At 36.3% G+C, this 72,089-nt stretch overlaps 1 pseudogene; it reads right to left on the reverse strand.

The window, feature by feature from the left end:
- Positions 1-32,756: 32,756 nt before the first annotated feature.
- Positions 32,757-38,086, reverse strand: LOC117020682 (CWF19-like protein 1; annotated as a pseudogene).
- Between the last annotated feature and the right edge of the window lie 34,003 nt (positions 38,087-72,089).

Below are 72,089 nucleotides of genomic sequence, written 5' to 3' on the forward strand. Positions count from 1 at the left end.
TACATTTCATGATTATAAAATTGATGGACAGAATTAATAAATAAAGCATTCTTACCAAAAATAGCTTATCATCATGCATTCAAAATTGTTCTTCACTTTAAGACTAGAAAACTGGTAGAACTCTGGATCACGAGCTATTTGAAATGAGATACGTGGTATGTTGTCTAAGAATACTTAGGTCACCTCTGACAGCCATAACTTTATCAACTAATTAAAAAGGAAGAATCTTGTTTTACTATGCCTAGGAGGGCAGAAAATAAATATTGAAATACATATTAAATTAGGATCCTTCTATCTGACACAAGTTCCAAGCTACCCAATAATGGACTAACTTTGTATTTAACGATGATACAGTCAATTTACCATCAGCAGAAAAGATATTCTAAGCTAATAAACACTGAACCCTGTGTCCCCTCTTCCTGCTGTTTTACCAGAACTAAAAGGGTCAGACAAAGTCAATCAGACACTATTGCTGAGGGCCTTCTATGAGCGAAGCGCTGTGATTAATTCAGGAGAGCAAATAAAAAATAGTCTTTTAGAAGGATCTTGATAAAATAATTCTGTCATATATTGAAAAAAAAAGTTTATATTCTGATTTCATTTAATCATTATTCACAGACATGCCACACCCAAAAAATTAGGACGTCTCTGAAATTCTTAACCTTGGGCCACTGGGGTCAGGAAAAGGAGACGTGGAGTTTATCTGGAAAGGGGGTGATCACCTGTCACCCACGTGTGTGGAAGAAGTGAAATGAGGCAGATTGCCACATTCTATCCAACATTGAACTTAATAGCTCTTGGATTTGCCATGTGTCACAGGCCGTAGGAGAGCAGGCTACTGTACCTAATTTCCACACTGGAAAAGGAAGCCAAACATGAAGAAGTAGCCTCGTAGACACTGCTACGTAAAGACTCCAGCGTGTCTCGTTTTAAAAGGCACTGTACCTGCTGAGATTCTTTTGAAGTGTGATTATTATTATTCAGTTAAAAAGGCTCTTAGGTTTTTATGAATTTATAAAGTGATTGATCAGCCTTGACTCTGGGTTGCTCCAGACATTGCTTTCCAGGCTGTAACTTTTATGGGCCCATTTTACAGGTCAAAGAGCTGTGAGTCAGGGTGATTAGTTACAGCTTCAAGTCTGCAGAGGTGATACTTCATCATTTAGGGGGCAGGAAAGCAATGAAATGACCATTCGAAAGCTTTGCACTTTAATGAGAGTATGAGATAATCACTGTAAGTGACAACACACCCAGGTCACCTATGAACTGGGAATTTTGCCTTAAGAGAGTTTCATCTTTTCTTACCTTTGTAAAAATAAACCTAAACTCAATGGAGGTGGTATGCAATGTGTTGTGATCAAACGTCAACTTAAGGCTCTACTGCATCCTACTTCCATCCCTGACCTTAGGTCTGCTTCTTCCCTGAGACTCTGATGTCTGGGGAAAGTGAGACTCATGGATTCAGTATTAATCCATTCATTCACTCACTCATTCGTTCATTCATCCAGCAAACATTAAAGGACCACTCACAGGGTGCTGGTGGCATACAAATAAATATTTCTGTGACACTGCCCCTACCCTAAAGACAAAGGGTCAGGAAAGTACTTAAGAGAGGCAGCAGCATTTTGAAAGAGGATCAGGGTAACTGGATTTCACTGTAAAGGAAGCAGAACAGGGTAGAGATGAAGCCATGGATTTTTGGAGTCAGATAGTCTTGGGTTTGAATTCTGTTTTGGTAACTTCCAATATCCATGACCTTGTTCGGGTTATTTAGCTTCTCTAAGCCTGTTTTTGGACATAACAACAATGACTTCATAGAGTTCTTTTGGGGATTGATAACATTATTCTAAAAAACCTTCAAAGATTGGCGCATAAAGAGTCATCACCAAGAAGCAGCTGTCATTTTTACAGTTGTTTTTATCTAAGACAGTTCAGAGGTTTGAACTGCTCTTTGCGTGGGGCAGAGAACTGGAGTCAGGGCGACTTCCCCGGCCAGTGGTGTGACGGATCTGCCCCACCAGCTCATGGGAGCTCATTGTAAAGTCTTCAGGAATTTTACACGCTATTTGTTAAATACAATCATCTTTGAAATCAGCTATGGCGGGAGTATTTACACTACAAAAATCAGCAACTGCCACAAATTAAAGCTCCCCAGTATCCACCTGATGTACCAGCACATCACTGTAAATGAATTTCAATCCAGCAGACCTATGGGGTTGGGGGGGGGGGGGTAGGGAGGGCAGGAGACAGCCTCCACATAATTCAGGTCTTTAAGCCCTGACCTGAGGGAACATAACCAGGGTCAAAGGGGATGCCAGAATGAGAAATAAGACATGGGAGAAGAAACCCTCCCTCATTTAAACATTTTATCTAAGGCTTTGAAAGCACTGTTTCAATGTCATTTTTATTGGCGCATGCTGGAGTTGAAAATCACAGCCCCAAAATGGCCCAAACATTTGTTCCTTGATACCAGCTGTTTTTCATTTAATTGCAAGAAATGGAGCGCGCATGTAGTACATTATTTATAAACACTCCTTGACTCCTAGCCAGATCCCTGCAGTGAATGAGTGCTCGGGGTGCCCAAGTAGCACCTTGGTCACTAGCACTCCTTCTTGTCTGTTTCTTGAACTATAACAGGAAGATCCTTAAACGGTTATGAAGTATTTAAAACACAGCCTGGTCCCTCTTACGGAGAAACTATTTCTTATGCCCTATCCAATCTCTGCGGCTTGAATTTAGTCTCGTGCCTTCTCTCGTTGCCTTCCTCGGAGATGGGGATTAATGGGACAGTACTCTCCTTATTTATTCCATGACGGAAGCTAGTGATGCTATATTTGCTCTCTCAAGTCCAGGCTACTTTTCATCTTTTCAAATTTCTTTAGGGCTGTTTTATAAAATTTTTCAACTATCTAGATTTCCTCTCTATATTCTTCTTTAAATATTTTCCCCTTTCTCTATTTCTTCCCTGAACTTAAAATCTCATTACCTCTCCAAGTGAAAAATCATTCTCTGTTCCATGAAGTCCCTTATCTGGGGCCACAGGTGCTGGACAGTTCAGGTAGTAGAGCTTCATCTGATGAATCACTGGTCCACTGACCGTCTTCGGCTGCCCACAGGTATCTATAGATAGCCATGCCCGTTTCTGAAGGACTTCCATGGACCTCTGTGGTTGGGCAGTTTATTTATAGCTCCGTTATTTAATTGGCCTGCTCAGTTTTGCAACTTGCGGCTATCGGGTTCCAAACCTTAGTGACCAATGAGGTGTAAAGTCATCAAATGTTTCTTAATTTTCTCCCTGAGTAAACCTGGCACTTGAAAGTTTAGAGTTATTAATGGTTGTTCTGTAAACTACTAAATTGTCCTTACTTGGCATAGAAGGCCTTTACAGAACAGGGTAGACATGTTGTTAACATTTCAGGGACTGAGTTTTCAACCAGCTGACAGCTGAGTACCAGTGAAATCAGACATAAGGAAATGTCCAAAAAATGTTTTTTTCAATCCTACAGGGCAAGATCCCTCCTCATTCATCCTCAGATCCCCCTGTCCAATGCTGTGTACTACTTAAGCTTTCTGGAACTTAGGTACAACCCTGGGAAAAGGGATGAAAACTTTGAAGTAATTGACATTGTTTCTGCCATTCAGTGGAATAGGCACTGAAAACTAAAATTAAGTTTAAATAAAGAAAAGAGTAATATTAAATATTCAACAACTGTATAACACTGGTACTAACCAATCAGAATAGGTGTTGGCTGAAAAATTCTGGAGGCCCTGCTGGGTCTGTCATCATCTCTTAAATTGTTGGAACATTCAGAGGACTGGGGGTTTGTGGGGTGCAGCCTCAGTTGCCAGTGGCAGTGGAGGGGGCTGCTCTTGAACTGATCATGAAGCTCTAACATCTTGATCTTGGACTTCTAGCCTCCAGAATTTTGAAACAATGCCTTTCTGTTGGTTAAGCCACCCGGTTTATAATACTTTGTTATGGTATCCCTAGCAGGCTAATACACATATTGACTAAGTAAGTTTTTTTACTTGGTTTAATCTTTACATATAAAAAGCATCCAAATATCACCAATCATTTGAGGAAAACCAATAGCATGGATGAGAAGTGCTAAGATAAGTAAATAGAACAACTAACCTCAGAGAAAACAGATAATTCCAGAAACAGATGAGAATATGAAAAATAATTATTAATCATGAAGGTTCAAGGGGCTTTTACTAAAGCCAAGAAATGCTCAAGAGCTTAGAAAACATGGAAAACTCTCAGCTCCTCAAAAAAGCCCACCAGAAAAGAGTAAAAAAAGAAAAAAACGCAAAACTCAGAAGTGGAAAAAGAAATGAAAAACTCAGAAGACAAGCTATTTGGTCCACAGGCAGAATGTAGCCAGTGGATGTATGTTGTGTGTACAGTGTTCTAAACCATTTAAATGTGAATGAGTTTAGGCATGATATATGTTCTTCAGGTCACCATAGTCCTCACTGTTTAATATCCCACAAAATATTTAACATTCTTTTATTAACAATTTGAATCTTAAAGCAACTTTTATTTGTAATTCTTACAGTAAAATGATTTCACTTATGAATGTGGATACATAGCCCAAATACACTGCTATGATATCTAATCCAAGACCAAACTGAAAGAATTATTATATTAATCAAAGTATACCTAGAAATGTAAGGATCATGTTGGACACACAGCCTTTCAGTATGTGTTTGTTGAATGTGTGAAGTTACTTTTCTAAGTTCATAATGGGAGAATTAGGCCTACAACTCAACTCTTACTCACTGCTCTTCTGGTGTATTCTTTGTTGGAATTAAAAATGGTATCTCACTGGAAAATTTTATGTTCCATTGAGCTTCCTATGAAACGTTTGAAATATGTTGAAATTAACATTGACAATGGTTGTGGTACAGATAGCTTTAATAGAAGTTATAATCCAGGTGAAACCTAGTTTGATTTAGTAAGCACATGTTTGGGGGAAATCCACATGGTGGACTGGTGGTAAGAAATTAAGGAAAAAAAGCATAAAATTAAGTGGATAAATTAAGTGGATAAATTAAGTGGAAAAATTAAGATGGATAAAATTTTAGCATATTGTTAATTAAAAACATTTTAAATAATTTACTTTTAAGAAAACATGAGATTTTTAAGAGAATCAAAAAGACTCAAAAATATATATAAAATGCTATCTTTTGGGTAAGAAAAAGAAACAAATATATTATATATGTATATATATTTTAAAAGAAACACAAAAAAGGTAAATCAGAAACAAATACAATTTATGACCCATGGGTCATGGCGGGTAGGAACACGGTGGAATAATGGGACATATTTTTGATTATACCTATATATATATTTATAATATGTAAATATATATTTATATTTATAGTTTTGACTCAAATTAACCATGTTAATTTTTTATATTAAAAATGATCTTAAATCAATGATAGGAAAAACTCTAAAATTGAATACAAACATAAACATAACTAGACATCAAATAGGTAATATAACCACACAAAATAGAATGAAAAGGAATCCAACTAACTCTTGAACATAATTTCTTGTATATCTTCAGTGGGAATGAAGAAACAAGAGGAGGAATCATTGCAGTGTTGGATTGGAATCAGAGGTGTTAGTGATTTAAAAAAAATCAAAACACAACTTTATAGATTAAAGGGGGTCTAGAAGCAGGACGTCTCTTGGTCAATAAGCACATTTGGTGACCGTATTTTGGTTTATAAATATCATTTCCCAATAAAAAGAACATGGGATCTTTATAGAAACGACCGTTTCCAGAATAAAGACAAGGAAAGGATAAGGTAAGTATAGAAGAAATAAATTGCTCAAAAAACTGACAGGGACATGTCGAAAGGATATAATGATAGCTTAAAGGGGTTCCATTGTTCAAATTTGGGGAAATCTGAGCATCAAAATGATAACCGGGATGAATGTGATGAGTCTACAATGGTACTAAATAAAAATAAAAAAATAAAGTCTATTTTTATAGAAAAATACCAACTAGAAATGTGGAAGGAGTGAATAATATAAACAGAAAAATCGCTATTTTACCACTATACTAATTCTGACAAGAATTACATCGGTAAAAGACTATTAAAGAACGGTATTTTCACACAGTCTCAAAATATCACCCCTCCAATTACTTACTAATTACCTACGGGAAGAGCTACCTTTCCCTTATGTAGACATTTGGCAGGTATCGCCTTCGCCAGGTTATCAAAATATCATCAATGAGGGGAGAAAGACCCGTAATGCAATGTATCAAGTAGAATTCACCTCATAAATTTTAACCTGTATCTAAGCATCAGGACAATTTAGACAAAGCCACGTTGCAGGGTGTGGGCAAAACCACCGCTTGGACTCTCAGAAATATTGATGCCACGAAAGACAATAAAGGCTGAAAAACTCTTCCTGATGAAAGAAAACTAAAGGGACAGGAAAACAAAATGCAGTGTGTGATTTTGGATGGAATCTTGAATCATTATTGGGACAGTGGAGGTAATTGAATATGAATCATATAACATACTATTAGAATACTAATATTTCCTGGTGACAATTGTATTTGGTTGTGTAAGATAATGAATGGCCTTGTTGTTAGTAGATACAATCTGAAATATTTGAAATGAGGGGTAATGATGATTGTTTGCTGGTAATTCTTAAAAGATTCAGCTCATAGTATATGATACATATTATATATGCAAATATATATAAATACACACACATATATATGTAAACATACATATGTACGTATGTTTGTGTATAAACAGAGACTAAAGCAAATATTATGTAATTTTAATAATTGGTAAATCTGGTTTAAGATGTAGTGAAATATCTTGTAGTATTCTTACAACTTTTGCATAGGTTTGAAAATATTTAAAACAACATTGGGGAAAGACTTGAAGCTTAAGCCTTGATAAAAGGAAATAGAAAAAAATACTAGCTTTTTAAATATGGCAAATGTAATAACTTAGTAGTTTTTGTTTAATTAACCAAAATAACAGCACAGGTTTCATAGCAAGGCCAACAAGCTTCTAGTCTTAGCAATATCACTAACACTACTTCCTAGTGGTAGCAAATGCCAGGGCAAGCTGCTTAAATGCTTTATCTATAAAATAGAGATAACAATCGTATTTACCTATGACGGAGGCAGCTGGCTGCCTATCCAATATCTGTTCTACCATTTTTTTCTTATTAAAAGAACTGTGAATTTGATGACATTGGCAAGACTCCCAGCTATAGAAGTACATTTTGCAGATACTTTGCAAGATGGTCATGTCTTGGCACAAGAAATGTAAGTATAAGTCTTTAAATAAGGGCTTTGAAAGGTGGTACAATTAGCTGATTGGCAACTTTGTGCCTTTGCTGCTTTCTGTTCCTCGTTCTGGCCTAGGAAACAGATGCAATGGTTGGAGCTCCAAGCCATTTTGTGAGCATGAGGCTGTGGAAACATCTGCAGCGATGTTTCCACATCGCTGGAAGGAGATAGGCTACGGTGGCCATCTCAGAGCTCCTTCACTAGCCTGGGGTCACCTACTTATGGACTTCCTGCTACATGCAGAAAACACACCACTATTTACTTGAGTCAACATTATTTAGGTTTTCTACTAAATGTAACCAGACACAATTCTTCATTTACATACTATTTTATAGTTATGAAGATTGAATTTGATAAAACATGTAAAGTGCTTAGTATCTTTCTTAACAGAAGAGAAAGCTCGATAGGTGTTCAGCTACTATTACATCAGTGAAATATAAACGAGTGTTCTTTCCCATTGAGCTAGAGAGAGATGTTTTCCTCTCTTTTGAAACTCCTTTTTAAATATTCCTTTTCAGCTCAGAGAATACATATCAATTTAGAATTCTTCAAATAACCAGTCTTTTTAAAACATAATTCCTTGAAGTGATTATTTTAATCAGCCCCATATTTGAAATGAAGACAGTAAATAAATAGTTTTCTTGCACTAATGTAACCAAGTCATGTTTAGTGAATAATTGCTGTTCTGAGTCAGAATGATTTATAAAGTTATAAAAGTGATTATCAAATAAGCTGGGTGAATCTAAATATATAAAGAATGTGTATATATAGGATATGTGGGCTTCATAAATTTTAAAAAGTATAAATAAATAGCAGTGTTTGCAAAACCTGGGAAGCTGGGTGAATAAATAATTGGATATAAAAAGAGTAATTCTATATGTTTCTTTTGTTATACAATGGTAAATCGATATATATATATATGCTTAACTTGATTTGAAATAAAATAGGTCTAGCATGGTTGGATTCCAAAAGCAGAAATTGTCTTTAAAAATCCATATCATATTTCTTGATTATAAGGAATAGCCAAAGTTTTGTTGAATTTACGATCTGTACTAAGATGTTACCCATATCTGGATACAATATATCTCATAGAGTAATTTTTCTTTCTTTCATGTTTCTGTTCATAGGCTGCCTGCATTGATAACAATATACAGATATATATATATATATATATATATATATATATATATATATATATAAAACAGGGTGTTGTGTGACTGGAAAATAAAATGCCTGACTGGTGGTGAAGTAGAATTCCTCTGAGTTCTCAACACTTGATTATTTAAGTCTTTGTAACACATATCATACCAAGTTTTAAACTGAGGAATCTGATGATCTATTCCATAGCGTGTAACACATTCACTTTTGTATGTAATGAAAATTTGTTATTGAACTAAAGAAATATAAGAAGAACAAACATAACTTGAATGTGAAGGAAGTGCGTGGCTCTACACACACTTATCTTTGCAGTTGTACAATAACCCTATGAGGCGGGTGTGATTCTCCTCACTTGTATAGGTTGAAGAACTGCATCAGTAAGGGTTTCAGCAGGAAGCAGATGCGACCCTCAAATTAGAATAAATCAAGGACGGCTTAATAAAGGGACTCTTTATGAAGGTGTCCTCAGGGTGAGGAACCCACAGAGCATAATGCAAACTCCCAGGACTAGTCATAACACAGCTGCTCCCACATCCAAGTTCAAAGGACAAGGGGAAGAAGTGGGAATGGATACTGGACTCTGGAAGGAGACTGGTGGAGCAGGATGGTTCAAAAGATCTTGTGACTTTTAATCAAATGACAGAGCTGACTGGAGGGGACTTTGCAGGAAGAGAGCTGGAGAGTAAATACTGGATTTCACTTCCTTCCCTCCAATCTCACGTCAGGCTCCCTATAGCTAAACCTGAAGGAAAGCCAATACGCAAGGACATCTGATGACATAGTCCTTGCAGGTCAGCCTCCTGTAACAGAGAACAGTGTGGAGGGATGCACAGTGCATCTGGGAAGAAAAGTAGAAGGGATCCAGTTCAGGAACTGAAGCTCAAAGATGTTAAGCTCTTTGTTAGAAGTCATCCAGCTAGGAAGTTGAGGAGCTTCAACTAGAACTCAGGTCTGACTTTCCAAAGGCTTTATTCTTTCTATTATGCCAAGTGATGGCTCCTATCATTTTGGAGTTGAGGAGTTTAATTATATTGGCCATATCTTATATAATTATTGTGTTTCTCAATAAAAACTGATACAGAGCCTTGATATGTCTATGTGGATTCATCCATTTTTCCATAAAATATCACAAGAAGAACACAATGCAAATGTCATGGTTTATACTGTGATGGAAATACTCCATACAAACAAGGAGTAGATGCATTTTCTGTGGACATAAGTTCTATAAGTCCAGATAATTGACAAACAGAACAATTTCATCCTTTCAATCATGTATTTGATTATCCTTTATTACATAAGTACCTAGAATCGTTAAAATTCAGGTAGGGTTACAAATCAATGTCTCCAGAAGAAGGTGATTATTATTAGTTTGTTAAGGTCCTAACCAAAAACAGAAAATCTACTATCTATATATTTTGAAAAAAATTTCAAATTGCCCTCCAAAAATAATTTTTTTGAAAAACAATGAAATTGTAAGTCAGAGGATAATTTTCCCTCTCTATGAGCATCAGTCATTGATTGTTACCAATAACTGTTCAGTAAAACCAAAATGATATGCTTGCCGTTCGCTGGAACTGTTGAAAAACTAATCTCATTTTTATAAGCTTTCATCAAATGTAAAGGACTTTTCCTTAAAAACCACCAGAGCCATAGTCTAGAAATATGAGAACACAATCACGGTTCTGTTCTTCTAGGACATTGTAGGTTTTATTCTAATTAATAGAGTGAAGGTATAGAGGACTGTTTTGCTGGATAATTCCCTCACTGAATCATTTAACATCTCAATGGAATGACCTAATTAAAAAAAAATTGGGATGAGTTCCCAGAGTTTATAATCCATAATTAATTATTTTTAAGGAGTTAGTTAATACTGTGATAGGATATGGAAACAATACTCTTCCAAATGAGAAAAACAACTATGTAGCTTATAGCCAAAATGTCATTCAAGCTAATGCTGAATTCTGTATGTTATTCAACAGAGTGAATGAGAATCAGTTTAACAAAGACTGAGAATGACTTTTGAAAAGATTTGTGAAATGCTAAAAACACGAAACTGCTGATATCTCTGCAATTTCTTCTATTTTATTCAAGGAATTCAGCTAAAGTGCATTCAAGGATGTTAGCTAACATTGACTCTAGCCATGGTTCAAAATCAAGTGTTAATTTTATTTCCATTTTAAATGCTTATGAGATGTAAATTATAGACAGAATTTAAATAGGTAGAGATTCAGAAAGTATCTGATATATAGTACAGTATTTTATACCTTTATCTTACTTAGTAGCATTTTTTTGGTTGGATTGAAAGAGAAGAAAATGTATTTGTTTCTCTGGGCAAGGGACATTGGTGTTTAATTTTATTTACCAAATATTAAAAATCTGCATCAAGCAGAATACTTAATATGCAAACTTGGGCATTGGCCTACTTGGGTTCAAATATAAAATCAGGATGATAATAGTACATACACCACTGGAGTCTGGGAAGAGTGAGCGAGTTAGTGTATGTGGAGCCCTTAAAACAGCTCTTGTCACATAGGAAGCTTTCAGTAACTTTCACAATGACATAATTTGTGGTTAAAGGCACTTCACTGGCCACATTCTGGGGTGGGTTGTATTTCCATTGGCACGCCAATGTAGCTGTTCATATCGTACATATAGTAAGCACTTCTCACCAAAGCTACACAAAAAAAATATCACAAAGAAGTTAAGGTGATTTTAAATTTACAAATTTCAGAATTAAAGAATAGAGAAATTGGAAAAGTTTTAAAAGAGTGATGGAAAGGTAAAGAAGATGAAAGAATCTAGTCTTACAGCTAGAAAACCCGTGTTTTATTCTGAGCCCATGAATAAACTGGATCACCTTTGGGAAAATCACTTAATAGCTCAGTCTCAGTACCGTTAGCTGTGGAATGGGCATAATGATACCCTGGAGATAACGCATAACCTCCTTACTCAGTGTGTTCTGATCATTGAAGACCATCCACATCCACATTTTGTATCTCCAAATGCTGGGAAAACTTTGATCCCTTTCTCAAATTTTGGGATGTCTAGAGAGCGGCCAACTTCCTATTACATGCCCATGTTTTAGGTCACGTGAGTTGAGAACTAGGAAAGGAGCTCAGAGGAGGAGGCCTGGAGAATCACTTTCACTGCAACTAGAAAAGCCTTTGGTCATTTAGATGTGCGACACTAAGGGGCCCTCTAGCCAGGCACAGCCACCTAGGGGCAGAAACTGCTCCGTTAACCTTGCTGTACACAGTCATTTCTCACTTCATTAGTCCAAAGCTCATTCTGATCCGGGAATCCCACGCCAGGAACACAGTTCATTCCCCTTCTAATTCAAAACACCTGGCCTCCTTTGGCCAGAGGCCACATCCTGGAGCTGGCTCATCTCTGTGTGGAGACCTGGGTCTTGCCTCAGCCTTCACTACAGCAGCAAAGACACTACAAGGAAAGATTACTTTTAGTGGGACAAGGCCAAGAAAAACAAACACAACCAAGAAGTTAAAATATTAAAAACCTACCGTGTTTCCCCAAAAATAAGACCTAGCCGGACAATCAGCTCTAATGCATCTTTCGGAGCAAACATTAATATAATTTTTGCTGGTCTTATATTCTGGTCTAATATAATTCTGGTCTTATATTATATTGTATTACATAAGACCCCATCTTGTATTATAGTAAAATAAGACTGGGTCTAATATTAATGTTTGCTCCAAAAGACGCATTAGAGCTGATCGTCCGGCTAGGTCTTATTTTCGGGGAGACATGGTAGTAGCTGAGACAGTGGGAAGCTCACATCGGCCCCAGAGTTAGAAACGTGCCTCATTAGAAAAGCAAGACGATTAGAAGCTGCCTATGAGTTGGTGGGCATGAGAGCAGGACACCTTGCGAGGCTAAAGTGATTGTCATAGAAGTGTTTCCACAGCTCAGTTAGAAGAACAAAAGCACCTATTTTGTTTCCGTGCTGAATGTTTGCTATTGACGCTGTTCCAGTGACCATAATGATGAATGCAGCTACCCTGTCCTGAGAGTTTCAGGGGCGTCTGTAGGACTGGGTTGTGTGTACTGATTTAACTTTGTGGAGACACAGACAGAGAAAGGGGGGGGGGTGCGAACATAGATTTGTTAGTGCCAGTAGGTTTTCAACTGGACATCTGCCTTCATAGGTTGTGATGTCCATAGCACTTGCAGTGCAGTGTGATGATTTCCTAGTTTGTGTTTTGTTAGTTTATCCCTGACTCATTACTGTTCTTTTCAGCCTGTCTCTGATTCTAGTTTTTCTTGGCCCTTTCATATAGCAGAAAGAAACAGCCAGACAGGAGATGGCATTCCAAGTAGGAAATTTGCTCTACCGGGGTTCAGTTACAAGTTCATTTCAGTTCAGCAAGACTTTTCTTTCTTCTGTCAGGCATGGTGGTGGGAGCTGCAGAGATCAATGGGTCTCCATTTTAAATGGACCTTCTTCACACCTTGGGACTGGCCATCCCGCTTGTGGTCGCTGCTGTTCCTCACTTACACAAGGACATAGTGTACTCACACTAGCCTTAATAGAAGGCCCCAATGCAATTGTTCATTAATAGTACTAATGATAGAAATTGAGGAACATCATGGCTCAAATACGATTGCTTTAGCATGGGGAATAGATTGACAGCTGTCTGTAAAAACTGACAACTGTTCATGACATTTCCATCAAAAAGGTATTAGAATACTTTCCATGAAGATGCTGTTCTCCTACATTGGAAGTACAACAAACCAAAATTTTGTGTCTAGGACACAGAAGAACTAATGAAAGAAGTATACAAGAAGTGAGTTTCATAACATACAGGAAAGAAATAAATGTTTGTTAAACTCCTACCAAACTTCAGGTACAATGCTCTGCGCTGATGTTCTTCTTTATCTGGATATGAGTCAGTCTGTAGTGGGTGTTAAACTATTATTGTGTACCAGTTGGAAATACCTGCTGCCCCGAGCTCCTTGAGTATATCCTTCCATCCAGTCTCCTAAGAACTTTTCAAGAGTATACCCCAAGTTTCCAGGATCTGGTAAGGACAAATGCCTAACTCAACAGAAGCTTCCAGTATTTGTTCCAGTACTAAAGTTAACATCTCTTGTGATTGTTCTGTACCCAGGCAATGATGGATGTTCTGTATGTTTTGTATGTGAATATTGTCCCTATTATCTCACTGACAGCAGGGAAGGCAAATCTCAGAGTATTACAGTGACTTGCTCAAGGGGCAAAGATAATTAGAGCCTGGGATAAATTGTAAACCCAGAGCTGACTCCAAGCCTTTCGCATGAAGCCACACTGCCTCTTGTGGAAGTAGAGAGAGACGTGGCCGCAGAAAGTCAGGGCATGCCAGAGAACACTCACTCCCCCATGGCCCACTGCCTTTTCTCCTCACAATGTGACATGTTAGTCTTCAATTCTGAAGATTTAACTGGTGTCTCTTTATATGTGGGAAACATGCATGGAATGAGAGGCTGGAAAAGCATAACTGAGAAGGAAGTGCTCTATAAAAAATGCAGCAATGGTACCAGAAACAAATGTGCAGTGCTTTTCTAGTGGGAATTTAAATATACATCAAAAATGCACAAGTGAGATTCGTCTAATAGCAAAAATATGGGAACTATTGAAATGTCCATCAATAGGGAGTGGTGAATCCCTAAAGAACTTTCATAGAATGAAATATTATGCAGGTCTTAGAAAAGGTGGGGTGTGTTTGTATGTGCTGATATGGAAACGTGCCCAAGATATATTGAAGAGCAAAACAATAATAACATTTTCCCCATTAGGGAGATAGTAAAAATGGAGGAGTAAAGGGATTAGCGGCTAAGAGGCAGGGGTAAGGGCAGTGTGAAAAGAGAAGTTTTCAGGAGGCCTCCCAGCAAAGGAAGCAAATGCTCTGAAGGTACCATGTACCCATGGGGAGCTGGATTTATGCTCTGAGACCTTGAATCGTTGATATTGCCCAAACTCAATGATTGCACAAAGTTCTGGTAGAGTAAGATATTCATACTTCCCCGTAATGAGACACCAGTACACACTTATTAAAATGGCTAGACTTAAAAATACTGACCATACCAAGTGTGGATGAGGATGTGGAGGAACTGGAACTCTACTGGCGAGAATATAAAATGTTGCAATCACTTTGGTAAACAGCTTGACAGTGAGTGTCTTAAAAATCAAATCCTATCCCTATCATATGATTCAGCCATTTCACTCTTGGATCATTAACCAAGAAAAAGGAAAGCATATGTCTATACAAAGACTTGTATACAGATATTTATAGCAGTTTTCTTTCAAATTGTCAAAAATTGACAAGAACCCAAATTCTAGAAATAGGTGAATGGATAAATTGTCAATATCCACATAATAGAATATTACCCAGCAATAAAAAAGAATGAACTATGCAACATGAATGCTGTGAATGTGATAATTATGCTGTGTGAAAGAATCCAGACAAAAATAAATTATATACTGCATTATTCTATTTACATAAAATTCTAGAAATTGCAACCTAATCTATAGTGACAGAGATCAGATAAGTGGTTGCCTGGGGAGGGAAGGGGGGCAGAGTAAGAAGGAAGAGAGAAATTGAAAAGAGGCACATGATAACTTTTGGAGCTGATGAAAATTTTCAATATCTTGATTTTGGTGATAGTTTTATTTAGGTATACATACTTGAAAACATCAAATTGTATACTTTGTGTACAGTTGATTGTATACCAACTATATCTCAAAAAAAACACAACATTTTTTAAAAAGTAAAAAGTAAAGAGCAGAATTTAAGAGGACTCTAGATTCTTTTTTGGCAGAGATTGAACCACTGTATACTTCTCCATAAATTTATACATGTAAAGTGGGGGTGAAAGGTGGGGCGGGGTAGCTAGAGAATGTTTTCATAGTGTTTAGTGATCTGAATGTGTATATGTCGCTGAAACAAGAAGGGTCTAAATGGATATTAAAGACCCCAATTATTGCATTAAAATCCTGCCATTGTTCTTACTGACATGCCTTCAAATAAATGCCTGACAGTGTTCCACTTGTTATCGGACAATTAAAAGCACAATTGGACTTTGTAGTAGAGGAAGGACGCCTTTGGCGGCTAGTGATGAGGTTGGCAATTGAATCTCTGAGGGACATTTTAATGATTATTTATGATTTGGCTCCTTTAATTTTCAGACATACAGAAAAGAGACTTATATGTGTTTAGCAGTCTACTTTTCTCTTTATAAGATTGCATTCTATCCCACTTGGCTTTTTTGTAGGATTCTTTAATGTCTCACCACCAGCTGAGCCAGATGGTGTCTTAAAGCTTTGGTGGGGATAATTGGATCATTTGTTTTTCTCAAACACACTGTTTGGGAGCTTTTCTGATAGAAGAGCCCCTCAACATATTAGCCTGCTTCAAAGCACCATCAGCAGGAAACAGAGCTCTATTTTTTTTCCCCCAACAAATTTCAGAGAGAAAAAGATCTGTTTCTTTCCTGTGTTATCTCTGCTATCCCTCTGGATTGTTCTCATAGAAATGCTTGACTTTGTTTCAACTGTTGTGATACCAATGAGATCGAAAAGTGCTCCTGGCAAAGGTGATGGCTTCATCTCATCTAGAATACAGCCTTGGAAAATACCAAAAGCTGATGGTGGCTTCAATAGCAGTGACACTGTATCCTTCATGTCCACATCTGAGAATTTCCCTAATGGGAAATTTACATACAGAAACATAATGCAGAATTCAGGGTCACGGTCTAAGATTGGGACAATGGGCAATATTTATACAGGTCTCAAGATGGATAAATACGAAGGCTAAGTAATCTTGGTTGCTTTGCACATTTAGCTCCAGAAATTTCATCCCATGCTAATCTTGTAAAAAATGAATTAATTTTTGTCCAAGGAGAGAATGAAAGTTTAGTAATTGGATATCAGTCTACATCAGTTTCACAGCCTTTAACCTAGGAGAGTTGCCTCTACATGTTCCTAGTTGAACAGCTCAGCCCTCAATGGGAGGAAATTATTGCTCCCAGCTCACACCTTAAAGCAAATGTCCTTTTCCATACAGCTTTCTCAATGACCTTGTAACTAGTTCAAATTTTAGGTGGAATTTTCAAGGAAGAAGAAATTCCTTGATGCACAAAACCAGACTTATAAAGATTACTAAAATGTCAAGGAGCTCTTTTTCACAGTTCCACTTTCTCAAAAATAAGCGTGCACTTGCTACCTTGGAAGAATTTAATAATGTTATTTATTTCATAGAGTTGCAGTGAGAGTTAATAAGTTAATAAGCATAAAGCCTTAGAACACTGCCTGGTACCTTTCAAAGGCTGGCTATTAGCTCCAATCACAGCAGCAAACACCATTGTCACCATAATTAGTGCTTATTATAATAGTAACGGAAAGCATTTATTACATTTCTTCCAGCTCTGTGGGAATAAAGATTAGGTCTGAATGACATGCTTTCATGTTGATTTGAATCCTGCTAGGAATACATTAGGCCCTGGGGAGCTGCGTTACTCTAGTAAGTTCTTGTTTCTATTCCCAGCCAATACTTTAAGAACCAGGAAACACATGTTCAGTTTTCTAAGGTGTTTTATTTACATCTCCTAACTCTATATCTAGGAATTACTGGACTTATTCATGCTCTTTTGAGTCCTATACTACTTGAGTGAATATTCAATTCCAGGGATACACAGTTGTACTTTCCCTATCAGATGGCTTTGATGGTAAATCTCTGAGCTGGAACCTGTTTGTTGTTGTATCTTCTTTCTAAGGGTTCAATCCTTGTTCGTCTCTTCTAGCTACATCTATTTACTTATAGTTTTCATTCAGTCACATGGCTTTAAATGCCAATGGTTTGCTAATAATCCTCAAATTTATATCTAGGCTGGATTTCTCTTCTGAACCCCAGACTTGTCTGCCCACCTGCCTATTCCACATCACCTCTTGGAAGTCCAACAGATGTCTTGAACTTAACATAAGCGAAACCACTTCCAACTGTCCTCTCCAAACTTGCTGTACCTTTATAGTCTCATTTTAGATGTGACATCTCCATCCTTCCAATTGTTTAGGTCCCAAATTTTGGAATCACTTGTGACTTCACTCTCTCTCTCTCTTTCTCATATATTCATCCAATTTGTTAAGAAACCCTGTTGTTCAAAATCTATCCAGAATCTGACACTTTTTACCATCTCCATTACAACCATCCTAGTCTGAACCACCATTCCATATCAATTATTGCACTACCCTCCGAATCGGTCTCCATGATTCTACCCTTATTTTCCTATAGCTTATTTTCAACACAGCAGCTGAAATGATACTTTTAAAATATGTTATATATGTCACTTCTCTACTCAAAACCTGATGTGGCTTAGTGATTTTACATGATTTGACTGCCTACCACTCTTCTGATCTTTTCTACTCTTCTCCTTCCTTGTTCATGTGTCTGTTTCCTCCTAGTTCCTCAGATGTCCCAGGTGTTCTCCTGCGTCCTGGGACTTTGCTCTCCTGTTTCTGCTGCCTGAAACAATCTTGCCCTGGATGTCTGCTCGGCTGACTCCCTCTGTGAGTGAAGTTGCTTAATCTCACTTTTCCAGTGAGGACTATCCTGACCACCCCATTTAATACCAGGCCAGCTCCTCTCCATGCCTCTCTGTCCTGTACATTCCCCTTACCCTTCTCCACAGTTTCTTTTGCCCATGGCTTCATTCCTAACAAGACACTTAGATCCACAATTCCTGTCCAAAACCCTTGGGCCCAGATGCATTTCAGAATTTAGCCTTTTTCAGATTTCAGAAGGGAAGTAGTGCACATACTATATACTACATCTTTTTATAGCGCACACAGTCCTGCAATCAAACACACTAATATTTATAAAGTAATACACAGAAATATGCATATTAACTAGAATAAGGTCAATGCATAACCGTTCAGTTCAGATCAGCTTTACTGACAAATAAATTCAGGAAAAACTTTCAAGTTTTAGACTATTTTAGATTTTGTTTTGCAGTTAAGGAATTGTGGACCTGTATGTAATTGTCATGTTTATCCCTCCATGAAGGTAGTGTTTATTGTCTTTAGTTCACTGACATACCTGAGTGCTGAGGACAGTCCCTGGCATATAATGTGCAATCAATGTATATTGCTTGAATTAATGAATTGTCCCACAAAGCCCTTCTATTCCTTCTTTCCCAGTTTAACCAACCAGTTATTGCTTGTTGAACATATCTTATATGTATGCCTTTCCATCTGGACCTTTCCGTTCTTTGATCCTTCAATTCTGTCCTTGTTCTCTTTTTATTTCAGAAAGTCCAATCTTTCACTACTTAGGCTTAATCTCAACCCAACATGAACCCCTCTGGCTATACATTTCATGATTCCCTTTTCCTATCCACAAGTATAGCATTTTTTATTAAGATAGAAATTGTGTCCAATACTCACTTTTTCCTTGGTGATTTTTTTAAAGGTGAATTATCATTACTCCAACTAAATTGCAAGCTCCTTGAGAGTAAGGGCTATGTTACCATCACCACTAGCAAGGCATTAAGTAAAGCTTGTATTTCACAGTGGTAGGTTCATCTTTTTACAAATTATTACATTTTGCCATTTTTGTATGAGACTCTGTACGAGATACTGAGATGACAACAATTAACAGATTCACTTCTTATGTGGAAGAAATTTACTCACTGACTACTGAGGGGGAAAAAAGAAAAAAGACCATTGCAAGTGAATTGACTGGCGCAACTGAATTGATTAAGGATATGGGTATTTTGTCCCAGGATACCTTGGAGTACTGGGTATCCTCCCAAGGGCAATGGCAACTAAGATGAGACATCAAACTAAGGACTCACCCAAAGGAGGAGGAGCAAGGGGAAAGAATATTAAAAGTAGAGGGGACTGCATGTGCAAAGACCTGGAGATGACAGTGAGAAGGGCATGTCGTTATATAAGGAAGTCTTGGATGGACTTAAGGCACTTTGATATGGTTAGTATGTAGGTTGCTAGGGAAGTGGGGTAGTGCATTGAAAGATAAAACTGATCTTGGAGGAAAGCAGAAGCCAAATCATAAAGAGCATGATATATCTTGCTAAGGAATTTAGGGTTATGAGAGCAGTGGCGAATTATTTACGGATTTTAAGCCGAGATCTATGATGTGTTCAGATTTGCATTTTTGAAAGATGACTATAGCTGCATTGTGAAGAATGGATTGGAGAGGGCAAGGCTGGAAATAGAGAGAGTGGTCCAATTATTTGTCTAGTATTTGTGGCAATGCCTTCTTGAAGAGTTTCTTTAAATGGATGTGTTTGCTGTTCATCTCTGGAAAATAAATCTAAATGATTTATTATGCTGAGGGGAAATATGAGAACACATTTATTGATTAAAATGTATTGGCTTTTGTTTAATGATATTTGGGAAATGGATTTCCCCAAAATAAAAGAAAAATGTATCTGTGAAATATTTGAGTGGCAGCTCTGTGTTCTGTAAAACAGGATGTGATGGGGGTTGTGCTGTCCCTCTGCGAGCAGATACTCCAGAGGGCAGGGAAAGAACAGAGTAGAGACGCGATGCCAAGATTGACGGTGACATATAGGGTGTGAGCTCTGGGAGAATGAAGAGCCTGGTGCACCCCACACTCTAGTCTAATGAAAGCAGCCTTTACAAACCCTTAAAGAAATGAATCTGTGAAACAGATGCCTCCAGCATGTCACTCGCAGACAAAGCTTCCTTTGCTAAAACCCCTCTCAGGAAGGTTGATAATGGATAAGTCTGGTGAGAGGAATAATTTGTCAAACTAATTTATTATAGTCCAAGGAGGTCTCTGAATAATACAAGACTCTAGGGACTAGAAAGCTGTCATCTAGTGCTATTACTGAGTCTCCTCCCACAGACTGAGGCCTCTGTTGGCTTATTTGTTTTTGGTTTTATTACATGGCTGTGGCTACCATTGTTCTCGGTTCTTTGGTTCTGTTAATAATAGTCCATTCTTTGTTCATTTTGAAAATGAGAAAATGTGAGTGCATGTGTGGGAATGCTGGATTTCAAACAGGATTCACCAGGGAAAATTGGATGTAGGAGTTGAAGCTATCCATAAAACAGGAACTGGATCAGCCTGCAGCAGTTCTGTTTCTTGGCTGTGAATCTACAGGAAGCTCAGGGAAGGGACAACCCAAACCTAACCTGGGCTGCCTAGGCAGGTGCTTACGCCTCCACGCCTCTCCGGAAGGGCTTATGACCCCACACCCAAATGACTAAGCACTATGGGAGAAATTTTATTTTCTGCCTTTACAAAACCAGAAAGAATAATTATCCAAGCACCTCCCCCCCCCCCACCATATGCTTTAGTAATAGGTAAATGAAAAAAAAAAATCACCATTCTGAGAGCAATGATCATTTCCCAAGAAAAAGGGTAAGAATTCCTATTTCTAATGTAATGGATATCAGGCTGCACATTTCTGGAAGAATTAGTTGTCCTGGTCATGGTAATAACTGTATTTGTCAAACTATTACAAAGAAAAACATAAAGAAAGGAAGAGGGAAAATACTAAGAAAGAGCAAAAGGAACATGTAAGCTGAGTGGATGGAAGACCCCTTAGGAGCACCGTTTTCAGGGCTGGGTCTGTCCACATTGCATCACACCAGTTCTCAGCTGCCCTTTTTGGCCTCCGTCTTCTCACACGATCTCCCCTATTAGTATTTTAGGACTTAAAAAACAAATATCACCCTAAATGCATCGCACAAGAATTGAACCATTTCAGAAATTAATAGAAAGCCTAAACAAAACCATTCCCTAAGCTTCAAGGCAAGAAATACTACGATAATGATTCTAAAGGAATCTTTACAGTGTGGTAAAAAGAGGTAGGGGCTCTGACTCTGTTATTTATTAGTATAGTTTTAGAAAAATATTCCACTTCCTATCACAGTTCCTTACTCTGCCAGATGAGAAGTTTGGACTAGATAATTTATCTATCCTATTTCAGATCTAAAATTCTAATGGGCACATTAAAATTCAGATAGCAAGTATTTTTATTGCTAGGTTCTGAGGATCCCAAGATTACTAGGATGTGATCCTTATTTTGCAGAGTTCACATTATACTCCGTGTGATTCTCACTTGTTCAAAGTGAGTAGCATTTTTGCTATTTGTTTCTGAAACAAATAGCAATATAGTCTATGCAAAGGCTTTGCAGTAAAATATAAATAGATGCAAATCAATGTGGCCCATTGGGGATATAAGGCACATTGATGTGAGGTTATATGTATTATTCAGCCTGTGCTGTCAAATGGCTGGAGGAGGAGTTTTAGAGTAACATGACAGACATTAGTCTGTGGAGGCTTGTTTGTAAATGTTTGCACAAACATCCAAATTCACTTTTCAATTTGGTACGAGCTCTCCCAATGCTGAACTGTGCTCACAACCACTCCTTCCACCAACACACATATTTTCAAAATTTCATTGATCTCAACCCTGGATGGTCAAGTGCTGAAACAGATGATTCAATAAACAATAAGAGAAACATTACGAACTTTCCTCCTGGTTCCCAAGTTGAGCTGCAACACAGGTGGTGAAGAACATTCTTATCCTAGGTGTGACAGCTTTGACCTGTCTGCTCCCTGCCAGGCACAGGTGTGAGTGCATGGTACAAGTGTACCATTGTCAGTACCAGCCTGGCACGGTCACTGTCTAGCTCTATCAGCTGTGGCTGTTAGTAGGTTATATGGCTCTAAGCTGAAGCTCCTATGATGACACATTTCAATGTCCATACCACAATAAACTCATCATACTGAGCAAAGTATTTTTTTCTACCCTTCCATTTTTAGGATGCTCTGACTTTCATGAAATGTCACACAGCATTTTCTCTGCAAGTCCATTTCTAGGAAACTGCTTAATACTCCATGTTACTTTTCTTCAAAAAGTCCACTTCACATAATACCCCAAACCTTTTGGACTTTCTACATTCCTTAGCCAGATGTTCAACAGCAAATATTTTCTCAGCTGGGAAATAGAAGAAAGAAACAGTGAAACTTGTCAGCAGTGGTGGGAATTATCAGTATCAATGAACACTTATTTTTTTGCTTTTGCATGGGAGACTGGCAGAAATATTTGAAATATGAATCTCAGTCCTATCCCTAATATACCTTAATAAATTCCAGCTCTGGAGTAGCAAACGAAAACTGATATTGAAGACTACAGAGCGTGCAAAAATATGGAACATATTCAGAAGTTATTTCTATTCATTCTACTTCCAATCCTAGGTTCACTCAACCTCTATATGATAAATGAACCTTCAGGGTATGTTCACATTGACATTTATGAGTTTCAAGAATAAATGACCTGATTTTTTTGGAGGGGCATTCCCCAGAGGGCTTAAAGGTAACTGAAATATCTTCGGCCCAGCATATTTCTTAAGTAGCTTTGAAGCCAGAAAATTTAATTGAATTTGAAAACCCACTTAGGAATAAAAATCTGAAGGCACTTTGGGCATTGCATTATGGGACTAAGCCAAATATTTCAAAAATACTTAACTTCAAATGAAATTTTCATTCATTTGGCTAGTTAATTAAATATGATTTTTCCCCCTGAATTTCTCCAAATAGGAAAGAACTCTTTGAATGTATGGTATTAAAAAGAATACTAAATAAATTGGAACTCAAGAGGACTTTGGTTTGGGATAACTTTGAAAAGTAACAGCTTTTTATCAAGGAAAGAAACATATTACTTCCTTTGATCTGCCCCTTTTCTCATTTGCCTTGATGCTGTTAGGGCCCCTTTCACAGTCTCTCCCAGCCTGGATGGTCACTTGTCCCCCAGTGAAAGTGACTTGGGAAGTACTTATAATGAATTCTGCTGCTTTCTCCCAAGGTCCTCAGCCTCTAAAGTGTCCTAGAGTAAAATTTAGCAAATCAGAGTCGTTTTAACTCAGTATATCTTTGGATTTAGACTAGAGTGTTTTTCAGTTATTGACTTGGAATCTCTTCAAATCGTGTTCATCTTATGGAAAAACATCTCCTCCTTAGTGACATGGTAAATTATCTTGAAATTGAAACTTTTATCTTGGAAGCACTGTTAAGGTACAACAGTCAAAACTGGCATACAAGGGCATTAGGGATCACCATTCATTCAATTTTCTAAAATAATTCCTTCATTCAAATTGTTGGCATTTTAACTTTGAGAAGGTGGCATTGGAGTGTACACTGACAGGTTACTTAAGAAGCTGAATGTTAAAATTTAAATCTTGAAAAACTTTGGCTTCGTTAAAGAGAGTCTCAACCTATAAAATGATGATATCATCATGGACTTCTCTTTTGGTGGATGACAAAAATCCTTCAAGAATCTTCTCTTTAGTTTATAAATATATATTTTTTTAACATGTGAAAATTGGAAACAAATACCTCATTTAAATCACGAGGGCTGATGATGCTTAAGTTCTAAGGTATAGGGAGAGGCAGTCCAGTGAGTTACCTGCCAGTCAAATCCTTCTTGACGGTAAGAATTGAGTGTGGGAAACTGTTAATTTCTATATCCATCATATCTCTATCCCTTAGTGAAAAAAAAATGCTTTCTTTTTATTTCATAGTTATTTCTCAAGACCCATGGAATTTACATAACTTAAGTGGAAATATCAAAAGGCTTACTTATTTTGAAAGAGAGTGGCAAAGTATTTGGGAATTTCTCATTACTACATTGCCCACTCTTTAAGGAACACTAGCATCTGTAACTTGATTAAAAAGGAAATTTGCTGCCAAAATTGAAGCCCCTAAAATTAGTAAAGTTGGATTAAAATGTACTTTCATAACACTTTGGAATTACAGTTGGACTGGGACGGATAGCCAAACAATTCACATACAAATAACCGAACATTACTTTGCCGTTCACATACACCTGAGGCCTAATGCCTTCTTAGAGAGTCACTTTTCACTCCCCCTGAACCATTTTCAAACACCTTTAACTTCAGAATTGGTCCAAAGGCAAGGAGCCAGAAGTACAGCGTGTCCTGCCAGAAAACCTCTTTGCATTTCTGTAACTGAAAACCAATAGGCTCAAAGCAAAGAAATCTTCTAAGGGAAATTGTAAAGGACTTACCACCCAAAGGCTGGACCAAATAAATGAACTTAAGATAATATTTTGAATGAGGCTTAATTTTGCCTTCCAACAATTATGAACATTCTCAGTTATTCAAAGTGATGAAGAACTCATAATATAGATCTAAAATATGTCAACTATATAGAACATGTACAGACATAGTATATGCATGTTATAGTACATAACATAAAAGATATAAAATAAAGCTGCATACAATTATTAATTTTCAGACTGAAACTTTCTCCTGGCCCCAAACTGTAGTTGTTCGCAAAGTTGCCCAGTTACTAGTATCACTTAGGTGGAAATAAAAAGTGAAGGTGTTTTCCTCTTCTCTTCCTTCTTGAGAGTTTTTGATTCAATAAATTTGGAGAGTGTCCCAAGAGACGATGTTTTTAAAAACATCTCTGGGTGGTACCGAAGAGAAACTACATTTCGTGTCTCCTCATTTAGGCCACTGTTAGTCTGGTACCTCAGTTCTTCAGAGATGGAGTGAACAAAGTGAACACTGGCTGCATACCAAATGCTAATGTGGGCTGCTCAAAGACTAATCTCCAGTATTTGCATTCACATTTGTAGGTATTTTTAACCAGTGTAGAAAAAAGAACAACCCCAAACAGTTACAGGTATACTTAATGGGAAATCCACTCCTGGAACTGTTCTGAATAGACTTTAGTCTTAGAAGTAGCTGGAAATTTCTTCTTAGAAGAATCAAGTTCAGATACACAAATTGAAAGTTGTCCATCAATTAGGGAATAGCAATGAGAGATCAGAGTCCCGCCTGTTAAAGGGGCGTGGCATGAAGGTGTCCCAGAGGACAACTTGTCAAAACTAGTACTTGAACTTATTATCTCTTATTTCCTTATGAAATTCTATTTTCTTATTATGAAAGTAGATTTTGTAAAATTGAAGAAATTATTTTAAAACTTGGAAAAAGGGAAGAATGTCAAAAAGAAAATATTACCATACCCATAAACACTCAATATATTGTGGTATTTCCCTTATGTTTTAAAATATGCACAGCTATATCTCTATGTTGAAATGTACATAGATAGTTACACAATTTTAAGCTCAGTAATTGCGTGAGTTTTTCTAGTTGTTACCATTGCTATACAAATGTTTTAGCTGGTACAATGGCCCAATTAAATTAAATAACACAGTAGCCAACATTTATATGTTGCTTATAGTAGCTACTATGTGGTTGACACATATTGAAGTGTTTAGTCTTCAGAATAGTGAGGTAGATACTATACTATTTCCCACTTTCTGGATGAGGAAAGGAGGTACAGAGGGTTTGAGTGATTTTGCAGCTACTACTATGTATGCCTTCTGGGGAGTTGTTCTTAACAGCCATGGGGGGTCCACTGGGCCATGAATTTAGACTTGCAATTCCTTGACACTCTCCTCTGCTCCTGTGTTTCTGTTTTAACATAAACATGTAGGTGGTAGAAACTTAATTAGGAAATCTTGAGGTTCTTTGGAGACATGCTGTGGTGCTGTGAAAACGGTTTAGGAACGATTGATCTCTTTGTTTCTCTTCGGCTAGGATTTTTGCCTCAGCTTTCATTTCTTAACCACAACAGAGGAGAAAAGAGAATTTTACAAATAACTAAAAACTTTTACCTGAGGCAGATTTCGTTTTCCTTTTCTCAGTAAAATGGTTCTGATATTTTCCTCCAGATCTGAAAAATGACTATGAATGGCCCCTGCAAAATTCTGCAAGGCAAAATTTTAAATCCGTGCAAATGATCCAGGAAAATATCTTACTTTTTTTTCAGCCTAATTTAACAGTTGGATACCTGGCTTTGATAAACAGTGGATTTTAATTTAGGCTGTAAATTAAGACAAGAGGAATCTCAGACCCTTCAAGAGGGTTTGCTATTTTAGGACAGTCTCCTAAGCTTTTGCGCTCCGTCATGCTTAGCTAAGAGAAATCTCTCTCCCTGGGAAATCTGCCATCTTAATTGCTCAAGCTTCTGTTGAGGGATATCTAAAGTGAACCAGAGCCCAGAGAGGAAGAGCCATAATGAAGAATGTTTGTTCCTATTCTTATGTCCACATTGTTCAGTGACACACAGAAGCATCTCTACTTTTTAGTATCATGTAATCAGTATCGAATTATTTTGAATGCCACTTCAGTAAAACCTTGCCCTTATTACTATTAAATCTCATGCATACCGTTAAATGATTTATATGCTGTCCTGCTTAGCTTTGTTTTTTTTACATCTCTCGGTGATTGCCTTTTCATTTTATAACAACAAACTTCTCATAGCTCAAAGAAAGCATTGTCTCAAGGAGGTCAAATTCCCTTTTATTTTGCTTTCAATTTAATGAAATAAGACAGGAAGTCACTGTTTCCGAAGCATCATTCCCTATACTCTGTAATATGGCAGCCCAGCACTCTTAAGTGATGGAAACCTCCAGGCTGACATCTGGTGTTGGGTGATTTCAGACACACAAAGGAAATCCACTTGTTCTGAGGCTGCTGTGGAGGCAGCTGGCCTCCAGTTAAGCCACGACATAAGGATCATGCTTGCCCAACGTCTGAATTTACAAAAAAAGAGAATAGAAAGAAAAAAGGAAAAAAAGGAAAAGGAAACAAAAATAGGCAAGGGGAAACATCTGCCTGGCATCTGTTGTTAGAAATTTTCTCTTATGAAGCTCAGACTGTGTAATCCTAGAAATGCCAGTTCACCAGGTGATACCAGCAAGACAAGTCTAATATGGGATAATGATAATGTGGGAAAATGAAGTAATAACAATGGGAATCTTGTCCTTTTTGATGTAAAATCCTGTCCATCTAAGGTACAGAGATTCAGTTTTATTTTTGGGTATATGTCAAGACATCTGGCTTAATAGGCCCTTCATTTAGTCTCAAGTTCCCCCAAATAATTCTTTTTATACCCCCAAGACATAATTTTCCTTATTTCTAATACCTTGCACGGTTCTTCATACATAGCTGATGTTTAATAAATGACTTTGGGATGACACCTAAAGTTGGTCAGATGCTTTAGAAAAGCTTTGATCTTCTCTTAGATCTCTTTTTTCCTTATGGAAAATTTCCAACAATCTGCAGTTTGTATTGCATTTGAAAAAAAAAAAAAAAACTTTGGTTTTCTTTTACGTATTTTATCATGGAATATTTCAAACATAAAAGGAGATAGAGAATAATATAATGAATATTCATATGCCCACATGCAAACTTTAAAAAAATCTTAATGTTTTGTTATGTTTGTTATAGACATATATTTAAAAATAAACAAAACAGTACAGATACAGTGAAGTCCCTACCCTTCCATGAATCTATTCTCTTCCTTGCTCCCCTTTCACAGAGAGCAACTCCACTCAGAGGTTGGTGTACATCACTCTCCTGCCTGGCTCATCAGTACATACTCACTTTTTACTATATAAGTGGTGCATATTTTACCATTTCATTTTATTACATATATTTTTATGTATATCTTACTATGCGTATATTCATAAAATCATTGGCAACACATTGTACACATAATTTTCCAATTTTCTCTTTACACAATATTATATTTTTCAGAATTATATGCTTATTCACCAAAAGATCACTGCTTTTTAAAAATTTTCAGTCTATCATTAGCCATATGTTGCATTACAATACAACAAAAATGGATTATTAGAAAAATATGATAAAACAAAGATGTACTAACCACAAGTCCCACTTTTATTATTACATTTAACAGATAAAAAATACTTCCTCAAGTTACTCTAGAAGTTTCTAAAAGCTTGCTCTAAGTGGTCGTACTCATCTTGACCCAGATTGGCAGCAAATGGTTTGCCAACTGACAGTGGTCTACACAATGCACTTTGAGTAACATTGGTCTAAATCATTTATTTTCACCACTATAGATTTTCTTTTTTGTCTACAGTTGTACCGTTTATTTATTCATTCCTCTTTGGGTAAATATTTGATTCCAGTTTTTGCTGTCACAGTGCTGTAATGAATATCCTGACCTATCACGTTTCCTTGTGCAGGAGGTATTGTTTGCAATGCAATTGTTTAGTCAAAAGAGATGATCATCTTCTTCCTCAGTGTTTTTTATATATTTTCTTACATTGCTCTAAAAGAATTTTGAAAACCCAAAGAATGTTAAAAAACTAAACTAAAAACTGAACTACCCCCCTCACACATCTTAAGCTGCTATTTAAAATCTTTGTCAAAAGATATGAGTTCTGGTATCTTGCAAACACTGACACTTTAAAATAAAGCTCATACAGTTGTCTTTCAAATGTATTAAATGGAATGTAAACATAAGTAATATCACCCTCCATTATCTTTTTCAAAATTCATGAATAGGATCCCCTAATTCATGAATTGGAAATCTTACACTGTAGTTTTTACTTTGCAAATTCTTTGTATTTCCTTAAGGATTTTAGGGAAATGCAATACATTTCTATGTTTAAAACTATTTTACTGATCATCTGTCATAATTTGTTTCAACAAAAACATACAGGTACAGTGAAACAAAAATTTTTACTTTTGTGTGACAGTAGGCTCTAAAAAAACATCTGTAGTGATATATTGTTATAATTATTATTATTACGTAAGTGATCAAGGCAATGAAATATATTAAAAATTTTAATAAAGGTAAAATTTTATTGGAAATATATTTTAAAATGAGATAGATTTTGCCAATTAGTTCATATAAATGAATATTATTTATTGTTGAATGAAAGAATATTCAGTATCAACTTACTTCTCATTTGTTTGTATAAATGTCTACATGAGAACAGAAGTCTTTTGCTATAACAAAAGACTGAACTTCTGAACTTCTGTGTTTATACCACAATTAAGATAGCGATCTACCATAATAATTATTAACAAGCTTTTTTTAAGCTAAAAATTCTAATGAAGCTGAATTACTTTGCCTTCAGTTTTGTTAAAAGTAAATAATTAGAAGCCATGTCACTCTCAAAAGAATTATTGTTATTAATTTTCTCAATTTGAGGGAAGTATACCAAAAAGGCCTTTCTAGGACTTAATAAATGTTATTTATACTTATTAATTTTTCACTTAAAGGTTGAGTGAAAATTCAAAAGTCTTTATCTTCAGTAAATTTTGTAAATGAACGTAGTCTTGATAAAATATTTCTACTTTATCAGGTGGTTTAAATAATTTTGTCAATATTTTAGAGACGTAGACATAAATCAAGACATAAGGGAATGAGAATACTTATTTTCTCATCACAACCAATGATTAGCATGCAGACAGAATACTCAACGGCAGACTGGTATTTCCCAGCATAATGTTCACTGATGTTGGATATTCTGCTGTGTAAGATAATTGAGGTGCCATGGGGGGCTCTCCTGGATAACCACTAGACACATCAAGGAAGCCATTTACTTATTTACATGAGTAAAGCCATTTTGGACCATACATTCCCAGAAGAAATCTTACTACCAGCAGATGCATGAGTAACTCCATGAGATGAGCAGGAAGACTATGCAATAGAGTGCAACCCAAATTGCAGAATTGCAAACAAATAAATATTCTTTTAAGCCTCAGTTTTATTTCGTTGAAATACCACAGTAGATAATGGATACACAGACTTTAATTTCCCACTTTATTTGAGAGTTCAATAATTACCTCAATGTCACAATAACTAGAATTTCGTATTCTCCCATAATATTTTAACTCTCTCTTCTGCAGAGATTTGTATTTGAATCTATACTTTAGTCGTCATTCTGGCCACATAAATGTCTATGAAGACACAGAAAAAGATGACAACTCAAAATAATGCCTAAAGTAAAAACTGACAAATTATGAATGATCTGTGAATGTTATTTTCTACTAATTAAATAGAGGACAGAGATGTATTTAGAACAAACAATGGCTCACTTGTGTTTCACCTCAGATGTCCTGGTCCCAAAACTAAAAGATATATTCTTTCCTTTTCCCAGTCCTACTGCCAGTCCTTATATCTTTCCAGACCCACTACCTAGAAACCTGGTATCACTATCAAATAATTCATCTTATTCTGTACCGAAATTTGTCAGTTTTTATTTGTAATATAAATTCAGGTTGATTACAAAAGACAAATGCAAACCTCTGCTACTTTAGGAAATACACCAGAATAAAATATGATAATCAGCACTTCCTAATCAGTAGCAATTATTTTCATGTAGCCAAATCTATTTAACTATGTTTCTCTATTATGCATAAAAGATGATCTGAAGTCTAAGATTCTAAGTATATTCACATACAGTTTTCTTCTGGTACTATACCCCTTCCTTGGTATGTGCCATATTTTATTTCAGGATTTAGACAAAAGAATAATTGACAAATTTTGTGCAGTCAAGAGGAAAATTAAGGCCAACACAGAAATGAGTAGATTGGAATTTTCCTTAAAGTATTTCCTGAAACAAAGACTATCAGAAAGGCTGATATATCTGGCATGTCTAAAAAGAAAACAACCTAGAAAACAAGCAAAATTAATATAGATAAAGTTGTTTGTCAACAGCTACAGAAAAGATGGTCCAATAATTCAACCACAGGATATGGCAGTTTAAGCTTTTGCATTGGATAAAAAAGAAAGTAAATTGCTTGGAATTAAATCTCCCAAACGGAAAATTTCAAATTTCTCCAATTTTCAGCAGTAGAATTATCTTGTATAGAGAAATATTAAAATAATAGTGAATACAGTTTTGGTCTTTATGAATTTTTTTGCATTTCTTACTATTTTTCTAGATGTCAATCATAAGAAAATTCTTTTTGTAATCCATCTGAGAAAGTATAATCCCATATTCTTCTAAATCAAGATGATATGGAAATATTTTTTTTCCAGTCTCACTAAGAAAACCCTTTCAGGGAACGCAAAATAATTTGATGACTTAATTTGATTTTTGCCACATATGACTCCCCTAGCAGGGAATGGCACACCACTCCTCTGCCTCTACTATTTGTTTAACATACTTACAGAGATTACCAGTAAGATGGAGGCCAGGGCAATTGCTCCAGTCTTTCAAACCTATGGATTTTCCTTTCCTACCCCTCCAACACCTCTCATGATCTATGTACCTAACATAGAAAAGTGTGCATCACGTATATGCATGGCATCTACTTCTCTGGCGTGTGTGTGTGTGTGTGTGTGTGTGTGTGTGTGTGTGTGTGTGTGAAAGCATTTATAGTGCATATACATCAAGACCAGCACACAAGAACTCAGAAGAGTTTATGGTAACTAAAATTTTTATAGTATTTGCAAAATGCATTAACATCAACCTTTCTTTTTTCACATGTATTTGAGGTAGGAAATAATTGCCTTGCACTATAAAGAAACACTGGTAAAAAAGTGAGGCAAAGTGACATATTCAAGGTGCCAGAGTAAAGATGGAGCCCAGGCGGACACCTGAATCCCTGAGTGCCCTTTACCCAATGCCATGCTGCCTCCATAAATAGAAAATATATTTTCATGATGCCCAGTGGATGCCACTGAAGGATGATACTCCTCTCTTTACTATTTTTTTGAGGTACATTTCTTTGTGAAATATGTCCTGTGTAACCTGGGTAGCATTATGTAGAAATATATAAGCAATAAATTTCATTGGTATATAGCATATATTTTATTATTCTGAGTATCGACACCCATTAAAAATGAGTTTCTAGAATGCCATTGACTTATGAAATCTTGAGAAAGAGTTCTGGAATAGTATGCTGCACACTTCCCTACTAAATACACACACACACACACACACACACACACAACACAACACATACCCACTATATAGTTTATCAGAAGTTAATAATTAATTAATTAGTTATTTAGGCTTAAATATCCAACTGGATACAAGTCTAATTTAGTCTAAAGTAAAAATACCAGAATTCATGTTGCACCCTAGCCATTATACATTTTTTTTTAATGGAAAAACATTTGGGTTTCATGTGATAGTTCAGATATTTTTCAAAATCTTGATAAATTCAAGCTGTACTTGGAGCTGGATGACACACGTGGTTTTAACTAGGATTTTCATTCTAGAATGTAACCTCTTCCAAAAGATCTATCTTAGGCCTCTTATTGCAGGTAGGTCCCATGGGATGCACGAAAAAGAAGCAGGGAAAGAATTTCTATGGAAGACTGCAGTTTTTTAAAAATAGGCTGCTATTGCTTTGCGTGAAGTTCATAAAATGCTCGGCCCTCCCCTTAGTCATCCAGAGCGAAGTCAAAGGACTCAAAGTTCCTCCAGTGTTGCTCCCTTTTCCTTGCTGAGCTGACACTGCCTTCACTCAGGAATATTAAGGATGCTTTCACTGGCCGGGATCTTCCAAAATGCAAAAGAAAAAATTCTTTCTAAGTCTGTGGAAAAGTTCCTCTTCTCTGTCAAGTTCAACATTAAAATGTGCTGCTCCTGGCTGTGCCATCCACTCCATGGCAGAGTGCTTTGGGATTTCCAACAGCTCAATCTATTACCCTGTGCCTGGGTGATGATGGTGTCCTCAATGTCATCAGCACATCAGTGACAGAGTGGACCAGGGCTGACCTGTAGCTGAAGCTGATGGCTCTTAGAATTTCTCTAAAATAGAACGCATCATTTCCCTCAACTCATAAAGAACTGCCTCCGTGGGGCCTCATACTTCTCCACCTCTTCCACCACCTCTGCCGAAAGCTCCACCACTGATTGATAGTGTCCCCATTGGATGAGGACATGGTCCTCCGATAAGCCTCCTTTGGCCAGGGCAAGGTAGCCGTGTGTACCAGTGTTGACCCCCAAATGACTTCCCACTTCAGGGCTAGCAAGGCAAAAACCAGCAAGGTCCTAGAGGCTCTGGGGGGTCTGTGAGGCTGCCTTGAGTGAAGACAAGACTTGCTCTCTGTGCCTGTAAATGAATGTTTCTTCCCTGTCTTGCTGTACCCGTGCCTCTTAGCCATCTTATGGAAGAACAGAGTAATTGCAGGTGATTAAAGAGATGATAAAAAATGTACAGATAGCCTTCAAAAAATCATTGGTCACATAAGCAGGACTCATTTCATCTTTGGTGTGTGGGTTGGATATAAAACACCTATTTAACTTTAACCATCATTGTAGTGAGCCAGTTCTGTGGAAGTGGGAGAGAGCCATCTGCTCCAGAAAGGTGATTACGAATAACCCATAATGACTCCTTATTTGGCCAGCACTCATTGGGGCAGAATTACATGGTGATTAATTACAGAGTTGAGAGATCAGGAAACCCAGGTTTGAATAGGTAGGGACTCTCACACTTAACACCACTATGACCTCAGACAACTGTTAAACCTCTTCAAGTCTTTGTCCCTTCATCTACAAAATGAAGATAATCGTATCCGCTCTTGTGAGGATTAAATAAGAAAATGCATGTAAAGCACTGTGCCTGACACATATTAAGCTTTCAGTATAAGTGGTTGCTGTTACCAAAAAAATGGCAATAGTTTCACAAGCAAGGTTTCCTACTGATTCAAGAGCTCATGCATATTTTAAAATATTCCTGAGACTTTTGTTTTTTGTTATAAAATTAAAAATAAACACTAATAATGTGAATATTCTTGTTTGTTATAATGTTACTAGTATTATCTTTAGAGAAATTTCCAACCCTACATTTCTTACTTCTTTTCTAGTCCAAGATTCTAGATGTTCCACCAAATTCCCCCAAATCATGACTATTTCATGCTGAGAAAAGACGAATTTGCTACTTTTCTGCTCAGTGTCTCAGAGCCTCGATCCCTGAAAACTTGATTTTCTACACTTCTTTTCCCAATTTTTTTCTGGGTAGATATGGCTAATGAAAGATAAAACTGGGAAATTGGAGGACAATGAAAGTGAAGCCAAGTTACTTCTTTATCTCCCCTCTTGGATTTGGGCAATAGTTCTAGCATAGTGAGTCTCAATTCTCTCTCTCTCTGGAAGACCTTCTCTCTTTCATCACAATTTCTGTTGAGCAGATCCCTGCCATGACCCTCGTTCCCAAGTGGACTCTGCTTCCGTGAGTGGCTGCTCATGTGTGGTCTAGTTTCTGTTTGGATGCTCTGTATTCTCAGGCCTCTGCTATAATCATCTCCCCTCTCTCCAGTTCTACAATAAGTTTTGCAGCCAAATCTCTGGGGGTTGTTGTAAAATGCTGGGCATCTTCACCATTCCTTGATTGTCTTTTAGCTCATCTACTCCTTTGTAACTAGTGGCCTATATTAATGTCCTCCATTGAACTGCTTGGTCTGGGTTCCTTTCTGATTCAATCATGATAATCCCACAGCTATTTTCTCAGTAACTGACCTAGTGTAGAAATTTAATTTATAGTGAATTTTAAACTCCAGAAGATATTTTTAAAAGGTAAATATTTAATTATGACTCATTTCTTCTTTTATTCAAGAAAATGAAAAATATCTGCTCTGGATGTTGATAACTCTGGACATTGATAATTTTATTAACAGAGAGCTATATAGTAGAAATTCTGTGCCTAAGACCTATAGGTGAAAAAAATTCCATGAAGTTCAAGACGTGGCTCATCCCTAGAAGAGAAAGAAAAATATTCATCCCTTTCTTCATTCTTACTATTAGTATCATAGCTCCTGATATTTAGGAGTTTAAAGTAGGAAAAATTCAATTAGTTTCAAGTTTATCCTAAATAAAAGAGCTTGGAATTCTAAGCTAAACCTCAAACTTTGTGTATTAAGATAGTTTATTTTCCTTCTGTTCGTCACCCATATAGTTCCCTCCAATTAAATAAACAAAAGAACAATACTAATCAAATACTAAAAAAGTTGGTAACTAATTTCACACCAGAGGCTCACTGGGATGTCCAAGGGAGGAGTCAACCCAGAGCAGCAGTGACCAGGTTCTTGTCTTTGCTCAAGAAAAAATTCAAGAGCAATAGAGATGCAAGAAAGCACTGGAAGTTTGTTGAAATGGAAGTACACACTTGAGAGGGAAATTAGGGTGAAATCAGAGAGTGAGTTGCACCGAGGAAGTCCAGATCAGGGGTATTTATCCCTTAAAAGGCTGGAATTGGTGACATCCATTGACCTGGCTTGTCTTTTTCTTCACAGTAGTTGGGATCCTCAGTTTCCCGCTTTTTCGTTTCTCCGGAACTGTCACGGTGCCAGATGCATGATGGGAGTCATAGTAACCACAATATAAAAGAGATTATAATGACATTATAATAGGCTAAAGGTCAGGTTCCAGGCAAGGGGATTAGCCTTGCTGGATGAAACTGGTTCTTGTTTTTCTCCAGCTGCAGGTGCTGGATACGATCACTTGTTACTTGTTTAACCAGTGAGACACCTCCTGTTGTCTCTTGGAGGGGGTTGTCAATTTTCTGGGCTACTTATCCTGCCTCATAAATAGTAGCAAATGAATGTTCTGCTTAATCATAGGGAATCTCATGAAATAAGCCTGATACATCCAACCTGCTGCTACGTCAATGCAAAACAATTAAACTTATGACTTCCTTCAACTTCGCAGATTATCTGTAATTTGAGGATAAAATTGCTGCCCACAGAAAAAAAGGTGGATTGAATTCTGAAGCTTAGGAAAAATCATACTAAGCTAACATCTCAAATAAAACACAGCCAGATTCTCTTAGGCAATCAGACATAAGCTTTCATCTTTGTGCAAGAGGGTTGTACTCAATGGAGAAAAGCACGGAACAGTCATTGTGTCCTGAGACACATGTCTTTGCTTAATTGCCTGAACTGGTTCTTTTCTGTTTCCCATGATCACTGGGAAAATATCAATCTGTAAGGTTATGGAACTTATCAAAAATTGTGGAATATCTGCTCTGATGAATTTATGTGACCACTCTGTTAATGTTAATAAATTTGTAAAATTGACCATTTCAGGCAATTGTGTACTGAGGTAAGCTAGGAATTATCTATATGAATTGGAGCAGCTGATGCTTAGCACCTATTATTGACCTTGAAAAATATCACAGTTCATCAACAACAATGAAGTTCTAATTTAAAAAGAAATGATTATTCAGTAAGGAAAACTACATTAATGAGAACATTACTCAAAAGTGTCTATTAAAGTAATATACCCATAAAAATGAGTCGATTAGGAAAAAATGAAATGTTTTAATGATACAAAAAGTTGATAAGAAACTGGGTGGAGAACTTACACAGCTTGGGATTCCATCATTATAAAAATGTAATATTGTATTGGAAAAATATGTTTGAAGGTTGATTCAATGATGAAAGGAACTAGGAAACCTCATCTCTCTCTCTCTCTCTCTCTCTCTCTCTCTCTCTCTCTGTGTGTGTGTGTGTGTGTGTGTGTGTGTGTATGTGTTACGTACCACTGAGTTAGCTGACGCTTCGTGACCCTATGAATGAGTGACGTCCACAGTGTCCTGTCCTCGCAGCCCTGCTCAACTCCTGTAGGCTCATGCGTATGGCTTCCTCCATGGAGTCAATCCACCTCAGATTTGTTCTTCCTCTTTTCCTGCTGCCTTCTAGTTTTTCCCAGCATCATTGTCTTTTCCAAAGAACCCTGCCTTCTTCATGATGAGCCCAAAGTAGGGCAACTTTAGTTGTGTCGCTTTTGCGTTGGGAACTCTGGGGAGCAATCAACGGGAATTAGGTAGACGGTCTTTGCTAGTTGATAGAGCAGTCACTCTGGAGCTGCTGTCAGGAGAGCCAGAGCTGCTCTCATGGAAGATTTTGTTGTCAGGAATTGCCTTAGTAAAGGAAGGAACCTATTGTTGAATGTCTCCAGTTCATCCATTGCTGTGGAACAGTTGCTTTTCACCTTACTAAGGATAGTCACAGTTTGCCCCTTATAACTACATATGTGAATTGCTCACACTATCTAATCTTTGTTCTTAGATATAGTGATCCTGTAGCTAGGACAGATGAAACAAAAACACTGCAAGGAGTAGAAATTGTAACAAAACAATATCAGTGCAGTATTTGGGTGATATTTAAAATATCCAAAAAGACCTTAACCAAACATTGCAAATTATTTTCTTAGACATTATTAAAGTCTAAAGATGCTTAAAACATTCTTTGTGAGGTGGGTAAGTCAAGTGTTATTGTATTACAATTTTGCAGGTATGGAAACAGGCTCAGAAGGTCTGGCACCTTTCCATCTTAAGACTAATAGTGAAACTAAGATTCAGAAAAAAATCTTAGGATTCCAAATCCAAATTACTTTCCTCTAGTCAATGTTGTATCCTGAGAGAGAAGCAAAACCACAGTTTGAGAAATAAAGGACACTTGTCCTTAAGTTTAGTTCCAAAGTCTGAGAAGTGTAGTTGTAGGCCAGCAGGGAGAAACTATTTGTGTGAAGATACTTGTGAAACTCAACACTTTATTTGCTAAGTTCCTTTGCAGGAGACGTTCCGGGCAGATACTGAGACATCCAGAAAAATCCTTCACAATTTCTTCTTTACATTTAGCTTAACACATATTTGTAAGAGGGTTTATGCTGAATTTACATGATGAGATTTTGGCTTATATTTAAAAAAATTTTTCTCAACTGAAATATATATTAACCTCTGAGAACTTTGCTTTAAAACCAACATCTTTTTTCTTTTTTTTAAGATCAAAGAAAAATTGGCATTATTTGTTGGCAAAGAGTAAAGTGACTTTGCAAGCATCAAAGCTCTTTAAAGTGTTTTGAAAATACAATTACACTATTCATCTGTTTTCCCTTTAGAACCTATGTATCATGCGTGCCAGCTATGGTACTGTGTTTGAATGGGATCCTAAGATGTAATCGCAGTTGAAATAACTTGAAGTCTCTCATTAGATACTAAACAGAAGTATGAAGGAAATCAGTTTCCTTTAATCTTCTACATAAGGATGCAATCTCATTATATGCAAGTAATAAATTTTGCATATTGATTGTATTTTTTCATGACTGAACTTACACATTTTAGGCTAAAAATCATTCTTTAAAAAGAAGGTGCATAGCAAATATCTATTTCCATGATTTCATCTAATAAGTTACTACTCCAGTATGCAAAACACTCAGTAACACAATTCATATCATCTTTTCTCATCCTAGTAGCACTATTTATACTATTGATTTTATGCTTGCATAAATGCAAAAATAATTCTTAGCATTCAAACAAAACAGCAAAGAAACTCCTATCTTCCACATTCAGAGTAAATTCTCTGGAGGTTAGAGTGACCAGCTTGCCCTGGTTTCCTGGAACATTCCTGGTTATGGTGATTAAAGTTCGCACCCAAGGAAACCTCTTAATCTTGGGTAAAACAAAGAGTTGCTAATTCAAGGTTTACCGAACGAGGATGGCTGTTAATTTGGAGTGCTGATCTCAACACATATGTTTTACTTACTTTTAAATTTGTACATAATTTCAAATTTTCAGAGGAGCTGAAAGAATACACACACACATATCTCTTTCACCAATATTAGCAATTGTTTAGTTTTCCCCATTTGGTTAATCTCTCTCTCTCTCTCCATATATATGTATTTATCATAACCACTATATATTCAGTGTATTTATTAAAATTACTGAATTTGCTGAATTTGATTTTTATAAAATATTCTATCTAATGTACAGTGCATATACAAATTTCATTGAGTGTATCTTTTCCACTAGTCTAGGATCTATTCCAAATTAAATGTATTTAATTGTTATATCTTTTTAGTCTTCTTTAATCTAGAAAAGTTTTACATCCTTTCTTTGCATTCTTGTCCTTGATATATTTCAAAAATATAGGACTGTTATTATGTGGAATGTCCCTCAGTTTGGTTTGCCTACTTCCCTTATGTTTAGATTCAGGTCATGCAGTATTTAGTCAGTAACACCACTGAAATGATGCCGTGTCCTTTTCAGTGCATTGTATCAGAAGACAAATGATGTCGGTTTGTCTCAATGCTGGTGATGTAGGGAAATGCTTGATTTTCATTCTCTAGTTTTAGTAACCATTGAGAATTTTCTAGTGCCACCATTCCACCTATATCAGCAGCCATTCTATTGTCATTCTGTTGTAAGGAAGAGCTTACCACTCATGTTTTAATTTATTAGGAGGCACTCGGTTAAGTATGAAATTTATTGTTACAATTGTTCTATGACCCATCGTTATTTTTCAACCCACCATTAGTCCTACCAAGTAACATTTCCTGAGAAATGCAGTGATCTGAAGTTCCCAAGTCTTCTGAAAACAAAGGCAAAAATCCATCTACCAGTGTTGTGCAATCAGAAAAACCTTTGAAGATTTCAGAGAACAGACACAATGTACATCCCATAGGAGGACTCTTCCACAGCCTATCAGGCGGCCACTTTCATTGATAGTATGCTGCTTGCAGCACGTTTTACTAGATGCTACGTCATAGGATATTGCCTTTAATCTCTATACAAGCCTGGTGAGTTAGATTTCTTTGGAGAATATGGCTTTCCCCATCACTTGTCCCCAAAGCATACTTATATGCTAGTTCTAAAGACTCAAAGAGCAAAACATAACTAGTAGCACACACATTATAATAATGTGATTCCCTTTGTTGTGACATAGATCACCAGAAGAGATGCTTACAGAGATAAATTAGTCTGAAGACAATCAGTACTCATTTTATGAAGAAAAGAATGGCTTTTCAGATTTGAGAAATTTATATGTATTTATGATTTGTTTCATTTCCTAGAGCGCTTTTAGTTGATTGTTTTGACATCCATCAACATACGTAATTCAGGAGTTCAGCAGCGACACTGCACTAATCCCTGGGTGACTTGGGTTGAAAAGCCCTTCTCTCAGTCTATGTCATGGATCCTTCATCTTTAGGGTTAGATAAAAGAACAAACTCCTTACTCGAGTTCATATCTAAAACTCAGGTCATTTCTTTAGAAATGAGCATTTATAGATAGGCATGATGTGAAAAGTAATAGTTACAGTAAGAGTATCAAGAACAAATAATCACATTTAGCTGTACTATCTGGAAATTTCAACAGTTTGCTTGACTTGCCTGTGGCTTTGTTTCATGGATGAATATACATCCCGAAGAAACCATTATTTTCATGAATAGGTTGAAAACAACCCATGATGTAATTTTCTAAAAGACTCGAGACATTTAAACAATCCCTCTAACTCCTTTTGTATACTAAAATGGAAAGTGGAATTTATTTTTCCAGCGGTAAAATCAAGACCAATGAGTATATTATTGAACCAGATGAGCTTTATATTTGCTTTCAGCTCAAAAATACAGTATTTGTAATTGTCAAATGCTTTTATACTATACCTAGCACACTAAGTTTTGCCCAAATTAAAGACAGCCCTTTGTCTTTGTCTGGAGGCTCACTTTATAATAAAGATCCATGATATAACCATCAATATAAACTATACACTCAAAATCCATTTTTTAGGACTTGGAAATTAACTATCTTTTCTAGTAGTTTATAGTTATTCTATCCTCACCTTAATGGCATATGGTTCGTCATGTGCATGAGTCACTTGAAGCTGACTTGGGTTAGGAATGAAAACCCCAAACAGTATATTTTTCCTATGGGAAACTGGATTCCAAAATGCACTGTGGTGAGAATCTGGGACTGCATTCATCTGCTTACATCTAAACATACTAAGGCTCACCCACAAATTGAGTTCCCAAGAAAGATGCTTTGGGAAAGAAGAGAGAAAGCAACCTTAAAGCAGTAGTCTCCAATGTTGAGATAAAAACAGGAAAAAAAAAACCCATAAAAAAATAGTAGAGAAAGAAAAAGTCATCTGAAAGCAAAGGAGAGCAGAGTGAGAAAGCATACAGAGAAACATGGACTATGTGATGGGCAAAAGGAAAAAGAAAAAAAAAACTTTCAGGAAACTAACTTAAATATCCTCAGAAACTCAGTTTACTCTTTTTGAAAACTACCTACCCAAGAACTTTTCTATTTTTAAAATCACCTCTATTTATTCTTCATCATCCCTTCTTCTTACTCATACCACTTTGCTTTATGGCACCACATACACATCAGCTTAGGCAGATACCACAGAAATAAAGAAAGATATGATGAAAAGGGAACAAATACTTGATGAGGCAGAAAAAGAGTTAATGACAGTAGGCCCAAGGGGGACTGCCCAGGCCTGTATCCCCCTCCCCAGGGACCAACACAAACTCAGCCCCTGGAGATAAATTTTTCTATAGAAACATCTTTTTAAAAAGGAGATAAGACCCAACCAGAAAAATCATGTTTCTGATGCCTGCACAGACCACTGAAGCCTGCCCTCAGTTTGCACTCCAGCCTCATTACAATTAGAATAAAATGAACATTAAGGTGTAGTCCCACCCCCACCCCCACTGTTCCTGCCCCTCCCCCTTAGGTTTTTCTGTATGCATTATGGGTAAGAGCATGCACAGAAAGAAACTGGTTATATAACCCGAACATATCAATCAAATAACTTCAGTCTACCCGTCAGATAGATGTCACATCTCTTGCTGTAAGGAAATTTACCTACCCTTTCCTATATAAGAAAAAGCTAATCTAAAGTTAGGTGCAGTTGTCCACTGAAGACTCTGCCCCTGGCAGCCTCTCTACCAGCACCTTTCATCTTTAATAAATTTTCTAACTTGTATTCCTTTTGAGTCTGTGAACTCTTTCACATTTTGCAAATGACCAGGGGTTAATTCCATGCCAGTACAATACTGCGTGTGGGGCATTGTCAAAAATGTCATCGTGATAAATGTATTAGATGCATGTTACATATGAGGAAGAGGAAACTTAAAAGATTGAAAAAAATTCTAAATAATTGGATTGATAAAGAATGAATCATGCAGCTCATGGAGATTTATAGGGCCTTACTGACTTTTTGTTTTTGTTGTAATCCCATTTTATTGGCATGTTTGAGAAGAACGGCATGTAGCTAGAACCAAGCTGGTGTATTTGTGGAGGGTTGTTACTAATATGTACAAAATTTCCATTTTGATGGAAAGTCTGTCAATAATAAAATACCTAATAAAATAGTCTCTCTCAAATATGCCAAGATGGATTGAGCATCATATATTGTCCTTTATTTTGCTTAGTCTGTTTTACCTGTTCAACTAGGAACCATCCCATTATCATTTTCTTTCTTTCCCTCGACCCCCACCCCTACCTTCTTCTTTGTCTCTTTTCTGGGTAATTCTAGTCATATCTCATTCTGGTTTAGTCATATTTCTTGTCTTTGCATCATCACTGAAATGGTATAGAATGAGAGCATCATAAAAAGATTAGCACAGTGCATTCACACAAAGCCTGTTTTGAGGATTTGTGCAGCGAGTTCGGTCAATGCCATAATGCTCAGAATGTTCCCGTTCTCGGCAGTAACTGTTATCTCTGAGGGTGTAATTCAGACGTCTAATCTGTGAGAGCAGGTTCCTCATTACTGCTTGATCACTGTCATTATGGTGCTGTGCGTTATTTCCAGATCTGGGCACCTTTCCTTCGTCTACCACAGAATAAGGAAATTGCAGGTACTATCCACCCAGATCTTCCATTATTCCTAGCAGGGGGTTTAGCCTAGAATGGGGGATTTAAAATCACAGAAACCCTTACAAAACCCTTACAAAAAAGTTGTTAAATCTTCCTCCCGGAGGCTATTATGCTGAGGCCTGTGGAGGAGACACTGATTGGCTTCAAATTGGGTCTGTTTTTGAGCAAGGAGGTGGTTTGTGCTTCACATTCTCTTGGGCAAAGTCCCACTCATCCCATGGGAAAGGAAGTCACAAGTTTGGAAGGTCAGCTACTTCCTAACCCCTGAGGGAGGGGTGGTGGTGGCTGGGGAGTGGTTGAGGCCAAAGGAAGAGATGACAATGGGCTAAGTTTTTTCTCTTTCCCATTTCCACCCATAGGCCAGTCATAGAAAAGTTACCTTCCTAGTGTGATGTGCAAGTTTTAATAATTCTTTAAATTTTTAAATTCCTTAGAGAATGATAGCAATATCTTTCTAGTGCCTTAAAACTTACTATATATACTTTCATGTCTATTATTTTTATTTGATTCTCACAAGCATCTTATGAATTATCACTTACCACCTTTTGTGGGAGAGGAACAAAGACTGAGAAACTGTGATGTTCTCAAGTCTATACAGTAAATCAAAAATTTTCACTGGAACCTGCTAGGTCTCAGGCAAGATGCTAGTCAGTAAGAATAGAGCCAGGAGGGGGACTAAGGCTTTAGAATTCCAACTCTCCTTTCCTGTTCTGGCCTACAGAGCCTCGCTTTCCTAACAAGCATAGTTGATAAAACTTTTCTTGAGCTTCTAGCTGCATTTCTTTCCTCCTGGGTAAAATTCCCCTCCTTCCCTATTAAGACATGTTCATAGTCAAAACTGCTTTTATTTCTGTCTGTGTTATTTTACTTATTAGAATGTAAACTCCCTAAGAACAAGGATCATTTTTGTTTTTTGTTGTTGTTGTTTTATTTTATTTTATAGCATCTATGGCGTAGTTTTGCTCACATAAATTATGCAATATAAAATCTCTGTGATATGTAAAGTTCCATAAGTATAATCTTTAGCCTGTGGGTAATTATAAAGTAAATCATGATATTTTGATGGGAGGAGATGAAAATTAGCCTGAGGTGCTCCTTTCCCATGCACTTAATTATTTGAATTAATTAACATTAAGTTCTGAAGCATAAATGAGATGAAAGTAACAGATTTGTCACAATATATGGAACAAATACAATTTTACTCATAAAAATATAAATTATTTTAAATATTCAGGTTTGTCGTTTGCCCTTGATACACTGTGTGTGTGTGTGTGTGTGTGTGTGTGTGTGTGTGTGTGAAGGAAAAGAATGTAATACTAATTAAATCCAGAAATGCGAACTAGGGACAGGGAGGCTGCAGCATTTTTTCATCCAAAACAATTTCAATTCAACAGCAAAACTTTATGAGAGTTCAGTTTTCTGAGTGAGCTAATGAGCTCCCCCTTCCTTTTCGCTTTCCTTTCCAAATTGCACAGCTGAAACACATTGTCAATAGCAACACCCTGTTGTGAGTGATTCATACACCAGATCTATCCGTTCTGGTTCCTAACATGCCATTTTAACGGTTAACCCTTTGGGAAAATTAATATGACATTTCAAACATAGTCCCCAAATTTTCATATGTTAACACTCAGTTGCAAAAATTTTTGAGTTATATGTAATTACTGCACCCAAAGGGGTCCTGACAAAAGTTCCGGTATTTCCTGTCCACACTCTACATCTCAGCCTGTTGTACACTTAGTCAGGAAGTCAGACTCCAGAACATTCCCCAAAAGAATTTGGGGTTTGAGAGACGTCAAATAAAACTCTGAGTGTGTGTGTGTTACGATGAAAGGCCAGAAAAGGAGGGAAACAAGGAAGCAGGAAAAAAAACACCCAGAACACTATTATATGAAAACTCATTTAAAAATAATGAAATTCTTTAAAAAATACATTGAAAAGAAAATTTGAATATTCTGCTACTGTTAAAATGAATAAACTACATCTGTCTACCAACAAGGATAAAGCTATAAAATGATATTGAATAAAAATCCAACTTGTGCAAAAGTATTTAGCAATGACATTCTTTAAGTAAAATAAAAAAATACCAAAATTATATATGAATACATATACCTGTCATACGATTATTTTTTAAATGCCTGGAGATATACACACACACAATTCTGGCTAATGGTTTTCTGGGGGAAGGAGGGGTAGGGAATAAAACTGGGGAAAGAAGATTTTAGTTTTAATATTTTATTTCCTTGAGTGAAAGAATAAAGATTAGTGTCAAAAGTGACAGACTAATATTTCTAAATTATGAGTGGTGATTTCAAGGGCAGTGTTTGTTTTATTATACACACACACACACACACACATATACATATATATACAAAAAAAGTGAATATTTATTCTTTAACACCATTCATATATTGAGACAACTGATGGTAATAAAAGTTTGGAGGTTTAAGGTATACATTAGAAACAGGAGAAACTGATCTCATTGCTAAGTGTTCTGATAACATTTTAGTAATTTAAGGAGTGACCGTATTTTCTTTAAAGATGTTTACCACATTACTTTCTATTTGAGGCCCATTAATTATACTAATACTTTAATATTAAGTTAGTAAAGATTTTTGGTATCCACTTTAGTGTTCAATGCTGATGAATTAACTTTTGAGTGCTTTGTTTGAGTTTTCCATTCCTGAGAAAATTGTGAATGCAGTTTCATTTTCATATTTCATTTTTCTCACCACCTGTGCAGTTGTGGAATTTGAAATTTGGGTAGAAAAAGAGATCCTCCTTAAGATTTTTGTTCTGGGAAGAATGTGGGTTGGGTCTAATTCTCCCTTCACTAGTCAGGTCTTGGTGTCTGAATTAGCCTTCTTGCGTCTGCCTTTGGGTGGGCTACATGAGATGGGATGTTTCATGGTCTTATTTCTCCTCTACTTTGTGTTTCCTTGATTGAGATGTCAACCCCTCAAACTTAAAAAAAATTTAAATAATTTTAATATCTTATTTTATTTAAATATACGTTCACTGTTCAAATATGACAACTAATGGTATACAAAATGAAAAATGAGACTCGTCCCTTTGTTGCCCACTATCGGCCTCTCTAGTGTCTGTCCTGCAGGCTTATTTGCCATTAATTGTTCTGCAGGTGGAAAATTCTTATCTCCACAGGGAAAACATTTTCTAGGACGTGAAGCTTCTCTTCTGTACTTTTCGTTTCCTTATTCGCGTTCCTTTCTCCCCTCTGTTCTCTTAGCAAAGGGTCTTCTTATTCTTAGTTGACTTCTATCATTTGACATCACTTCTACCATAGGAGACTTGTATTTCTAATGGCAACTACTTCAAGAAAGAATCTTCTACATTAGCCAAAGGAACGATGCTATATATAGTGGTAAAGAGATGGGCAATGGAGTCAAATTTGAGGTCACTTGACACTGCTCAGAGACTATTCAAAGTCCACCTTAAATCTGGGTATATTTCTCTCTTCTTTTGGGCAAAAACAACAGTCTTTGAAAAAGATACATCAAAATTTACCTTTGGATTTGATGAAATTTGTGGAAGCTAAGACCTCACGGGATAAGGAAAGGTGTTTTACTTTCCTGCCTTGCAATCTTATGTAAGAAAAAAGGTGCTAGCAGTACTAATATTTAAAACATTAAAAATCTTTAATAATTTATGCTTCTTAAGTTCCTTAATATTGTGACCATCAAATGAACATTTGTTCATGTTTTTAATTGCTTGTCCCGTGGTATAAACAAATTACATACAAATTCAACAATTTGATATAACATATTGGGAACAATGTATTTTTTAAGTTGGCAGTTTTCCAGTTTCCCAGTAGGTTTTTAAAGAATCTTAGGAAATGTAACAACTATTGATAGAAAAAAAAAAATCAGTGAGCCAGTTGGACACTTACTCTGTTTAAAGAGAGCCACCGTGTTTTGTTTCTCTCTCTCTCTTTCTCTCTCTCTCTCTCTTTCTTTTTCTTTTTCTTTTTTTGTTACAGAAACTACTAACACTATCCTTTAACGACTTAAATGCTTTGAATGGAAAGGAAAACCTTTTATATACCATTTGTGCCTGTGTTGACATATCTTACACTAAAATTAAAGTAGCTAAATATTGTTGGTAAAAACGGTGTCGTGATGATTTCAAATGCTTACACAGGAATAAATATCTGACAAGAGAGAAGTAATAAAGTCAATTAACTAAGTTTTGAGGTTATATTAATGATAAATAACATGTGTTGTCTCTTACCCTGCTTTCTCCCTCCTCAATAATATCTCTTCCTGTATTGACAATCTCCAGGGTCCTTCCAATTGGAACAAATCCTTATATAATAATGGTACCTAAAATATCCACTGCTGGGTAGTTTATAAGTAGAAATCATTCTGGTTTATAATAGTAGTTAGTGGAACATATTGATTACCTCTGTATTTGCCCAGGGTGTGCTGTATAGACCGTTAGAACTGAGAGTGATTCCATAAATATGAGGACCCTGGGGCCAAAGGAATGTGGCAAATAGTTCTTTATTGTTTGTTTGTTTGTTTGGTTTTTCGTTTGGTGGCATATAGTCTTTCATAGTATTCCTGGATGATCCTTTGTATTTCTGTGGTGTCCGTGATAACTTCCCCTTTTTCATTTCTGATTTTGTTAATTAGTGTCTTCTCTCTTTTTATCTTAGTGAGTCTAGCCAAGGGTTTGCCAATTTTGTTAATCTTTTCAAAGAACCAGCTCTTTGTCACATTAATTTTTTCTATTGTCTTTTTGTTCTCTATTTCATTTAGTTCTGCTCTGATTTTTCTTATTTCCTTTCTTCTGCTGACCTTGGGTTTCATTTGTTCTTCTTTTTCTAGTTCTTTAAGGTGTAACATGAGGTTATTTATTTGGGATTTTTATTGTTTCTTGAGATAGGCCTGTAATAATATAAATTTCCCTCTTAAAACTGCTTTCGCTGCATCCCAAAAATTTTGGTAGGATGTATTTTCATTGTCATTTGTTTCTCTGTATCTTTTGATCTCTCTTCTAATTTCTTCTTTGGCCCGGTTGTTCTTTAAAAGTATGTTGTTTAATCTCCACGTATTTGTGTTTTTTCCTGCTTTCTTTTTGCAGTTGATATCCAATTCCAAAGCCTTGTGATCAGAGAATATGCTTGGTATGATTTCAATCTTCTTAAATTTGCTGAGGCTGATTTTATGTACCAATATATGGTCTATCCTTGAGAATGTTCCATGTACACTAGAAAAAAATGTATAGTCTAGGATGTTTTAGGATGAAGTGCTCTATATATGTCAATTATGTCCATTTCATCTAATGTGTCATTTAGGGCTGTTATTTCGTTATTTATTTTCTGTTTGGATGATTTATCCATAGCTGTCAATGATGTATTTAAGTCCCCTAGTATAATTGTGTTTGGGTCAATTTCTCCCTTTAGTTCTGTTAGTAGTTGCTTGGTGTATTTTGGTGCTCCCTGATTGGGGCCATAAATATTGATGACTGTTATTTCTTCTTGTTGTATAGTCCCCTTTACCATTATGAAATGTCCATCTTTGTGTCTTATTACCTTTTTCACCCTGAAGTCTGTTTCATCTGATATCAGTATGACTACACATGATTTTCTCTGGGTACCATTTGCTTGGAGTGTCAATTTCCACCCTTTCACTTTGAGTCTATGCTTGCCCTTGTAGCTAAGATGTGTCTCTTGGAGAGAGCATATGGTTGGGTTTAGTTTTTTGATCCAATCTGCTACTCTGTACCTTTTTTTGGTGAGTTCAGTTTATTTACATTTGGGGTGATTATTGATATGTGAGGATTTCCTGTTATTCTATCTTTAGTTTTCTGGTAAGGCTGTGTCTCCATTGTTTCTTTGGCTTTTTGTTGTTTTTTATTATTTCTGTGTGGTGGTATTGTATGATGTTTCCCTCTTTTCTTCTTTTATTACAGTATATATTTCAGTTCTGTATTTTTTTTTTTTTTGAGTGGTTACCCTTAAGTTTATGTAAAAGAAAGTTTGATATTTCGAGTATTCCACTTTCTTTAGCATGCTTACTTTCTCCATTCCTATATTCCGATTCAGGCCTTTACTCTCCCCCTTTTTTTGTTTTGGTTGCCACAAATTGTCCTTGTTAATGGTGGTCGAATAGCATCCTTTAGTATTTCTTGTAGTGCAGGTTGTGTATTAAAAAATTCCCTCAGCTTCTGTATGTCTGGAAAGGTCTTTATTCCTCCGTCATATCTAAAGGATATCTATGCTGGATATATTATTCTTGGCTCATAATTTTTCTCTTTTAATAGTTTGAATATTTGGTTCCACTCCCTCCTGGCTTGTAGAGTTTCTACTGAAAAATCTGATGATAATCTAATGGGCTTTCCTTTGTAGGTTACCATCTTCTTTTCCCTGGCTGCCTTGAGGATTCTTTCTTTGTCGTTGATTTTAGACAGCTTCAATAGAATGTACCTTGGAGAAGGCCTGTTGGGATTGAGGTAATTAGGTGTTCTGTTTGCTTCTTGGATTCGAGGATCCAGTTCTGTCCACAAGTTTGGGAATTTCTCATCGACAATTTGTTTGAATATATTCTCTGTTCCCTTCTCTCTTTCTTCTCCTTCTGGTATGCCCTTTATTCTTATATTGCTCTTTCTGATGGAGTCAGAAAGTTCTTGTAGAGTTCTTTCATTTCTTTTAAGTCTCAAGTTTCTTTCTTCTTCCATCTGTGTAATTTCCAGTTTTCTGTCTTTGATGTCACTGATTCTTTCTTCCATCTGGTCAACTCTACTACCTAAGCTGGCTATTTCATTCTTAATTTCTTCTCTTGAGTTCTTAATCTCCAGAAATTTTATTTGGTTCTTTTTAAAAATTTCAATCTCTTTCATAAAATGCTCATGTTGTTCTTTGATTGTGTTTCTGAGTTCATTAAACTGCCTTTCTGTGTTTTCTTGCATCTTGTTGAGTTTTTTCAGAATGGCAATCTTGAATTCTCTATCATTTAAGTCACATATTTCCATATCTTTAAGTTCCTTTTCTGGAGACTTTTCACTTTCTTTCTGAGCTGTCTTGTTGCCTTTGTTATTCATGGCAATTACTGATTTATTATTTCTCTTCCTAGACATCTACAGGAGTGGCTTCTGCAACAGGTTGATAGGAAGAGGTCTTTCTTTTGTTTTCCAGTACTTGTTGGTAGAATGTTTTATTTTCTCTCTGACTGCAGCCTTTTTTTCTCGCTCACATGGTAGGGCTATGTTTTCTCTGCACTATTCCAGTTTCTCACACAATGGTAGGATTCCCTGGGAGACGGGCTTCTCCTCTGTTAATAGTTCGCCTGGGTCACAGGGCACAGTGCAAATAGTTCATGTCATGTTTTTCTCTTGGAAATTCATAATTGAACTTTAATGTAATTAAAAAAAAAACCTGAGAACTGGGATATAAAAACCTGTTAAACTTGTTTAATTACTCATTTCCCCAATAATAGACCTATTGGATTTAATGCTATGGAGCTAATGTTTTAAGACCCATCATTTGGGAATGGATTAACTACTCTTTTATATCTGAACAGTTTTGGAAGTTAATTTTTCAGGCTATTTTTCTTAACTTGCATTTTTTTTTTTGCTCTTGTTATGTTTGTAAATTACCTCTAACATGAGGAAATTATATTTATTAAGCTACCATGTGCAGAAATGAATCTAAAAGAGGAATCAATAATATCATCAAAAACAAGCATTTCCATTTAAAAAAACAAACAAACTGTTCCTATTAGTACATTTAGAAAAATTCAGGATAAAAAATTTGAAAATTTAAAGCTTTTATGTGGGTAAATATGAGATGCTTAGAAAAAATGCAAACAATTGGAAATGAATGTATTAAAAATCATAGCCTAGGGAAGGTTTCTAGGAAGAAGCCACTGCTTATTTCTTGAACTTTTTAACTCAATATATTATTATGATTGAAAAGCATTATCAGCAAAGAAACAAAACTGAAAACATTAGCTTATCCTTACTCAAGAATTATTGTAATTCTAATTTGCTATGTCTTAAGGGATAAAGACTGTAAAATAGCAGAGAATAATTTGAAGAATGATAATAGTTTCATAAAGTGAGTAAATGCGTTCCCTGTTAGTGCAGATGGGAAGAAAATTGGGCTCATTAAGAACAATTAAAAGGAAACACAAGAGTAAATGAAAACATACCTAAAATGTCTTAATTCATGAAAAAATGTAAGCAAGATCCTTAATGCATCAACTACAGAACATGTCTGATAAAAAGGCTCACTTTGCGTCTTGAAGGCTGAAATATTAGTAGTATCAAAAAGGATACACTCTCAGAGACATAGAGGAAAAACTGAGAGTTGCTAGATAGGAGGTGGGGTGGGGATAAGGGGGAAGGTGAGGGGATTAGAAAGCACAGTCGGTAACCACAAGATTGCAATGGGGATACAAAAGTCAATTTGGGGAATGTAAGTAATAATGTTGTAAAGATTTTGTAGGGTATCCGATGGACACTTGTCCCATTAGGGAGACCACCTCAGGGATGATGTAGATGCCTGATCACTGCACTGTCCACCTGAAGCTGAAGCTGAACAATAATGAATGTCAACTATAATTTTATATCTATATTTTTACAAGAAGTGGAGTACAGCATTAGGAATAGAGACAGTGGAAATGTAATGGCTGTGTGCGATGTCAGAGGGGTAGTGGATGGGGGAGGGGGTTGTCCCTGGGAGGGATATAAATGATAAATGTCTATTACATTGTTTTGTATACCTGAAACTAATAAAGATACAAATAAACAAAAAGGATACTTTATGTAACAATCACTGTAGGCTGAAAATGATTTCAAAAAAGATTTTAAGATATTCATGAATAAACTGATTTTTAAAAATGTTTTAGCTACCTCCAATGACTTTTGAAAATGGATAGTGTTTAAATCAATAAGAATCCCCACTTCCTGAAGTGATATCATGAATTCTTTAAGAGCTTGGCCTCTGGAGTATAACTGCCAAATTTGTCATTACTTTTCCATTTATGTGTGATGTTTGAATGCTATTTAATTTCTGTAAATCTCATTATTGTCATCTGTAAACTGAGGGAATAACCTATCTCACTGGATTGTTGTAAAGTTCTTAGCACAGTGCTAGGTACCGAGAAAGTAAATAAAAAATGCTAGCTATTGTGATACTACTACAAAATGCATATTTGGTGATACTTCACTGAAATTTGAGGACAATAGATCCCTAAGCACTCCTCAGAGGTATTCTAAAAGAACAGATATCGAGCTTGAAGGAAACTGGCAAGATCTAGCATATTTTTTAACCTCTTATGTAATACTCCCAGTGGTACAATTTTGAAATTACATAACTATTTTGAAGTTTATTATATGTCCAAATCTGTCATCAATTGTGTTTGATAACATTCTTTGCCCCATAATTTTGTCAACTCAAGTATTTATTATAAGAAACATCCCTGAATATTTTAATTTAACTTTTATTACTTCTTTGCAAATTTTTATTTATCTCTGAACTGGAAGAGAATTCTCTGCCTATCCCTAGTGATCAAATTCTTTCATTTTTAATTTTGTCTGAGATGATGGTAAAAAAAAGAAAGTTGCGTTTCCTTGACTATTGACATTTTTCTGAGTGTATTTACTGTAAGTAATAAACTTTAATTACTTTTGCAATTACAGCTTATTTGATTGAATTTTCCACTGACTGCACAAAACATCTGTCCTACTGGGACCACGCATAGTCTCTGATCTGGGTACAATATGCTGTTAAAATACAGTAACATCTGCAGTCCATTAATTTCTAAAGCAAAAGGCAAGTTGGGCTTCCACATGGGTTCAGCCAAGTTTATACTTAGGAATTCTGTTTCTTTGCTGTGCATCTAAGTGGACTGAGACAACTCATGTTTTCTGCCTTGTTTTAGTCTTTACTTAGTGCTTAATAAAGAAATATAAGCAATAACATAGTATTTGATTTGATGCTCTATTTTATTTTGAGTACACTAACTTTCCTCAGAGATAATAGAAGTAACAATGGTGAGAAGGCTCTTAATTATAATTTTACTGACATCAGGATGCTGTTTCTTATCACTGGACTGTTAAGTGATATGAAAATATTTTGTGATAATAGCACTTTCATGTAGACTCCTTTGAAGACTAAGTAGATGGATGCTTCAAACTGGGAAACAGGCTCTTAAAAATGCAAGTTTTTAATTTTGTCTGAAAGTATAATGAAATACTATCATTATCATTACCTTTTTTCCTTGTTCTTTACTAAAATATTCTGGGTAATACAGAACTATTTCTCTAATACAATTTAGAGATCATTTTATGTACCCCTATGTTTTAGGAAAAAGAGGTGAGACATAAATCAATTATAGATAAGAAATAATGTTGACATAAGGAGGCTCAGTGCGGCCACCAATTAACGGTCATTCATTTCTTATGTAGCGTTTGGATCCATCATGCCATTGTACCCAAGTTGAATTTGTATTTCTCAATAAATAACAGGGGTCACTCCAATTTTCAAAATAGAAAATACCGTTCGTCAAAGTCTCATTATTAGAAAATTATGGTTGTAGGAACTGTTTATGTTCACCTATGATGTCCATGCTTCCCTATAATCTTAGTTGCCTTGTGGCTGGTTTCTGGTCAATGAGATTTGGTTGGAAACAATGGATGCTCCTTCTAAGGTTGTCCCTTCAGCCTTCTCTGTTCCCCTCCCAGGTCAGCCTTAGAGGTCAAGTGCTCCAGATGACCTAGCAACAAGATAAGGGGGCTGCTTTACTTACATCAGACAGGGCTATCAATAAAAAAATAAACATTTTAGTATTAAATTTATGAGATTTAGGTCTGTTGCAGCACCCATTATTAAATTATCCTGATGTCATTGCTAACTATAATGTATAATCATAGTTAGGGAGTTACTATTATATTTATGAGAGTGAACATTACTTCAAGGGGACTCTTCATGAATCTTTGGCTCTCCCTAAAGTAACATTATATCTAATCCTCTGTTCAAAAGGACATAGCATTTATACTCATACACAAACATACCTATTTTAAAATGGCTTATTCAGTTGCTAATTTAGCAAACCAGTGATAAAAATAGTACACACTATTTTTGTGAGGGAGGGGAAGAAGCCTAGGACCAGGCCTAGGCTTATCCCCATTAAAGGATGATTTTGTAAATGGACAGAAATAAGAACAAGAGAATCACCAAGAGTCAAGAAAGGCATGGAATACTCTCCTGAAGAGCATTCCCAAGAAGAAGGCTTTCAGCAGTACAGAGCAACCGTGAGGCCCAGAGGAAAAGTTAGAGTCATGTCATTGTCACTTTCGGGCCTGCTGAGTACAAACTGCCATATTCATACTGAACATTCTTTCCTCCTCCTTATGACAGATATGGATGAAAACACACTGATGGTGAAGGACTGAACCCCTTGAGGTAATCTGATGCACTCTCGCTACCACGTTTATGCATCTGAAACAGGGTTTAAACATCCCAGAATTTCTACACTGCGTTCATTTCCTGTGGTGGATTTACAGTGTGTGACAGGAAATCCATTTCTTTTCCTGTAGTTGCTAAATTCATTACCTTGACACAGAATTCAGACTCACTCTTTGCACTTGCTGCCATAGCAACCAGGATCAGGCTTTTTTTTTTTTCTTTCCATTTTTCCTTCCACTGGAAGCAGAGTGGTCACATGTTCCTGCAAGAACTGTGCTTCATTAAAATATTACTTTAAAGGCACCTAACATGGTTACACCAAGGGTCTATTCACACTGTTACCTCTATAGACAACATACTTCATAAATCTGTATCACATATTATTAGACCACAACATTCTACACCAGATCATGGCATTCTTTAAGATCTTTTAGTGAGAGGATTTCCTTTTCTCTTTTTCTTTCAAATTTATTCACAGCAATGAGAGCTATTTGAAATAATAGGTATAATGGATTTTTCTTTTCCGTCGAACAAAATGCTCTACAGAGCAGTGATTATTATTGGAGGCAAGTCCTGGACAGGTACTTGACTTAAATGATCTAAATGCTGTTATGGCTCTGAATAATGTCATATTACAATTCCACATGAGCTGGAGTGTCATCTGTTTTCTGCTTCAAAAAAGAGAACGCCACAAACTCATCACGCCAAGACATTGTCCTGGTTTCCTAAATGGCAGAGGGAATAATTATAAAAAGCAAGATAAAGTTAATGACTTTCCCTGCCCTGAATATTTGTAGTGCTGGTTTGGTGTGGTGGCTGAAAGAGGAAGAGAAACATACCTGGTGTGCTTCTCTGAGTGTGAGGCGGTCTTGTTTTTGAGAGTCCAATATGTCAATATGAGGTCTGACAATTAAGTTTGCGAACTTGTTGCAATGATGTTGCTAACCTTTTTTGATATCAGAGGGATTATTCATTATGAATTTGTAACAACTGGACAAACAGTTAACCAAGTTTACTGTTTGGAAGTGAAAACGCTGCGTGGAAAATTTAGACCAAAATGACCTGAACTTTTTGCCAATGATTCATGGCTCCTGCATCACGACAATGCACCAGCTCACATGGCACTGTCTGTGAGGGAGCTTTTTTTTGAGACGACATTAACATAACATTTATTTCAGTATATTGTTGTAACTGTTCTCTTTTATTATTCGATGCTGTTAATCTCTTACTGTGCCTAATTTATAAATTAAACTTAATCAGAGGTATGTATATACAGAAAACAACATAGTGTATATAGGGTTCAATTCTATCCATGGTTTCAGGCATCCACCGGGTGTCTTGGAGTGTATTCCAAGGGGTAAGTACTGAACTATATGTGGCTCTCTTAATAGCTACATAGTCATAGCAGTGTAAACACTGAATATTGATTTAACCCAAAATGAAGATTTAATATTCTCAGAAGGATAGTGAAGGGGAAGCTACTGGAAGGGAGCAGGGGAGGATGCCATGCAGGTAATAAAAATTAAAAATCCTTCCCTTTCACAAAAGAAAGTCATATCTAAAATGAAAACAAAAATGAAGAAATAGCAGTTAAATCAAGTAATACAGAAATATGGAGAAAATGTAAGTAGAACAAGAAAAATCATTTTAAACATTGAAAGCAATTGATTCCTGGGAGCTGGGAGCATGAATAAGGGGGCAAGTCACTGCCATCTTTCCTTCTAGGCCCACTAGTGCTGTTTGGGTTCTAAACCTACATACACAGAACCTGGATAAAAAAAAATGCTTAAAAAGCAAGAAAACAGAAAGTTGTCTGCGGATCTCATGGGCAGGTCTGTGCCCACTTCTGGCAGACTGGCAGCAAGCACCTGACCTCAGCAGCTTATGATCCAGCAGAGACACAAAACCAAAAAAGACAACAGGTTGTTCTAGATGTGGTGCTATTACAGCAGCACTAAGTGAACACACCTCCTTGCTCACGTAGGCACATATTTCTCTGGGCTAGAGTCCTAGAAGCTGGGTGGCCAGGACAAAGGTGTGCCAGTTTAAATTTAGATACTGTCAACACACACTCCCACTGGCAGAGAGCGAGCAGTCTCCCTCATCCTAGCTGACGTGGGAGGACGGCAATCTTTTTAATGTTAGCTAAACTGTAAGGAGAAAAAGCTACAGCTCCTTTTTTTTTAATGTACGTCTTCAGTGATTGTACTAGTTGTCTTAAGTCTGTTCTGGCTGCTGTAATAGAATTACCATAGACTGTGTGGCTTATAAACAACAGACACTGATCTCTCACAGTTCTAGAGGCTGAAGGTCCCAGTCAGGTGTGGAAGATTTGATGCCTGGTGAGGGCCTGCCTCCTGGTTTGTAGGTAGTTGCTGTATCCTCTCATGGCTGTGAAAAAGTTTTTAGCCAGTGAACAAATAACTGTATCGGAACACCCTCCCTACTCACCTGCTCTGGCCCCCAATGACTTCTTTCTTTACCCGAAGATAAAGGAAATATTGAAAGGAAGACATTTTGATGACATTCAGGACATCAAGGGTAATACGACGACAGCTCTGATGGCCATTCCAGAAAAAGAGTTCCAAAATTGCTTTGAGGGGTGGACTAGGCGCTGGCGTCGGTGCATAGCTTCCCAAGGGGAGTACTTTGAAGGTGACCATAGTGATATTCAGCAATGAGGTATGTAGCACTTTTTCTAGGATGGGTTCGGGAACTTAATTGTCAGTCCTCATATATCCTATTGGTAGGATTTTGGATATACCTACATCAGTGTCACAGAGAAAATCATACAAACACCGGGAAATTGTTTAAGGCTGTGTCCTTGCTAAACTAGTTACTAAATAGCTACAATCATCCAAATGGTATGTACCAAGGGTTCAAACCATAAAGCCCAAGTGGCTTAATTTACTTCCGACATTTAACTTTCATGTAGCATTCAAAAACGACTCTGATATGGGCGAAGTCTAAAAGAAACAAGAGACATTAAGTTACACAGCTCAAAGCAGGTAAATCACAAGGGCTGAAGAACAGATGATGCTCTACAATCCTTTGTAGCTTTTTTTCCTGGCTTCTTCAGGTTCTCTTACCCCCCTCACAACTGAGATGTTTTGCATTTAATGATTATCTCATTCCCCTCTACGCTCTTAGGTTTGAAATAAATCCAGTTCTATAAAATAACATTACACTATTGCATATTTTCATTTCTTTCTTCCTTAAATTATTTCCCTTATTAAACATATTTTGTTTTTCAATAACTACATTAGAGTCGAACTCTTAGTAATTCATTTTAGTAAGGCAAAAGCCACACAAAATCTAGATAATGCTAATACTATTTATAAAGTAGGGTATTTTAAGCTTTTCATTGGAATTGTCTTTAGATATCCAAGGTTTACTAAGACATGGCATGGGCTAACGAATATTTTATTGAAATAGTATGAGAAAAATTATGAACAATAAGACTGAAAATATGCAAAGCAGGTATAAAACCTAAGAAAAGCGAGAGTAAACAGAATCAGTAAGAGCTGAAGAGCTATAGAGCAGGCAGAAACAGCAGCAGATACAAATTGTAACAACTATGGCAACTTTCCTCAGGCAGCTGCTCTAACACACAAGAATTGCAACAATAAAGATTTATATAATGTGCCCTGGATTACCTGTGCTAGCAGGAGAGGTAAACTACTAAGAGTTTACTGAATGGGAAATACTGAGAAGGGGAATGAGACTTGATAGATGTAATGAAAGGAAGGGTTCAGAATTGAAAACAGAGGTGAGTGATGGAGAGGCATCTGAGACAGGAGAAATGCAAGAACTATGATGCTGGTCAAAGTTATGCTTTGGCCAGCTTAGACTGGGTCAGGTTGGGTGTGAAAATGCTGCTTTAGGATGACATCTGGGGAAATCTGAATGGGTTGAATATTGAAGGACTGTTCTAGGATAGTGGTCATAAAATAGTGAGTAAAGGAAAGATAGTAATGATTTGAAGAAAAACAAAAGTTGATGGAACTAGATAATTAATTAAATCTAAGCCTACATATAGTAATTAATCTCAAAGTCAGTATTTGTAATAAAAAAAACTATTTCTAGTTGGTATCTTTTGTTTTTACAGAATTGTACACCTGAAACCTATGTAAAGTTACTAACAATTGTCACCCCAATAAATTTGAATTTAAAAAAAAAAAAAGAAAAGAATCATTTCCCCCCATTGTTTTGGAAACATCTCTCATCTTCCCTTCAGAACCTTTTCCTCCTGATTCCAACCAAGCAGTTTTGGTGGTGGCTTGCTCTGCCTCCTTCCCTCTTGCCCCCTTGCTATGGGTGGCCCTTCGATTTATGCTTGTCTGAGCAGGGTTCCTCGCCTCCTAGCTTCAGTTGGTTAAAGGGGTGGATCCATGGACCAAGAAAGGCCTTTTTTTTACGTTGTTGGAGTTGTAAGGTTTGCGGCTCAGAGCTGCTGGTGGCCATGTTCTCTGGTAAAAGATAAAAGGCCTGGGAGAACAGACCTGACAGGCAGTGTGCAGGCAAGGTCCTCACCTTGCATGCATGTGCACTCGTGTACTCACATAGGGAGAAAAAGAGACCTAGAGACCGAGAGACCGAGAGACAGAGACAGCGTCTTCAGCATCGGAATCCTTCATTATAGTCCACAAAGTCCATTAAACTGTCTTAATTCCTGCATTTCTCCCATAATTCAATGCATTGGCCTAATATCCACCCAATGAACTTTATTATTTTCTTAAGATAGTTTGAGTTGGGTTAGTGTCACTTGTAAACAGAATTCTATTTATTAGTATCTTATACGAATATAACATATTAGTATATTTTCCAATTAAATTGTGAGAACATTGTCGGCAAAACTAAAACCTTTTGTTTTAATAATTAACTAGAAGTGCTTCATCTGCAGATATATTCATCTGACTTGGAACCTGTAAACTGTTTATGTTTGGGGCAGAAATTATAAGGTAATATACCGGAAGAAAGGCCTAAAGTTTACCGTTTCAATCAAGTTTTTATAATGTCTGCTGTTGGTTGTCTGTTGGTGGTGGTGGTGGTGAGACAGAGGTGATTTCTAGAAGACACACAGCAGAAATAACTATTAAATATTTCATAAGATTTGACATCTCTACAAATAAGAAGACTGTGTTTGGATTAAGGTTATTTCTATTGAGTTGTGTTATGCTCCAGGAAGATATTTAATTATTGCAAACACTACACAGTGCCTCTAATGGGAAATGGTTGGGCCAGGAACCAGGCTAATGCAGAGTTAAGAACTGTCTGTGAGTCTCCTGCATTAGACTAGGGGAATGGTGGTAATTAAACTATTATTTCATCCATTTTCTGTGGCTTGGGGATTTAAATATGCCTCCCATCATTTTTTTCTTAGTTTCTAAAGGACTTTAATAAAGATAAGGCTTTGTTTACGACAATTAAGTAGTTGTGCATTGTAGGTCACTGTAAGAATGTTGAAACTAAATGATGTTAATTTAAAACCGTAATATATAAGAAGTGGCAACATGAAACAGTATTTGAACTGTGTGACAGCAAAGTCCTTAGGATTTGGTTTTGCTAAGTGAAAATACAATACGAAAATGATTTAAGAAATCTTGGTAATGAGTTTCAGAGTGATATAATACAATCTGAAACCTTGTCATCTTTTGACAATTTGGGGCAGTTAGTCAAATTTCTAGGTCATTTTAACTCCATTTTTATTTTTAAAGTTTTTCATGGGTCCTAACATATCATCTCTTCCAATTTATTTTATATTTTCTGAGTAAATATGTGAAAAGATGTTGATGAAAGATGTTATTTGTAAGCAATAAAGTATTACAAAATTGTTTAAGAATTTTATTAACTATGTTACTGACCATTTTGGGATGCTCAAAGAGTAATGTTGTATACAGAATTGGTATTGAAACAAAATTTTTTTAAAAGATCACTATTTTCAGCATTCACGATTCCTAAAATTCCATCCCCACTGATATAATAAATGACTGTCAGTCTCCTCTAGCGGAATCTTTTCTTATGTCTTATCTTCTCAGTTTGAGGAACTTGGTTTAGTTGTCTCTTTTCATCTATCTACTAACAATATCATAATTTAGAAACTTAGCCATGAGTTAAATTTATCCTGGGGATGCATCAAGGATCAAAGAGGAAATGTCTATTACACAGCAGTTCTCAAAATATGATCTTGGAACCCCTGGATTCTCTGAGACCATTTGAGGGTGTCTGTGAGATCAAAACCATCTTCACAATAATGCAAAGATGTTATCTGTCTGGATTTATTATTATTTTAAGAAAATTAATTAATAAATATTTTTAAATATTCTGTTTCAATTTCAAGTATGGCCAACAGTGATAAATATAATTCACATGAAAGCTCTTTGGGGTTCTCAATAATTTTAAGAGTATAAAAGTGTTCTAAGACCAAAAAACTTGAGAACTGCTGTTGTATTAGTGTAGTCTTAGTGTATTAGTATTTACGAAGTATTAGTGTAGTCTTACCTGTCAATGTGGAAAAGTTAAGCACATTGATCAATGAATGATAATTCCAAGATCAAGTCTGAGAAGAGACAGTGTAAACCAAGAGTGGTCACCGTGGTGAAATGAGTGACTTTTTATGGAACTGGATGAGAAAGCCCCCATGCTTCAGTGTCCACCAATTTTAAGTATTTTATATTACACGAGTTATATAACATTTAACAAAATCCCTTTCTGTGCCCCTTCTCCATGTTGTCACATTCAGTGTTCAGAATGTGCATTGAGAAAATTCTAGTGTGATAATTATAGGTAACACAGGGATTAGTCTAAAGCAACATTAACTGGTATCCATTTTGCCTTGATCGTCAAGGAAATAAAAGTAGGCAATAACCTGAAACCAGGAAGTAATTGTATTTAACTTAGATTATAAAACATGGAGACGCTGCCTATCATACCTATATCACAGTAGAAACGTGGTATGTATGGCTTTTATTTATGTAGATAATTCATCTGGAGTCAATTAGCTGGAAATGCTCAGGAGAAACATATGCAAGAAAACAAACTACATTCTTTCATATGCCTGTCAACATCATTGTCTCAGGGCAGAAAATGCTTCAGAGATCACATTCATACAGATTACCCAGCAGAATGAAATATTTCTCTAATTTGTTATAAACCAATAGTACTCTGCAAAAGGAGCACTGGTGGGGGAGGGTATAGAGTGGAGAGGCAGCTGGTCCCAGTCACATCAAAGATGCAACCCATGAATTCTCCTTGAAGGGCCAATCTTGCATCCCATCACATACAGGGTTAGATGTACATCTGTGCTGGCTCTTGGTGTGATGTTGGGAGGACTTCCCACTGATTAATGTCCAACTTTCCCCAACCTCGAGATTATTTTAGGATACTCAAATGGGCAGTGGACAAAATAATGAGGTAGAAGTGTCAAGGTCGTGGAAAACAAAAGACGGTTGAAGAACTGTCCCAGGATGAAGGAGATTAAGGAAACATGACAACTAAATGTAATGTTTGGTCTGGGATTGAATCCTGGGTCAGAAAGAGGACGTTAGTGTGACAATTGGCAAAATTTGAAAAACAAAAATTATTTGAAGATTAGAACTATATCAATCAATTAATTAGCTAATTAGAAGTGTATATGTTAATTTTCTGATTTTGGCAATTGTGCTGTGGAGGTCTGGGTGAAGATGGTATGGAAATTATTTATACAATTCTTATAACTTTCTTATAAGGCTGAAATAAGTTAAAATTTCATTAAGAATTTGGGTAAATGACATTTCAACTATGAAGCATTTACTAATGAACTCATATCTCAGTAAGGGTAGCGAGTGAAAATGCAAGTTGCGGTATTGGAATTCCTTTGTTTGCATCCTACCTCCCTTAACTGCTAACTGCATAACTTTCAAATTAATTAATCTCTAAGTGCTTCGGTTTCCTCATCTGTAAAATGGAGAAAGTAATGCTTTCTACTTTGCAGTGTGGCTGTGAATATTAAATGAATTAATGCAAATAAAGTGCTTAGAAACGTACCTTTTCAGTAAATGTTTGTTAGAATTATAAAAGTATTTGTGCAGTGGCAATTGCTATGTAGGGACGATTACAATGAGATACAACAGTAACTCTGTCTCTGAGCGGGAAACTAGGTATAAAGCCATATCATTGTCAGCTACGAAGGAGCTTAGACACATTATTGATCAAGGAAGAAGCAAACAGATGGCACGATGGAATGTCTGATATTGCAACAGGGGAGCACAGGGATAGAGAGATTAGGAGATCAGAGCAACCATTAAGATGACATTTCTAAGAGATTTGAACATCTGGCAAAGACATTTTGCTAGTAGCTCAAGGCAGAAATAATGTGATGTACAAGAAACGAATTCTCATTTAGTACAGAGGCCCAAGAAAAATTTTGAGTTTAATTTCTTGAAAATGTTCTTTTTTTTTACATATGCATCTGCTTTGAACCATCCCAGTGTAGCACACTGAGGGGAGAATGTGGTTAAGATTAGCATTAGAAACCTCAGCATTCCAACACAGCAAGACATGCAAGAGAGGGGGAAGAGTTTCCGATCATGTAAGCCATCAGCTATGGGAGAATATGCTGTGGGAAAACCAGACCTAGGATCATAAAACACAGTTGGTCTGGCACAGTGTAGCTCAATGCAAACAATTTCCATCCTGTGGTTGGCTTTGCTATGAAGACCAGATGTGGAGCCTTGGAGTCACCAAATAATATATCTCCAAATTTTTCTCATTCTATAAACTCAGCTGAGGGTGAAAGGGATAAATGTAAGATGGCACCAATCAACATGGCTATATACTTTCTTCACCAGTGCGCATGTAGAAGAAATACAAAAATGAGTGCTTAAACTGATCCAGCACTGTAGAATGGTCTGGCAGGTGAAGCACACTGACCAGAAATCAAGCCGCCCCAGAGCTTTCCTAATTCTGAGAAAGGGAACGTCAAACACAGGGTCTCTTTGGAGTTTAAATTTAGATTTAATGAGAGAAAGATATCGCGATGGATAGAAGGTTTAGATCAGAGACTATGATTTCTAAGGTTCAAGTTTAAAGACTGTATAGTCCAATACAGTAGCCAATAGTCATATGCAGCTACTTCAAATTGAGTTATGCTATAAGTGTACAATATGGACCAGATTTCGAACACTTAAAATGAAAAAAAAGGAATGTTAAGTATCTCAATATTTTAAATATTTATTCCATATTGAAATAATAATATTGGAGGTATATTTAGTTAAATAAATGTATTATTAAAATTAATTTCACCTGTTACTTTTTACTTTTTTAATGTGTCAACTAGAAAAGTTAAAATTACATTTGTGTCTTGCATTATATTTCTCTTGGATGGTACTATTTTAGCAGATATGTAGTTATAGATTCAAGACAGAGCTTTTCAAAATGTGGCCTTAGATCATTTAATGGATACATGGAGTATAAAAGGCCAATAGTTTGAAATATGTAGAAAAATTATCACAGTATAAAAACAAAGAGTAAATAGTATTTTAATAGTGTTAAAATAATGATCATTGCTTAATATGTGAGAGAACTTTCCTAGCTTTTCACCAAAGTTTTGATATCAAGTTCAGTTGTAGATAGCTTAAGATATAATATTAGGAACCACATTCAACAGTTTTCTCTACTTAGTTATTATACGTATTAAATTAGTCATATATGTACTATTATGAGTTTGCAGCATGGAAATAATTATTTGATGGCTGTCAAATAGTGCTAGATATTCGGATTGAATATGGTGTCCAAAAATTCAGAGATTTCTCACTTAAACTAATTCCAGTGCTGTTAACAAACATTTCTCACTCACCGTAGTACTTGGGAAATAAATGGACATAAATTTCTAACTCATTAGTTGCATTTATCTCTGGAAATTCTATTTTCATTTTTATAGAATTTGAATGAGGCTTAAAGATAAAACCCTCTCACCTGTGGTCAAGTGATGTCTGACAAGGGTGTCAAGACCACAAAATGGAGAAAGGGCAGTCTTTTCAACAAACCATCCTGGAAAATTGGACATCTGCATGCAAAACAATAAAGGTAGATCCTCACCTTATACTACATACAAAAATTAAGTCAAAATAGCCCTACATGTAAGGCCTGAAACTATAAAACTCCCAGAAGAAAACAGGAAAAAACACTTCATGACATTGGATTTGACAGTGATTTCTTGGATTTACAACAAAAGCACAGGCAACAAAAGTAAAAATAGACAAATTGGACTAAATCAATCTTTAAAACTACATGATCAACGCAGTGAAAGGAAACAATCTAACAGAGTGAAAAGGCAACCTATTGGATGGGAAAAAATATATATGTGATAAGGGGTTAATATCCACAATATATAAAGAATTCCTAAACTCAACAACAATAAAAATCAAACAAATCAATTAAAAAATAAGCAACGGAGATTTTTCCAAAGAAAATATAAAAATGGCCAGTAAGAGAAGGAAAGATGCTCAACACTGCTAATCACTAGTGATATGCAAATCAAAACCAGAATGATTCATTACCTCATACCCAGGGTACGAGGTACCCTGTACCATAAAACAAACAAACAATAACAACAAAAAACAGAAAACAACAAGTCTTAGTGAGGATATAGAAAAATTGGACCCTTTGCGCACTGTTGGTAAAAAATGTAAAACGGTGCAGGTACAATGAAAAATACTATAAAAGTTCCTCAAAAAGTTAAAAAAATATAATTACCGTATGTTCCAGCATCCTCATTTCTGGGTATACATCCAAAAGAATCAAAAGCAGGATCTCAAGATATACGTGTATTTGCACAGACATAGTCATTGCAGCATTAATTGCAATAGCCAAGAGGTAGAAGCAACCAAAATGTCCACTGATGGATGAATGCAGAAACAAAACATGGCATATATATACAATGGTACATTATTCAGTCTTGAAAATGAAAGAGATCCCGTTACATGTTACAACATAGATGAACTTTGAGGACATTATGCCAAGTGAAATATGCCAGTCACAAAAAGACAATTACTGTATGGTTCCATTTACATAAGATACTTAAAGTAGTTGAACTCATAGACAGTAGAATGATGGTTGTCAGGGGTGGGGAGGAGGAGCAGATAGGAAGTTGCTGGTCAACGGGTACAGAATTTTAATTTTGCAAGATAAGAAATTTCTAGATATCTGTTGCACAACAATGTGAATGTAGTTACCACTACTGAATTGTACATTTAAAAATTGTTAAGATGGTAAATTTTATGTGTTTTTTTCCCACCACAGTTAAAAAACGCTTGATGATATGATATCAATTTCTCCAATGAGTAAAAAAATCATGAAGTGTTGAAGAAGCATGAAACTCAGCAACTGATCTATTAATATAGCAATTCCATCTTTTAAAGAAATGGTAGATTTTCAAGTGATTCTCAACACTAAAATGTGTGTGATTTTTTATTCAAGTGATAAATGCAAATTATTCAAGGTAGAACATTGGAGAAAGTCACTTGAAATAATTATGAACAGTATCAGTGTCATTATGAAGTATTTATATCTTATTCCTTAGTTCAAAAATAGATGTATCTTTCTCTTTAATGACCAGTGAACTTTCTTATTGTTACTGCCTTACCTATTTCTCCTTAAAGTATTCAAAAATCATATACCCAGTGATCCTGTCTAATAATGTTCACAAAGTTTCATGTTTCATTCAATACTGAATCTACTTCAGGAGAGATGGTATTCACTACCAACGGTTCTCTGTGAATGAAGAGGTGTATTGACAAGTATACAAGTGCAATTAGTTTCATTTGTATAGCAACATACCTTGTTGCAGCACACATAGCTGGAATTTGTCAGCACTGATCTAAATGAACTTTGCCAGACTATATCTGCCTTGCAAAGCAATCATTATGTACCAAAAATTACATTTCTGTCAGTGCCGATTTTCAGCGATTAAAAAGAACAAATAATCACCAAGCACTTTTCCCCCATATGTATCCCACACACACTAGGACCTAATTCATGCTTTACATATTAGTGCCATTTGTAGAACTCTAATGCAAAATATCAGTTAGAATACAAATATAACAATTACTCTTCTAAATTATATACCATTGATATTATGCAAAATATACTGGTATATTTGATATGTAACTTATTTTTCTTTCTTTCTAAAACACACACACACACACACACACACACACACACACACACACACCTGACTGCTGACTGCCTTATAAACTTCTCAGCAATAGTATGTCTTAATACCTGTTTGTCCTATGAGGCATGTGACTTCGAGTGTTGCCTCTGATGTTTTAGTTTCTTCTCTGCCTCTGGCAAGCAAACTTATCAATTTTATACTGGAAATCATTATTTGTTCCTCATTCTGGAAAAGCTCAACTGGTTTACCAGAGAGGTCACTGTGTTTTTTCGAAAACATCTAAAAGCTTTTATGGCTTTCTATTATTATTTGATATACTTTCAACAGAAAATGCACTGAGACTAATTGATCACTGGTTCAATAAAACTGAGTTTTCAGATATTCATTATTATGTAGCTAATTCTCATTGTGTCCTTTTCTATTTATGTGAAATGGTTAAACTTGTGCATTTACTTGCCTTGCACATAGAGATTCATATAGGATGTTATTTATGACTTTCTTGGTTGTAATAATTTGATTATTTCTGCCACTTTTATGCTCCAATAAACAACTTTTGAGTCAATTGATCCATTTTTCCCTGAATTGGAAATATATTATTGGATAGTTACCACTTCAAACAAAAGTTGATGAGTTCTGAAACATATTAGATGACTTTAAACTTGAATGTTAGATAAAATCTATTGATTGTTTCAGTTGTTGTTGAACATGTGCACCCTTTAAGCATGTAATGATTATTCAGAACATAACAGAATTTCTGGCACTGCTTATTCTTCAGCTCTCAAGTCCCCTCTTTCTGAAGGACCTTCTCCTAGCACCATATTTTTTTCTTTCCTTCTCAGACCTCAAACCCCAACCCACACCTCTCTGTATCACATTGCCTTGTTTTACTTAGTCATGCCCTCTACTCTGAAATAAATTTATTATTATTTATTTATAGATGATACCAGCTCCCCTCCCCCAACCACCACCAAAAAGGAATCTCTAAGAGAACCAGAGCATTGATTATTCTTGAGAAAAGCAAAAAAAATTCTTTTCAGTAGATTAGAAACTATAGATTTATCCAACTTCATGGCCAACAAAACTCATTTTAAGGAGTTCTCAGCTGCACACATGAGCAAAGATCATTACACACACAGAAAAGAACCAATGATTACACAAAAACCTGGATGTTTTAATCCCAGACACCTTGGCAATGATACAGAACAAGTTCTTGTAATATATTAAAGCCAAGGTCACAGACCAACTGTGCTAAAATCATATGATATGTTTCATACCATTATCTTTTCTGGGGGTAAGTATTTCTCTGGCTTTAGCATTTTCTCATTACTGCGTGATCGTCACTATACACAGCGGTGACTAACACGGAGCAGAAAAACAAGAAACATTTGTTGAATAGATGATGGTTACGTGTGACTACTTGATAATGTAGTCACATCCTCTACCCCTAAAATCATGAGCCCTATGAGAACGGAAACTTGTCTGTCTGCTTCACTGCTGTGTCTTCAGTGCCTACAATAGTGACTGGCAATTAGTTGATGCATAACGAATATTTATAGACAAAATGAGTAAGATTTGTGAAATGAAAGTGAACAAAATAGTTTTATTGTTTTTTGCTTTAAACCGCCACATGTTTATTGACACAACTGGTGATCATCAAAGGTCTTATGAAAAACTGGTTGGGGTATACTGATGAGGGTGGGTTTCTGAAACACAGAAAAGGATTACCAGAGTAGAGGCTAGTGATGTACTAAGATGTATGATGAAGGTGGACATTGCGTGCTGCAGAACGCAGGCAAAGGCGAGGACCAATGTGAGTCAATCACAAGCCTTCAGTGACTGTGAAGAGTTATATGGAGATGGATGGATGGCCAAAATGAGGGTGGGAAGAGTTTGGCTTAACCAAATAGAGAGGAACTGTGATGCTGTAAAGAGAACCTGATTGGGGGTTCAATTCTCACTCCACTTCAAAAGCTAGGTCAGTTATTTAACCTGTTTAAAACCTAGTTTCAAAGAATGATGTGGAGATAAATATCACTACTTCATGGAGTTAAAGTGAGATTTATGGAAAATACACCAATGTTTTCAGACAATGCCTGTCTTATTATTATGTGCTCACAATAAATGGGCACATAAATAAAGGTGCTTCCTACCCTTTTAAACAAGAGTGAAAGAACAATGGACTGAAAAGGTTGGTGGGTACTTGGGAGTGGCATGACCCTTGAAATATAGGGTGAAGAAAAATGAACAGCTTTTTTTTCAGAGGAAAGAGAAAATCATGAAGATGCAGTAGAGGGATTATTCTATGACGAGACTAAGTTCATAGTAAAATATATTTGACAATGGTATGGAGGTTCCACTGGGCTCACTGGAATTGACTTTTTAAATCAGGATCAATAGAGGATGACGAAGAGAAGAGGTTCCGATGGATATGGATATGGGTAAAGCTTTGCCTGTCCAGAGGTGCTCAGTCCTGGCAGAGACTGAGTCATCCAGTGTGAATTAGCACATCGGAGTGGACAGTAGATATGTAGGCTGTGCCAAGGTTGCATTAGAACTTAAGAACACAAATATATGTATTTTACTTCTACAGAGTTTTAACCCTAGTTATATATGAAGAACTGAGAATTATAGTTGGTTAATTCAACTTTGGATTTCAGGTCCTGGCCTCCATTGCATTTCAAGAGGCAGTGCTGATAGGAGATTTGAAGAATCGTTCCCTGGGCTTTCAGAGGGGTCCCAAGGAGAGTGATGAGTGAATCCTTGGCATTTCAGTTCTTCTAATTAGACCAAAGTGGGAGTTAGTCAGTGCTGTCTGGCGTAAAGTAAGCAGTATGAAGAAGTGAAAAGATCACTAGTGGCATTATTGAGATAGGAATGGATTTGAGTCTCAGCTTTTTTTGTGGTGTAAATTTGGGAAAGTAACTTAGCCTTCTGGCCATTCTACTTCCTCATTTGTACGATGAGGATGATAATACCTCTTCCAGGTATTAGTGAGCATTAAATAACTCGTGCATGCTGCCTCTTATATTGGAGATAGGGAATCAAGGTTCATTTCTTTCCTGTACATTTATAAGTTGTGTCTCACAATTTTGAAAATTCATTCATGTTACTCTTTCAATAGTCAACAAATATGTATGGAGCGTCTGCCATATGTAGGCTCTGTGGGGATGCTGGGAAAATCATGTGAAAATGTAGACACAGTCACTGCCCTCACAGAGCTTATAGATCAGTGTATAGTCTGAGCCAGATTTTATTAAAGCCCCCAGGCGATGGCATAAGTTTAACTCCTGTGCAACTGAGCCCATTTTTATCAGGGATTTCTACTCCATGCTAATTTGCACTATAATCTGACTTCTAATGAGAAAGCTTTTATTCAGCGGTAATGTATATATTTCCAGAGCATTGAGGAGAGTTAGTTCTCCATCTGCCACCTCTTCTTGGTGCCATTACTGTTTCAATCTTTACATTGAGAAGTTTATAATGAAATGAAAACATTAATAATGATCATTCTAATTAGACAAAAACTTAGCTTTCATACAGTTTTATTCCTTAGGAATAATATACTGCCTTGTGACACAGGAAACACTGCTGTCAGAATTGTAAATTAGAGTTCAATAGACAAAAGTATGAGAAACCACATCTATCTGCCTTTGAATGTTAACAGAAGGAAATAAAAGTTGTTTTTCCCCCCATATAAACTTGACTCACAGGTACAATGATAAAGAAAAATACATGCAAAGGTCTGTTCTAGTCACCTCATACTATTTTTATTGTGAAGGCAGAAGACAGTGTATGGATCAAGATGAATTCAATATCTTTATATATTCAAACTGGAAACTGAGAGGTAAATATATAGTCCCAGGCGATTAAAGTGATTTTTAATCACTGAAACAGTACATTACAAGAGAATGTCAGATCTCTCAATATACACTCTGATGTGGATCACAGCTTTACACAAAACACTTATTCAGCATAAACTAGCTTTTCAGAAGCTGCTACTGCCCTTCCCCCTTCATTTCCAGTTTCCATGCTCCCTTCTTCCCTTGGGAAGATGCATGCTTGTTCCATTTGCTTTCAGTACCAGCGTTGCCATAGAAACTCATCTCCTTTTCTTCCCCCTCCCCAGTTACCAAGTACAGCTTCTGGACTCAGTGCCAAGACCTCCTCTGCACAACCTCAATATTCTTCCAATGTTTAGACAAATCTGGTGGAAAAGGTTGTTTACATTTTTTTTCCACAATGCTATAGCTGCACGTTTCGTGCAATCCATTTCCCATGTATCTACCCATGTTCCAAAAGAGATCCCCTTTCCCCTGTTTCTACCATACCTAAAAAAAAAAAAAAATGTATTATTTGGAATGATTTTTAATAGGGCATAAAAGATAACTCAGTATTACAGAGATTCCATCCTTGTAGCCAGTTTGATTAAATCCTGAATTTAATACTACGTGTATATTATTTTCGTACTTTTGGAGATGATTTCTATTTTGCAAACATTGTAGCATTAATGCCAGTTTTAAAAAATCCTACATAGTTATTTAAAATAGCTCTCATATCTTAGAAGTCTATTAAAAGTACATCTTAGATTATTTCAGCCATTATAATTCAGATGTTAATATATTGGCATTCCCGATTACTTGAACTTATAGTCAGATGCCTTAAGTAGCACATTTTATACAAGTCTGTGTATTGTTTACTTAGTCATTCTAACACTATGCTGGCAGAAGAAGTTTGCTGGCATAAAATGACTTTTTCTCCCTTCCCCCACCTTTAAAATGTCAATTTTGTTTATAAATTTAAAGGTAAGCTCAGCAAAGTATTTATTAATTTAACATTTTTTTATTATAAATAAATCATATAAATCATACTGGTTGTCCCATGATGCTGAGACTGTCACTTTTTTTCATTATAAACATTTATATTTAAAATTTTAAAAAGATGTCTTCTGTTTGGAAAAAAAAATTCCACTGATTAAACAGAAGAGGGAGCAATATTTCCTTCTTTTTGACACAGAATGCAGTGTTGTTCTTTAAATTCCCATTTCACTTTTTTTTCCCTAAACGTAAACCTCCTCTGTCATAATCTCTTCTGTTGATTTTCTTTTCCTTTCTTTCTATTTTTTGTGGGAAGGAGGGATGTCTAGTGATGGTGGGAGTAAGACCACCCATTTTGATCAGGGCAACAAAGGTTAAATTCTTTCTGGTTTGCTACTTTCTCTTAGGATATAGCAAAATATTAAAAATCTTTGTCTTCTACTGTATATTTTTACTTGCAACAATACTTAAAAAAAAAGAAAAAAGAAAAAAACTACTGCATGCCTTTACAAAAAAGCCCCGGCATTGTGTAGCTCACTGGAGTGAATGTGTACATTCTCCAGGGCCTGCCCTGGGAGAGACTGTCTTCACGTTGTTCTCACTCTGAACTGAGTAGGAGCCCTGCACATCTGAATAACAGAGTCTTTTTTGCCTGGTGCAATCCTGGATTGTTACAGTCTAGAGGCCAGCCATGCTGTCACCGGCACAAATTGATTTAACCATCAATTGCTGTGGTCAT

This window comes from Rhinolophus ferrumequinum, chromosome 3 (assembly GCF_004115265.2).
Source record: "Rhinolophus ferrumequinum isolate MPI-CBG mRhiFer1 chromosome 3, mRhiFer1_v1.p, whole genome shotgun sequence".
Classification (NCBI taxonomy): domain Eukaryota; kingdom Metazoa; phylum Chordata; class Mammalia; order Chiroptera; family Rhinolophidae; genus Rhinolophus; species Rhinolophus ferrumequinum.